The sequence below is a fragment of the Trachemys scripta genome, chromosome 6 (genome assembly GCF_013100865.1).
Source record: "Trachemys scripta elegans isolate TJP31775 chromosome 6, CAS_Tse_1.0, whole genome shotgun sequence".
NCBI lineage: Eukaryota > Metazoa > Chordata > Testudines > Emydidae > Trachemys > Trachemys scripta.
In genome coordinates this window covers 128,986,278-129,056,875 of record NC_048303.1, presented here as the reverse complement: position 1 = coordinate 129,056,875, position 70,598 = coordinate 128,986,278, and the positions used below count along the sequence as shown (strand labels likewise).

The 70,598-nt window shown below is 51.1% G+C and overlaps 2 protein-coding genes across 3 annotated transcripts; both read right to left on the bottom strand.

The window, feature by feature from the left end:
- Positions 1-18,068: 18,068 nt before the first annotated feature.
- On the bottom strand, positions 18,069-26,120 carry HEMGN (hemogen). Of its 2 annotated transcripts, none has more exons than XM_034774627.1 (4): positions 25,794-26,120; positions 22,092-22,182; positions 19,480-19,733; positions 18,069-18,276 (listed from the first exon to the last, which is right to left on the bottom strand). In XM_034774627.1, exons 1-4 carry the CDS (start codon positions 25,873-25,875, stop codon positions 18,167-18,169), a joined length of 537 nt encoding a protein of 178 aa, XP_034630518.1. In that variant the 5' UTR covers positions 25,876-26,120; the 3' UTR covers positions 18,069-18,166. The 2 variants fall into 2 exon arrangements, with proteins under 2 accessions (XP_034630518.1, XP_034630519.1); XM_034774628.1 differs by having other exon boundaries at positions 22,104-22,182; positions 25,794-26,118.
- Positions 26,121-41,413: 15,293 nt separating this feature from the next.
- Positions 41,414-55,182, bottom strand: LOC117879585 (probable pancreatic secretory proteinase inhibitor). Its single transcript, XM_034774856.1, has 4 exons — positions 55,035-55,182; positions 43,644-43,678; positions 43,002-43,114; positions 41,414-41,602 (listed from the first exon to the last, which is right to left on the bottom strand). Exons 1-4 carry the CDS (start codon positions 55,114-55,116, stop codon positions 41,557-41,559), a joined length of 276 nt encoding a protein of 91 aa, XP_034630747.1. The 5' UTR covers positions 55,117-55,182; the 3' UTR covers positions 41,414-41,556.
- Between the last annotated feature and the right edge of the window lie 15,416 nt (positions 55,183-70,598).

The window sequence follows — 70,598 nt, the reverse complement described above, 5'->3', positions numbered from 1 at the left end:
GTGATGTCCCAGCTCTTGAACCCAAGCCTGGGAGTCCCCAGACAGCTGCTGCATCCTGGTCTCAGCCAAAACACTACCCATGGGAGCCCTGATTGGAGGATCACCTGGCTCCACTGATTGGTCCAACCATGCTATTTAAGCCAGAAGGAGGCACAGAAAGTTTATCTGAGCAACAAGGTGGTTTCCTGTTGTGGCTGCATCAGACCCTGCTTGCGCTTGCCTCCCGCACCCAACCCTTTTCCCGCTTCATGCCTGGTTCCTGCCTTACCACTGCCTTTGCTCCTGTTCCCACCATGCTCCTGCTCTGTGCTTGATCCTTGCATCTCCTCCAGTTCCTGCCCGTACCCCTCGCCTCCAATCATGTGTTGCCAGTCCTGGTTCCGACCCCAGCCTCCCACTTCTGACCCTGTCTCTGGCTGACCCCTGGCTCCAGTAACTGGCAGTAGACTCTGGTGCTGACCCTTGGTTTCATTCCCCACCCTGGACACCTGCTTTGCCCACGAGGTCAGACCCACTCCAGTCCATATCAGGTATGATCACAATTCCTGTGTTGCCTGATCTATTGAGTAAGGTATTAATTTGGTTTCCCCAATTAACACTCTGTAATTTGGTAGCGTCTTGTCCCAAGATCAAGGCCAGAGTTATCAGAATTACTGCTGTGGGAGCCCGATGGGACACAGCCACAACAACAGTCCCACTCGGGGAAGTAACTACAAGTTTTATTATTACAATGATCAGTCCAATAAGTCAAACAGTCCAGACAAGTAAAGTGAGGCAGTACCACACTGTGAGCGCAACCCACACCATCACACATCTATCCTCCCACTATCCTTGGGAGCTCTAGAGACTGAGACAGATCCGAGGCTGGCTCCAGTACTGCCAATGCAGAACTCCAATGGCTGTACTAGAGACCAGACGTTTTGTAGGCCTCGATGTCCCTCATGCAAATGTATGCACTGCTCTTCCCTCCTTACCAAATCTTAACTTCCTCCCCCTCATAATGTTGGGGTGTCCTCATGCTCTAGATTAGTATATTCATTAGGTTAAGATCATTAACATATACATCATTTGGATTACCAGAGTTACCTGCAGTGAACATCTACTAATATTCCCCTCCAAAAATACCCTAAACTGGTACAAACTGTCTTCTTGTGGTTACCTATCAGCCATCTGCAACACGTCTAATGCCATCTTGTGACTTATAGTCACTACAGTTTACTCACTTATCCTAACTAATTAAGTAACTACAGCTACCTAGAGCTCTTGATTAATCGCAGTTAACTCACATGATTAACTAAAAAAAAGTAATCGCGATTAAAAAAATTAATTGTGATTAATCGCACTGTTAAACAATAGAATACCAATTGCACTATAAAATGATAAAAGAAATAGTATTATTCAATTCACCTCATAGAAGTATTGTAGTGCAATCTCTTTATTGTGAAAGCTTAACTTACAAATGTAGATTTGTAAGTTAAACTTTCACAATAAAGAGATTGCAGGGCTCAGGAGGCGATTTAAAGGGCCTTGGGCTCCAGCAGGGAGCCCTGGGCCCTTTAAATCGCCAGCCTGGGGAAGCCAGTCCGGTCCGGCACTGCGTACCGTACCGTACCAGCTTACTTTCACCTCTGACTTCAGGCTCTAAAGTTTTACATTGTTTTATTTTTGAATGCAGTTATTATTTGTACATAATTCTACATTTGTAAATTCAACATTCATGATAAAGAGATTGCACTACAGTACTTGTATGAGGTGAATTGAGCACTGTACACTTTGTATTTTGTCAGGTTTCAGAGTAGCAGCCGTGTTAGTCTGTATCCGCAAAAAGAACAGGAGTACTTGTGGCACCTTAGAGACTAACAAATTTATTAGAGCTGTTGTAATTGAAATCAATATATTTGAAAATGTAAAAAAACATCCAAAAATAAGTCACAAGATGGCATTAGAAGTGTTGCAGATGGCTGATAGGTAACCGCAAGAAGACAGTTTGTACCAGTTTAGAGGCAATAGCAAGGTTGATGTAAGAATTCCTCCATTGACTTAATTGTGTCTACACTGGGGCTTAGGTTGACTTGACTACATTTCTCAAGGGGGTGAAGGACATAGCTAGGTTGACCTAAGTTTTAGGTGTAGACCAGGCCCTAGTAAGACAGGGTTAGTGCTCAGTGGAGTGTTCTACTACTGCCATCTGATGGCTGTGGGCTAAAATAGCAAGTCAGAGAATACACGATTAGCTAGTGGCTTCATCTTGACTTGGTTTGTGGTTTGTATTAAGAAGAGAAAACCTTCCAATTAACAAATGCCTGGAGCAGCAAGGCAGTGACGGTGGTGACTATGATGCAGCCGTGCATAAAGAGAAGACTGAATTAGCCAGCAAAGCACAACAGACCCTCACTGATCTTCACTTCCTATTGTTTGTACAAATACACAGAGTCCTTGTGTGTTCGTCTGCAAAGATTTCCTAATTACATCACATGACACAGACCTGACCTAAACAGACAGCTGAGGCTGAGGATTCCCTTGGCATGGGGAAATCCCCAGGTGGCATAAAGCTGCTGTAGCAAATCCTACACTACATCCCAAGGCCCGGCATACTGCAGCCACTGGCAAGTACTATAATGCAGAGCAGCCCCGAGGCTGCTCTACTTGTGCAGCACAAAATGGCCTCATGACTGGGAAGCTCCAAAAGTGGCTTGGAGCCAGCTTTGCACCTCTCCCCACCTGTGCTGACTGGTAAGGCTGAGATCCCATGCACTGAGTCAAAGAGTTTAGAAAACTCCAGACACTATGGTCAGAATGTCTCTGTCCCTGGCCCACGTGTGCAGGACAGGAGGGCACAAGGAGCTTTCCTACAGTCAGCACATCTTGTGCAAGGGCCTAGGACATGTACAGCCTCCTCCTGTCCCTCAGCATGCACCGTCACCCCGAAGGAGTTTTTATACCACCCCTTGCCTGAGTTTCTGCTGGGGCAGTGCAATAAGGAGATGGAATGTGGTTGTCCTGAGGGTCCATAGAGATCTCTTTGTGAGGACAGAGAAATAGAGCCCAGCAGCACTCCATAGCGATACCCATGGGATGCTGAGAGCAGGAAGGTGGAGGCATTTGAGCCCTCAGAGCTTCCCGGGCTATAGGTGTTATTCCAATCCACACTGTCTGTCGGCATGTCTGTGCAGCCAGGAACAGGAGACATAAGGTCTACAGTGCAGAACAGAGTGGATCCCAGTTGTTCAGACAGTTGTTCCTGTCCCAGTTGTTCCTGTTCCTGTTGCTGGCTTAAGAAGGGCCAGCAGGCCAATCAACTGCTCTGGGGTTCTGGCAATGGGGTGTCGGAGGTGGAGCCTCAAACTGGGGTTGGGATTCATGGGTCCTGGGTCAGCAGGTGGCCAAGTGGAGGGTTGCAGCATGGCTGCTCCTGTGGCCCCGGGTTCGAGGCCTGTGGGTCATGACATTCCTGCGGGCCTATTTCATCCAACCCCAAGAAGCAGCAAGCAGAGAGGAAAAGAGCAGTGAAGGTGGGTCCTCCAAGCTTGCCTAGAGCGGACTCTCCAGAGCAGCCATTTTGGGAATCAGAGAGATCTGGTCTTCCAAGGGCTAGAGGGACTAGCAACAGCCAATCAGGGCCCTGCTGGCCCAGATAGGAGGATCTGCCTGGCCAGAACAGGTCAGTTCCCAGCTGGGACCAGCGGCATGCCAAGGGCACTGCTCTCTAGGAAGGGGGGAGCGCTCGCTCGCTCGCTGGCGGCCGGCTGGCTGCACTTACATGGCTGGGCGTGCAGAGAGAGAAGGAGCTGGGGATGCTGGTCTGGAGATAACTGGCAGGAAGAGGCCCAGGGATACAGTAGCAAAGGGATGGAGCTAGCAGTGCATGGCGGCTGGAGCTCAGAGTAGTGAGTGGGCCCAGGTTCCCTACCAGCCACAGCCAAAGTGGTGTCGACCCAAGAGTGGGACAGGGCTTATTTGGGCGCCTGAACAAAGAGCTGAATTTAAAGGCCGGAGGATGCTAGCGATGGCAAATGGACTGTTTCTCTATTGGACTCTGTAGTGCCCTGGGGGGGGTTCACTCAGCCAGAGGGCTAAGCTGCTGAATACCAGCCAAGGTCGGCTAGCAGTCTTCATGGGGCACCAGGGTGAGAAAGGACTGTGGTCCTGCACCCTGCCGCTTGGAGGCACCCGAGAGGTTAGTGCCCCGCCTCCTTTACACAGCCATGAGCGGCAGGTTTGTATAATTTTTGGTGTTGCCCAGAACATGTCCAAGTCCCGCCCCCCCACACACCTGCCTATATATATTTTATTGAAAATAATGTAAAAATGGACTGGAAACAGTAAGCGTTTAACAGTTTCCCTATATTGCACAATGTGGGGGGGGGAGTGAGGAGTTTGGGGTGCAGGCAGGCTGCCTTGGGGCTGGGGCCAGAGGAGGACTCCCCCACCAGCCTTCTCCCCGCCGGCAGGAGTGAGCTCTGGGGAAGGGGTCCCCTTCTCTCTGCCGGCCAGGCCTGCCAATAGGGTGGGGGGTAGAGGGGGCAATTGCCCAGGGGCCCAGGTTATTTAAAAGGGCCCGGGGGCCCCGGCTGCTACTGTGGTAGCTCTGCCTATTCTGGGGAAAAGCGTCTCTTGATTTAAAGACGCTTTGATATGCCCCATGCAGGTTCTGGGGCCCTGATGAAGGGAGGGGGGCAGGGGGCCCCTTGATTGATCTGCCCTGGGGCCCAGAATTGCTGTTGGCAATGCTGCCGGCAGCACACTGCATGTGCATCTAGGGCCCCTCTCCCCCAGCCCCCGCGGCGCTGTGTGCATGCTGCCCACAGGTGGGATGGGGGGGTGCAGAGGATGTGCCCTGACTGGTGAAGGGTCACGGCCTGGGGGAGGGCTGCTCTCACATCACATGTGCCTCCTCCCGCCACTGACCGCAGCAGCAGCCGCCTCAGCCTGCCCCGCTCCCTTGTAGCCAGAGTGGTGGAGCGGCGCTGGTGGGAGCAGCGTGAAAGGAGCCAGCCAGCAGCCGGCGAGGGAGCGCAGCATGGGGGGCAGCAGCCAGCCGCTGCGCAGGGCTGCTCTGGGGAAAGCACACGGGGCCGGGGCCGGGGAGAGGCCCGGCCTGAACATTGGTGGAGCCCAGGCACCACGGGTCCATGTCACTCGCCGCCTACGTACACAGCCACTCAGACCCATTCGTGTCGCTCAGGTATCGGGGTAGCTGTGTTAGTCTGTATCCACAAAAACAACAAGGAGTCCGGTGGCACCTTAAAGACTAACAGATTTATTTGGGCATAAGCTTTCATGGGAGCTCATGCTCTCTGTATGTGTGTATATATATCTCCTCAATATATGTTCCATTCTATGCATCCGAAGAAGTGGGCTGTAGACCACGAAAGCTTATGCTCTAATAAATTTGTTAGTCTCTAAAGTGCCACAAGTACTCCTGTTCTTTTTGCAGTTCACTAGCGTTTTCTGCAAAGACTCAATGTGCCATACCAGGCGCAGAACCAAGCTGGCCTAAAAAGCAGCACATGGACCAAGTATATTGGTGAAACCACCCTTAAGTATGAGCAAATGCCCCATAACCTCTTCCTCCTACCCCGCCTCAAAATACAGGCACAGCTAGCTAAAACCACAGAATACTAGGAACAGTCACATTGCCCAGATCTCTCACCGTGTCAAATACTATGGCAAGCTGTGCTCTGAGTAGGTCTTTAAGGGATGGCTGCGACGTGCCAATAGCTACTGCAAGGTGATTGGCAAACACGGTGTTTTAGTTATATGAACTCAAACTTGCGGACTTACGATCACAGTTATTGATGTTACCACTAGGTGTCACTGCTGGCACGGGTGCCAGATGCATTCACTAATTCAGAGCATGGCGCTGGACTGGATGTCCCTCGTAGCGCTGACCAGTAATGTGCAATACTGCAAGAGACAGACACTTCCTTCCTTGCGTGCCATGTGACATGAGTCGTACCAAAGCACCTCCAGACTGCGCACAGGCTGCAGGCACGCCCCCCTCAGCAGGGTGTCCAGAAGGGAGCCAGGCGGTTCTGGAGCAGCCAGTGTGTCCAGCCAGATGCTATGGAAAGTGTTCTGTCGGGAGGTATTTCTGCTGTGGGATTTTACTGCGGCAAAGGCTGTCTGCATGTCCTCAAACGATCTCTCTCAGCCCAGTCCTTGAGCTGCCCTTGTTTGCCCCAGGAAGGGCCAAGCCCTTGTGTGGCAGGGAATTGGGCAGCGAGACTTGAGCGGGCCGTTCCTGCATTAGGATTATGGAGGCTGTGTTCTCAGCAGGGCTGTACCATGAAAGGTGCTAGGAAGGGGGGTGGGGGCATGGCAAATCCCTGTCTATATGTACCCACCTTAGCGAGCTGGCTGGCAGCAGTAGCCCAGTTCCAAACCCCAGCCTCCTTCCACTGGGAAGAGCGAGACTTCGTTTCAGCCCTGGGGAGACCAAAGCCTCTCAGGCAACTGACTGTCAGGAAGTGGCATCCCAAACCACCGGTCACTTTTGAAAATCTTTGCCGGGGGAATGCACGTGTGTGTGCGTGTGCACGTGTGTGTTTGCGCGGGTGTGAGCGTGTGCATGCATGTGTGTGTGTGCGTGTGCGTGCACGCGCATGGGTGTGTGCACGTGCACGTGCGTGTGTGTGCGTGTGTGTGCACGTGTGTGCATGTGTGTGCATGTGTGTGTGCGCATGTGCGCAAGTGTGTGTGTGCGTGTGTGTGCGCATGTGCACGTGCATGAGCGTGTGTGTGCATGTGCATGTGTGTGCGTGCATGTGTGCATGTGTGCGCATGTGTGCACGTGCGCGCGTGTATGCGTGTGTGCGTGCACGTGTGTGCATGTGTGTGTGTGCGTGTGTGTGCGCGAGTGTGTGTGCGCATGTGTGCGTGCATGTGCGCATGCGTGAGCGTGTGCGCGCATGTGTGTGCATGTGTGCGTGTGTGCGTGCACATGTGTGCGCACGTGTGCGCGCATGTGTGTGCGTGTGTTCACATGTGCGTGTGTGCATGTGTGTGTGCGCATGTGCGTGTGTGCACGCACGTGAGTGTGCGTGTGCGTACTTGTGTGCACACGTGTGTGCGCGTGTGCGCATGTGAGTGTGAGTGTGCGTGTGTGTGTGTGCACACCCACGTGCATTCCACTCCCACTTCCAGCTGCTGCTGCTGAGCTTCACTGTGCCCCTGTCCCACCCTTCGGCTATAACCAGGCTGGACACCCCTCGGGCAGGGCAGCAGAGTACGAGTCCATCCCTGTCCTTCTCTGCACCCCACGGGCTACAGTCTCAGGAGATGGGGCTTCTCTGCTGCCCTCCAGCTGGTTCCAGCCCGTGGGCTCTCCGAGGGGAGGCGTTGGGCTGGGCGGAGGAGTCTATGCTGGTAGCTGCTTGTGCTGGAGCGCAGCGACACTGGGGGCAGGAGGAGGGGCCTGTGGGTTACACAGTGGGGACAGGGGGTTGCATGTTCTGTGGGACGGGAGGCAGGGGATCAGGTTCTGGGGGACTGCCTGCAGTTTGGATTCTGGCCAGGGCTGTGATGTGGCACTTCTCCTGCTCACTGTCCTCTAGAGACAGCTACATGCAGGAGCCCGCACGTGCCATCACCGTCTCCTGCCCTGGGCTTATCCTGGGGCTTTGGGGATCTGGAGCTGGGAGAGAGATGATGAGGCCCCCAGTGACCTGGTGCAAATCTGCCCCTCCCACTGGCTCCTCGCTCCACCCATCGGTCTCTGGCGGCTCTGTGCGTGCACACACTTAGCTCTGCTCCAGGAGGAGGCTGGTGAAGGCAACAGGCAATGGCGTGTGCGCCAGTCTATCCCCTCTACCACCCACATCTGTCAGAACCCCCAGGTACAATGTATCATGGCCCTGAGCACTCTGCCGCCTCTGTGCCCACCCCACACTCCCCTCCTGCCATCAGCATAACGCCAGAGCGGGGAATTGTTCCCAAGTCCAAGATTTCCTGCCATTTTTAGCAGACACTCTTAGTGCAGGAATTTCAGGCAGAGCAGTATGTGGCTGCAGTTCCCCCAATGGCCACTAGAGGCAGCTGCTCCCAGCCCACTGACCTTCCCCATTCAGAGACCGGCACTCACCCATGCAGAGGTGCCCATGTAGAACGATTATGTGCTGCTTCATTTGCATTTAAACCGTGTTAGGGCCCGTGCACTGCCCGGCACCAAGCTGCAGCATGTGGTGTGGAACCTGTGCTGTGGTGAACGTACCCCAGAGCCCTGGTTGCTGAATGGCACTGTGCTAGCAGAAACTGTGCCAAACTCAAGTGCTGAAAATCAGGAGACTGGATGAAAATCATGAGATTAAAAATAAAGAAATCTGGGTTCTTGCTATTTGCCGTCTGGTTTTGGAAGCTGTAACGCACATTGGGGTCATGGGTTCAAGCTTTTCTCTACAACCGTAGGGCTAGAAACTTACTTTAAAAAAACAAGAATGTGATTTTCAGAAAATAAAATGACTTAAGGAGCTGGTGCTTGACGAAGAACATCCAATCTCACTATTCTCATACTGAAATCACAACTGGCAACACTGCAGTTGTTAGTTATTAACAAAAATACATTTTTTCTACAAAATAACATACACCTTTACAAACAACTTGTTGGGAAAGGCGTTTGAACTAGCTGCTACAGATATTTTTCTTGCAGTTCCTAAAACATATAACATTTTAAATTACGACGATGGAACATCTTGACTAATGACATGAACATGTTGTGGTATTTTATCAGCTTAAAAATCTGCAACAGGTATTGTGTGTTTATTCAGAGCTCTCAGACATCTCAGATTCTGTGGGACATGCCTCGTATCAATAGAATCAGTCTGCACTACTGAGTCCATTAGCACTCTGCCAACATCCCATCCAAATACCCTCAGGCCTGGAGACCATTTCAGGTCTCACCTCTGCTGACTGCTGTGTGCTTCAGAGCCCTTATTAGTGAGCAAGGCTTCACACCAGCACTCAGCACACAGTTAAATATCTCCCCTCTCTCCCCTCATCCCTGGGATAACAAATGAGGTACCTGAGATGTTAACCAAGGCTCCTTGGTAGCAGAACAAAGGTCTCCACTGGGATACATGCAAGACTCACCCACTCAACCTTGCAGAAAGGTTGTGCCAAATCTATGTGCTGGGCTGCCCCTTCTCTAACCCACCACTGTTCTAACATCTAGGTCACACTCCTCAGGATTCCTGAGCTCCTCCATACTACCTCTGTCCAGCAATCGGGTATGTACTCCACTGGCAAAGTGTACACACTCCCCCTCTAGGGAGTGACCCAGACTAGAAACAAGTGGCTCCTTCCGCTCAAGTCACAGAGGTCTGTGCTAGGATCTGAAGGTCTAAACCCTGCTGATGCCTGAAGAGGGGCTATATCTTCAATATCTTTATTAATGATCTGGAGGATGGTGTGCACTGCACTCTCAGCAAGTTTGCAGATGACACTAAACTAGGAGGAGTGGTAGATACACTAGAGGGTAGGGATCGGATACAGAGGGACCTAGACAAATTAGAGGATTGGGCCAAAAAAAACCTGATGAGGTTCAACAAGGACAAGTGCAGAGTTCTGCACTTAGGACAGAAGAATCCCATGCACTGCTACAGACTAGGGACCGAATGCTTAGGTAGCAGTTCTGCAGAAAAGGACCTAGGGGTCACAGTGGACGAGAAGCTGGATATGAGTCAACAGTGTGCTCTTGTTGCCAAGAAGGCTAATGGCATTTTGGGCTGTATAAGTAGGAGCATTGCCAGCAGATCGAGGAACGTGATCGTTCCCCTTTATTCAACATTGGTGAGGCCTCATCTGGAATACTGTGTCCAGTTTTGGACCCCACACTACAAGAAGGATGTGGAAAAATTGGAAAGAGTCCAGCGGAGGGCAACAAAAATGATTAGGGGTCTGGAGCACATGACTTATGAGGAGAGGCTGAGGGAACTGGGATTGTTTAGTCTCCAGAAGAGAAGAATGAGGGGGGATTTGATAGCAGCCTTCAACTACCTGAAGGGGGGTTCCAAAGAGGTGGAGCTCGGCTGTTCTCAGTGGTGGCAGATGACAGAACAAGGAGCAATGGTCTCAAGTTGCAGTGGGGGAGGTCCAGGTTGGATATTAGGAAACACTATTTCACTAGTCAAGCACTGGAATGCGTTACCTAGGGAGGTGGTGGAGTCTCCTTCCTTGGAGGTTTTTAAGGCCCGGCTTGACAAAGCCCTGGCTGGGATGATTTAGTTGGGAATTGGTCCTGCTTTGAGCAGGGGGTTGGACTAGATGACCTCTTGAGGTCCCTTCCAACCCTGATATTCTATGATTCTAAAGTAATGGGGAAGATGAATTCCTGATGTCTGATCCTGGACATGCTGCTGGCTTTCACAAGGGACTTTTAAGGAGGGAGGAAATTTTGAACTGTATCAAATGACAAACTCCAGTCTCTTTGCCTTTGCCATTGTTTTCTTTGTGTTTGCTTATAGCCCAATCACTCTTTGTTTGATCCAGCTTTTACAGCTAGATTAATGAGGATTCTCTGAACAGAAAATCAACAAACATTTTGTAATGACATGTCAGAACAAGCCTAAGCAAGATAATCCTGTTTACTGACTAGATGGAAGCAATTGTCTACACAACCTACATAGGAGGTGAACATTTTAGAGCCAGATTGTAAATCATTGTTAATAATTAATATAACAGTTAAGAGAAAAGGCTTCCTCATGACAGATAATCAAAGGACAATATGTGTTCTGTCACTTCCTAAAACTGTCTGGTATGGAATTAGTACATAATTTAATTACAGCCATGAAGGCCTCTATCCTGCAATGATATCCATGTAGGCACAGGTCTCACTGCTGGAAGGGGACCTAAAACATATGGAGTGTAAAAAGATTTAAATTAATAGTATTGACTCATTTCCCTCTTAAGTGAATGACTTTGAGTATGGCCAAGATCTGCAATGTTGGGCCCAGATCCTCAAATGTATTTAGCACCTAACGCCTGGTAGTTTGTCTTCCAAGTCCGTATTCAGACCTAAGTAAGAGACTTGATTGTCGAAAGTGTCGCACGTCATCGGTATTCACCGCAGCTAAGGGGTGCTCAGCACTCGTACCTGACTATGGATTTAGGAGCCTCGCTCTGAAAATCCTGGTCTCCATTATTAACAAGGCACATGGTGGCTAAGGAACAGCTCTGTGAAAGTACTTACGATTTAGACAATGATTTCATGAGTTAAAAAATAATTGATAGTTTTATGTTGCTTGTGCCTAGGCGAATTCTAGTGCAGTACACTAAAAATGGTAACTATGGCATAGCAGAAAAGTCCATCTGAAATTGCTCTGTACTCTATTAGAGAGCACACAGTGCTTTACACAAGCATTTGTTTCCCATAGTAACATTCATTTATTACCAGTGTGTAATCTGTAGGTAACTGTAGAACATGTGGGCCCAGCTGGGGTCTAATTTCCATTGAAATCACCTGAATCTGACTAGCTCTTTAGGCACCTGAATATCTTTGCGGATCTGGCCCTAAGCCACTGAAGCCAATGGAACAACTCCCACCCATTGTCTTCATAGAGCTTTGGGTCGGCCCTAAAGGAGAAGGTCTATGGACTAAAAGTTACTGAAGGCTCATGGGCTGGCACATGCATCCTTTCATCAAGACTAGTTACCTCTTAGGAATAGTTAAGATCACTGAGCTAAGAGACAACATTGAAGGAATGTTATCCACACAAAACTACATTAAAAGACCATCAGCACTTTGCCTAAAACTGCTGAGAGCAAGTCCCAGGATGAAGCCAATAATGTCTATCCTACACTGCCCTGTAAAACAAAGAGTGTCCTTTAGCTCTGTGCTGTCTCCCTGTGCCAGTGCAGCTGCCATGGGGAGATACAGATGTATTTCTTCACTCAGAGCTCTTTCTTCACTCTCCTTTGCTGGGTTACGCCCTGAGAACAGCTCTTCAGGGCTCAGGCTGGAGTCTCCCAGAGACGTTCAGCGTGGGCCATTGCTGCCAATAATTGAACCCGTTTAGCTGCAAGTACTAAGCTGTGTTCTTTCCCTGGGCTTTGGGTGACATTCTCACACTCGCTTTCCCTTGCACTCCTCCTCCTTGCACAGCTCTCCTCTGGCCCTGGAGGGGGATGAGTGGAATGGCTGCTACACTGCGCTGCCTCCTGGATCTGCTCTTCTTTAACACGTCCTTTCTGGCATCAAAGGACAACTTCCGGGTCTCCTCCTCAGCAGCAGGGCCTCCAGCTCAGCCGGGCTGCCTGTACCTTGGGGACGGCGAGTGTTCTGGGCCGGCATGGGGGTGGCTTTCCAGCGAAAAGCTGGCGTGAGCTGGGTTTGAAGGAGCTCTGTGAGCTTTTCCAAATCCTGTCTCCAGTCTTTCCGTGGGAGCCAAGGGACTGACCTGCTTTCACTCTCTCACCCCTGGGAGCGGCTTGGGGCTGCACAGCTTTCTGGGTCGGAGGATGTCTCACAGTGCCAGCAGTGGGATTTTGCTTTCCTGTTCGGATAGGATTCCCTTTGCCTCCAGTGTCTCTGGTTTCCCCACACGGCTTGATTGGCTCTGGACTCCTGCAGCTTCCTTCTGTTCTCCCACAGGCTTTTGGGCAAGGGTTTGCAGGGGAAGAGGTACCGAGCAGAGCAACCTGTCAATCTGCTTGTTGTGGCTTGGGCTTCCCAGCCCTTAGCCGTCCTGGCGCGGACTTGAACCCTCCCCTGCTCGGGGCTCGTCCCAGTATCCCGAAGCATGTTGGCACAGATCGTGTGGCCCTGGCGATGAGCCTGCATCAGCGGGGTGAGTCCATCCTTGTTGGCCTTGTTGATCTCCAGGCTGTATCGCTTCAGTGAGAGGATGATCATTGTGGTAATCCCCACGTGGCCTATGGCTGCTGCGTGCCATAGCGCCGTGCACCCGGCCTGGTCTGTGTGGTTCAGATCGCAGTCCAGGGCACCCAGGCACAGTCCCACCAAGCCCTTTTGCACAGTGTGGATCAGAGCATTGCATCGGTGCTGGTCCCAATCCCCAACCCTGGCCCCGAAGCTCAGCAGCAATCGGGCGGCTCCGAGGACCCAGCCTTCCCCATCATGGAGGCAGCAGTTCATCAGTGGGGTGCGTCCCTCTCTATCCCACCTGTTCACATCAGCTCCAGACTCCACCAGCTCTTTCAGAAGGTTAAAGTCGCCTTTCATCAGGGCTTCATTAACGTCTGCTGATAAAGGCCAGGCCATGCTGCCGTGGGGGTCCAGCATGTGGAAGGGACAGGACCCAGCAGTTTAGTGTGCAGGGCTGTGGGAATAGCAGCTCTCCTCACACCCATACAGTAATGAGCCTGCCTTCAGCTTGCCAGTGGCTGATTCATGGGCAGGTCTAGCTGGGAGGGGCAGATGCCGCATGGGCGCCGGTGTTTCTTGCCTCTGGCTGACACACAGTGAAATGCTTACGAAACAGAGTTCTTATGGCTTCTATGTGCTCCTTCAGGAGGAGATTCTGACCGTGAATCAGCCCTTTGTGACAAGCAGCACTGATAAGAGGGTTTAATCCGTCACCTGTTTGCCAGGTGATAAGACAGAGTCTTGATTTGTAGGGCACTCCTGCCTCCAGCTACCGGTGCGGTAGGAGGGGAAATGGATCCTTGGTGTTACCCCAGCGAGGAAGCTGGGCCGAGGGGCTGCTACATGTTATGGTTTATATTGGCCCCCCTTGGCACGTTTTCTCCAGAGGAAAGGAGCCTGATGTCTAGGGGCGGGAGTGTTCCCCTGGCCTCACCCCTGTTCTCCAGGAGCACAGGACCGGGGCCTCTGTGCAGAAGGGGGGCTCAGCTGCCCCTGTGTCAGGAGGAGAAGGGCTGTGGGACAGGGCCTCTGTGTGAGAGCATCATGCTGTGGGCAGCCAGTGGGGATCTGCTAAGGCAGCCTTGAGCTGTCTGTGTCTTCTGTTCCTTTCCCTGCCATGCCATGAGCCTGCAGTGCTTGCTGGGCACTGGGCCTCTGAAGAGCCTCTTCCTGGCTTTGGCTCACTGGCAACTAACCTGGGGGGAGGACAAGATGTGAGCGCTCAGCTGGAAGCCCCTGTTGTTCTGTGCTGATCCCAGAGCCCAGGAAAGCCTGTGGGAGGTTGAGACAGGCCAGGCTGCTGCACTGGGGAGCTCCTGGATGACCACACTGCTGTGCACACAGCCTCGCTGCTCATTGCAGAGGGCTCCGGCCCCATTCAGGTGCAGGTGCTGCTCTTATGGGGGCTGGTTTGCACTGCAGCCTCCTGTACCAAGCCAATGGCTGAGGATTTCAGTACTGAGGGGTGAGCCAGCCTGGCAGGGATGCTCTGTAGTACAGTCCCACCCAGCCAGACTCCAGCCCCATGGCACTGGATACAGCCCTTGTCCCACCGAGCTACGGGCCAGACGTCCAAAGGGATGTAGGCACTGAAGATGCAGAGAGGTGCTTCTAAAGACCCCACTAGGTGGCTAGGCAGATGGGGCACCTAACTCCCATTGAGGTCAAATACCATCATCCCTCTGTCACAGCTCGGATGCTGAGGCACAGAGAGAGAATGCCAGCGGCAGAGCGAGAGCCTGACTGCCGCTCTCCAGGGTCCCAGCCCAGTGCCAGAACCACAGGCCAGCTCAGCAAGGAGCCTCAGGGTTTCCCAGAAGCCATGTCTGTGCGGGCTAAAATACAAAGGGCTCCACACAGCCAAATGCAGTGAAGAGTCGCACCCACACAGTCTTGCCTGCCTCTGCTCCTCCCCAGCCTCAGGCACGGGCTGAGGCAGAGGGGATCCTTTCTCCCTGCTGGTGCGGGGGGTGCCTCTCCGGGACACATACTGAGGAGTCCAGCGGGTCTGTAACAGCAGCCCGTGCTCTGCTGGCAGCCACGGAGGAGCTCTCCCTCTGCGTCCAGAGCTGGCTGTTACTAGCAAGGCCAGAGAGGAGAGATTTGGGGCTGGAAGGAGACAACTGTGAAGGTCTGATCCTCTGCAGGAAGCTGGCGGCTCCTCTCTCTGCCCTGCTGCTGCCGCTGCTCCCTAGTGACATGGATTTTCCTCCCCTAGTAACCTTAGCTCGTGCCTGGGAACGCACTGCTCAAAGCAACCCAGGCTTGGCCTGGGTACTAAAGCATCTGTTCCAAGCAAGATTTTGCTGATAGCAGATTCAGTGTCACTACTGCTCCGGGTCTCTCCAGCTCTGCACAGGTACAGCATGGCCAGTGCATTGCCCCGTGCTTGGCACCCAGTGTGAGATGAAGGGAGCCCCTCTCGCGGGGAGCTCAGCAGCCTTGTGATCCTGCCTTGGGCCTCTGCTCCACGGAGCCATCTGTCTACAAGCAACATGGCACCACACCACTAACGCACGTCACACAAGCTGCCAAACAGCCATCCGCTAGCAGCGTATCTCTGCCACCACAGACCTGGGCTGGGAGAGAACCAATGATTAAGGGTCACAGTTCCAGTGCCAGCCTGGTACAACCCCCTGAGCCATGCAGCCCAGGCCAGCTAAACTCTTACATGGCACCGTGGGACCTAAACGGCACAGTAGGACTGGGCCTGTTGTTTTTAGTGATGTCTCTCTCTCATTTTAATCACTCTAGAGGAGAAGTGCATTCCTCTGCAATCTGCAGGGATGTCAGAAAGCGCTCAGACCCCGGGGTGTCTGACGTCAAGGCTGTGCTAGGTAATGGCTTCTTGGCATTTTCAACTGAAGTTTTACAAAAAATGATCCCGATATGGCGAATGCAAGAGACCGTGTCCTGCATTGCACGTCCTAGCTCCCATCAGAATTGGGCACACATTTCAAGGCGAAAATATTGTCCTAGGCTAGGTGGAAAGAAACCTGATGCATCTGACTCTTACAGATAAGCGAGGATTGTACCAGAGTTATCTCATCAGGCGACGGCATGAATAAGGCAGTGTGCCAAGGGGAAAGTGGGCTCCTTTCTAACCGCGGTCTGGGGCTAGTCAGTGCTGTAAGGGCAAAGTGGGAGCTTTCCGCTGGAAATTATCAGGAACAGCCACAGCTTCTGCTTTCAAACTTCTTGTCGACTCCACCCTAGCACCTGGGGCAATGTTGTCACATTGGCGTTCAGTAGCCAGGGGATGTAAAGTAGTTGCTGGCAGTGCGATAGGACAGAGAGGGAAATAGAGGGAAACATTTACACTTCTAGGTCTCTTCACACAGCAAATGTTTTGATTAATTTAGTAAAAGATCCAGGCCCAATGGAAGCAGGCCATAGTTCTGCTAAGCTGAATGCAAGGGCCTGATCCCTGCTAATCACTAGGCTGCCGGGTGTATGATCGATCCTCTGGGCCCACTAAGATCTCTTTGTACTGCCAGGGTAGAGGGATCTTGGACCAACCCTACATGGCTCCACCTGCCATGGGGAGCCAGGGGCCGGCACACTGGAGTGGCAGGGGCTATGGGGTCCATATGGTCAAAAGCAAAGTCAGGAGTCCTAGGCATCCACAGAGCCCTAGAATTGGCAGGGACCAGAAGGGAGGCTTGTGCTTGACCTCAGGAGAGGGGCAGGAGAGATTGGTGGGGCTAGCCCGGGGCACACAGCACACTGTAACCTGCCCTTGTAATGCACTGTTAACTGGCCACTCACTCCTGCTCGCTCACACCAGAGTCTGGTGCAAATGAGTTGGTAACAGTATCCAGAGTTGACTAGAAACCATGTATTTTAGCCAAAATCTCCTTGACCTTCTTCTGAACACATCATTTGGCTACTGGGCTGCAGTGTCACGAAGGCACTGACAGGCTGACATTTTTAACCAAGGATACTTACAGGTAGGTGCCCCTATAAGCCCAGCCCGGTTCCAGACACACTGAAACCCCACAGTTCCTGAGCAAAGCAATATGGCTGCAGAGGCTCCCATCTCTGAAAATTGGGCCAGTATCCACTGAGCTCAGGAGAAGACTTTCGTTGAGTTCAATGGGAACTGGAGGAGGCCTCAACTGGCTACCTCTGGGCACCCAAGTATGAAGATTTTGGCCACAGTGCCTGATTTCAGAGGTGCTGAGAACCTACAACTCCTGTTTAAGTCAACGTGAGCCCTGGAGCTCAGCACCCCTGAGAATGGGGCCCATTCTGCTAGGACATTCTGCAGCATCCACTTAGTTGAGGCCATTCTGGGCTCAGTCCTGCAAGGCACTGAGCACCTTGCCTGGACGACCCTTTATCCCCATTATAACATGTAGGCATGGAATAAGAAATTGCCAGCCTCTAGCCTTCTTCAGCATAGCAGTAAGCATGGAATCTATGGCTGTCTTTAGCCATGGGATGTGGAGATATGTGCCCAGCTCAATGTTCAGGGGGGTAAGCCACATCCTCCCTGTGAGCCAGACACTGCTTAAAGGGCAATGTTATGGTTTTGGATGCTAGAAACACAGCACTGTCTCTCTGAAAGACTTTGGGACACCTTCAATGCATTCTTTATCCTTTTCCTGGCCTTACCTGTGTGCTCCTGGCGCTGTCGACACAGGAAGCCATGTCCAAGGTGCAAGGTTTATGCAAAGCAGCTAAAGAGTGTCTGAGTGAGTTTGACAAGTGAAAGGTGAAAGCGCAACACAGCTTCCCTCCCTCATGGTCCGCGAAGGGGCTGTGGGGAGCAGATGCCACGAAGGAAAAGTACAAAATGTAGATCAAAGCGAAGAGACTTTGGAAAGGCCTAAGATTCGTCACCGCTAGAGAGCTGTGTCCACAGCTGCCGGGACAGTCAATTAAACTCCGGCCCGCCCACCTCCCTGGGTCTGTCTGGGAGAGTCACGTGAAGCTACGCTGTAGTTACGTGTCCAGAGCGACTGGAAAGCTGGATAAAGAGCTGGCTCTTCAGTGCTGCCTGAGATCCAAGTCCATGTTGCAAGGCCCAATCCAGACATGGGCTCTGCCATGGAACCCTCCAGACTTCAGCGGGAGTAGGGGCTGCTGGGAGGAGCAGCAGAGGGAATCGGGTGAGGGGAGGGGGTTGGAAGAGAATGCCCAAGGTCTGTGATATAGTCCTGAGCACACAGCTGCTGAATTTTAGAGGGATAATATTTCCCCACTATTCCTAGGTAGGCAAAATACCAGTGATGGGAGACGATGGTGCAAGTGTTTAGTTTTTATTGCTCACACAGGAATAGCAGATCTAAATCATTCTACGGTGGCTGGACTTTGACCAAAGCAATGGGAAGGAAAAAAAGATCAAAATAAAACTGAGGGGTAGTATCCATTATCTGTATGGTCATTTTCCAGAGGGATATTCAAAGCCTCTGATATTCCTGCTTCTTCTGACTTTGGTGCTTCCCCTAGCTCTGTAAAAGAGAACGAGAAAAGCCATTTCCATGTTGAGTGTCACGGTATTTTCCTTAACTCCCCAGCTGCTGGAATCGTGATCACTTGAGAATCTTAGCTTTTATTTAAAAAAAAAGGAAAGGTTCCTATCCCTTTGTGAGGGGGTGTCCTCCACACACAGAGCCAGAAGGGGTAAATTAGGCCAATTAACTTGCCCCTGGAGGAAAGCCAGGGATTGCTAAAGCCTAATTGCTGACAAAGTCCTGCTGGGGAGGAGCTGGGCCAGTTAATAAAGCCAGGAAGTTGGCAGCAGAAAGGGGGCTGTGGGGAAATTAGTCTGCAGTCCTGTCCTGGGAGAAGTGTGTGTGTTTGGGGCTGTGGAGTGTTGTCCACAGTTACTGCCTGGGAGGGGGGGGTTTGGACTGGCAAACCCAGAGAGTGGGGGAACCAGAAGGTCGAGCTCAGAGGTAGGATTGTGTTCAGGAAAAGAGCAACAGGGTCTGAGGGGATGGTTTCAAAGCCCCTAGGGGAGGTGGATGTTCCATTTCCATCAATGTCAATGGGAAATGGGCACCCAAATCCCATAGCCAGTTCTAGGAATCTCAGCCCAATCTCCAGGTTGCCCCCTGTGGAATAAACATGAACAGCCTGATGTCAACAGCGCTAAGTCCCAGTGAGTTCCTTGTGAGCCAGGAAGAGGCCAAGGTAATACAGGGACCCTGTCACCTATGTAGCTGTCCCATGGGGCACCTATGGGGAGAAGCCTTGGGCCCCAGACTCTCCACACCTGCCATTTCCAGGCTGCACTGGTGATGAATGGGTTCCTCTTGGGACTGGACTTGGCGGGATCCCCTTTTTGTTCCCTGCTCGGCTCTGCCCCCTCTGCACTGACTGTCTGGGACATCCCTGCTGCGAGGACCTCCCCGAAGGCCTAGACAGAGCTATCCACTCCACTCCCGCCTTGTGGCACTTGTGGCAAGGGAAGCGGGGCCTTCCCAGGGGTTGCCGTTTGGAACAGACTGGCTCAGCAAGCGGGGTGCCAGGAGGTTGCTGCAGCTTTGTCGCCGCTGTGTACAAAGGAGGCCTGAGCGAGGAAAGGCTCTGCAGCTAGCCAGTCACTGCTCCATTGCCTGGCTGGGCAGTTCCTCTCCTCCCCAAGGATGCACCTAGGGGAGAGTTCTCTGGGAATATGCTCTGATCCCCGAGGGTCTCTAACCGCTTACCTGCTGGATGCAGAATATCCTGAGCAGGGGGGCCCTCTACCGCCTCCTGCTGAGTCCCACCAGACAGCTCTTGAGCCACAGACAGGGCGGGTTCCTCCTCATGGTGCCCTGGAGATGCCTGTGCTTTCTCTGGGGGCTCCTTCTCCACCTCCTCTTGCACGTCAGGCTGAGGCTCTGGCTCTGTACCCTGCTGTCGGCCTCTTCTTCTCCCAGCTCCTCGGCCCCTCTTGGGCCCTGCGCTCTTACCCCGCTCTCTGTCGGAACATTACAGCATCTCACCCAGCGCCGTGAACCAGGGGACAACCCCCCAGGCACCAAGGAGAGGGAAGCCCCCAGCTGCCAGGCACTTTCAATGTGAGTTGGGTGTTGGATTCCCCTACGCAAAGAGCGCTTTGTCAGTGTAGCTGTGGTGCTGTGATCTACTGGCCAAGAGCTCCTCCTGTGGACACAACTAGGCCAGTGAAGCACAGCATTATTGCTGGTGTAGCTTAGTCCAGCTACTCCTCTTCTCCCCCAGCCCAGCCCAGCCCAGCCCAAGCAAACTAAACGCTCCTGGCAAAAGTATCGTTCTGCTGCTATAGCTGGCTGCACTAGGGGCTTTGGCTGGCACAGCTACATCCATCACAGGTCACACATAGAGCGACGCTGGCAAAAGTCTGTAGTTAGACCTGGCCTGGGCATTAGTGCCTCTCCCCTTTGTAACATAGATGTGGGCAAACTTGCTATTCTGGGAGAGAAATCACTGCCTGGGAAGATAATGCACCATGGCCAACATAGGCTTTCCTATGGATTGATGCACACAGCTGGTGAATTCTGAGCTTGCCTGGGCAATAGGGGCTCATGCCTAAAGCCAAGTGTCTTGCCAGCAGGGTGAGTGGGCAAAGCCTCCAGAGAGGTACCACCACCTGGAGAGAGGCTCACATATACTGGTCCAAGCTGGCTTCTCCAGGGACCAGCAGCCAAAGAAAGAACTTCTGATTAAATATCCAGAGTTTAAACTGACTCAGGGCCTTCTTCCTGAGCCAGCAAACAGACCGGACCTCTGGTCCCAGGGGGCCCCCAATCCTTAGGGAAGAGTTGGAAGGAATTTAGCCTACTGAGACAGCATAAGACTGAGAGGGCTTGTTCTGAGTTGAAGCTGAGGTGAAGTTGTGGACTGCAGGAAAACCACTCAGTGGGGTTTGAAGGACTTGCTGGAGTCAGGGTGATCTCTGGTGAGCTCACTGGATTCTGTTACTGTTTTCCTGTTTTCTCTGGAATGCTTTCATCTGAAGAATAAATGTGCTTGCTTAGGCAGAGCCGTGTGGTAACTTAGCTATGGCAATTACCCTGTTTGCTGTCTCTGAGGAGAAAAGTCAAGCAGGCTGCGTAGGCAGCCAGGCTGCTGGGGATCTCCCAGTGTAGGCAGGGAGGTGTGCAGTCTGGTCAGGAGGGAGAAAGATGGCTGGGAATCTGGGAGCCTACAGTGGGTGCAGGTGCCCTGAGCTGTGATGGTGTGGTCACCGGAGGTAGGGCTAGATGGCCCAATCCAGAGCAAGGGAGCAGGAGCAGCCCTGAGAGGCAGCGTGACTCACACCAACCCCGAATCACCATTCCTTCTCCCTGCCCAAGGTCTCCCACAGCTGCCAAGTTTTGTGTGGCTCCATGTCTGACAGTTTATGCAAATTATTTAATGAGCTACTTTGCACCCACACAATCTGTGTATCACAATAAATGCCAGCGTATGGTCAATACACGCTGCCTGGAGCAGCGGTGAGAGATAGGACATGGAGCTGCACACCACTTGGCAGCTCCTAGGCTGGGGCAGGCGGAGGGGAGGGGAGGCTGGAGGGTGTCTGGGGCACCAGAGGAGGTGGGGATGGTGCTGGGATGTCTGGGTCAGTGGGAACTAGAGGGTAGATGAGAAGGCTAATGTGTATTAAGTCCTAGCTGGGGGCTGGCAGGGGACTGGGGCTGTCTCTGGGGGCTGGCGGGGGGATGTGTCTGCATGAGGGAGCCTGGGGCTAGTATTGAGCCCCTTTACTTTCTGTCCACCAGCCCGGCCACCCACTGCAGAATAGCCCATTGCGTGCGGCATGCTGGGTAAAACCTCATGGCTGCCTTGGGCAGCGGATTGGTTTCCCCCATGTGCTCTGTCAGTGATCCCTGAGCTCACCAGGACGTGTGTGAATGTTTGACTAGCAAAAGATTTGGATCCGTGGGTCCTTTCTTTACTTGTGCTCCTCCCCTGGGCAGTAGCATAGCGGCGTTCATTGCACTTACCACTGCACGTGTTCAAAGGGACAGGGCTAGACTTGGCCATTGGGCCCCGCCCTGAGCCGGGGTGGTGTGTAGGCAGCATCATCCCACAAGTAGCCCTTGGAGGCAGAGTTACAGCCCCGCGGCTCCCAGCGGGGGCTCGTCTCTCTCCCACCCAGCACCAGCTCACCCAGGCTCTGTCCACTTCCCGCTCTGCCAGAGGGGACGCACCATAACAGTGCAAAGGGGTTCTTCCACCCCCCCCATGTGAGCCCATAGTCCGAGGCACAGTGCAGCACGTGGCCGTTCCCTGTATACAAGGGGTGCTTCCCTGTCGCTAAGATCAAATTCCCCTGGGTGTAAGTATAATTTACCCCAGAACCCACTGGACAGTATCTTTCTCCTGTGCTTCTGCTTTCCTTTTCCTCAGCAGCTCTCGGTCTCGCAGGCGGTGCGTGATGGCCCCTACAAGAACAGACCAATTGTCAATGTGGTGTCATGACTGAAGACTAGCCCTGGCGATGACCGGGACACAGCAGGTGAGTTGAGCGGGAGCACCCTGGGGTGGGGCCTGCTAGTGAAAGGGAGTCACCTCAGCCAGACAGCCAGCTATCATGGGACAGCAGTGCCCTAGAGGCCGCAGATAAGGAGCAAGTGATCACATCCTTCATGCTGCAGATAACACTTTAATGAAAGCAGACGGGCTTTGGGCATGGACTGGACATGCCCAGCTTCTTGGACAATAGTTCCCACAGGGCAGTGGGTGCTACATCCAGAACATTGTCTCCCATTAAATCTTTGCATAGCAGCTACTTGGAAAGCCTGCAGGCTGTTAACCCAAAGCCTTTTGGATTGGCAGGGTGTCATTCTGTCTCTCCCATCCCTTGTCTGTTAGTTAGTCCCACGCTTGGCTTCCTCGGCTCTGAGTGGGCCTGGACACGTGGCTTTACCTCCCTCTGAGCTGAATTTGCTGCTAATTGAAGGCTCATGTATTCATTGCTCATCTGTACTTGGAGAGCTGCCAGGTATTCATGAATCCCAAGATTTATCCAGTTTTCCCTACACTGAGTATTCATTGTGGCCTAGTGGATACACACTGGCCTGGGACTCCTCAGACCTGCATTCTAATCCCAACTCTGCAACTGGCTGCTGGGTGACCCTGGGGCAGTCTTTTGAACTGCATTAAAAAAAGAATGAGAAGTTCATGGAGGGCTATTAGCAAGGTGGTCAGGGATGTAACCCCATGCTCTGGGTGTCCCTAGCCTCTGGCTGCCAAAGCTAGGAGTGGGCGACAGGGGATGGATCACTCGCTGATTCCCTGTTCTGTTCATTCCCTCTGGGGCACCTGGCATTGGCCACTGTCGGCACACAGGATACTGGGCTAGATGGACCTTTGGTCTGACCCAGTGTGGCCGTTCTTACTTCCCATCTGTAATACGGGGGTAATGACACTGACCTCCTCTACAAAGTGCTTTGAGATCTACTAGTGAGAAGAGCCAGGGATCACTATCTGCCAATCTGCAGTAGGTGCTCACGCGTGGCTCTTCTCATCAGCTCCTCTCCTGTGGAAGGGCCAGATCCTGCGAGAGGCGATGCACCCTGGCCCGGCTCTGACAGTACGGGAAGGCACTCGGATGCTCCGGGGGCGAGCAGTCCTGAGGAGGGCAGGGAGAGGCTCCGTCAGGAATGAGTTCCCAGGCTCTGTTGGAGTGGGGTCGGAGTACTTGGCACCTGGCAGGACTGAGGCCTAATGGGTTTCAGCCAGTCAGGGACCAGGAACATTCCTGTCTGACAGGCCAAGCACTCACTGCAGGAATAATGACAGTCACAGGGTCTGTCTGCACTGCAATTAGACACCTGCGGCCAGCTGGCTCAAGCAAAGGGGCCGTTTCATTGTGACGTTCAGGCTCGGTCTGGAGTCTGGGCTCTAGGACCCTGCAAGATGGGACCGTCCCAGAGCTTGGGCTGCAGCCTGAGCCTGAACATCTACAACGCAGCCCAAGCGAGCCTGAGTCAGCTGGCACAGGCCAGCTGCAGGCGCCTAATTGCAGAGCAGATGCACCCAGCGTGACTCCCTGTGCTGACGGCTGTTTGCAGAAAGGAGACACAATTCTCTGCAGCGCAGGGCCCAGCACAAGACCCCCATTAACCCTGTGTGAAAAGCTCCAGTGGCACAGGGCTGGCACATCACCCATTCATGAATTAGCCCTCACTGCCTCTGTGGGCTGGTGGTTTTGGCTCAGTGACTTGCTGGCCAATGGTAGAGCTGGGGACAGAACTCAGGGCTGCTGTCAATGACAAAGCTCCTATTGACTTCACTGAGGCCATGATTTCCACCCCGATCTTCTGAGGCCCAGCCCCAAAGTTATCCCTGTGCTACGGACACCTGCCCACTAGGAGCACCGAGTTGCGGTAACTTGGTCTGTATGTACATGCCCTGTTTCTCCCTCCCTATGCCTCAGTGCAACGTGAACAAGGCTCAGGGCAGAGCTGCTAGCAGACTCCTTGGCTGAGACTCATGGCTGCAGAGGTGCCGTGCAGGCAGAATATAACACTTCTCTGCGCCAGCTCTAGTGAGGGACGGTGTGGAGTCGGGAGTGAGGAATGTGGCATGTAACTGATACATTAAAAGAATAAATGAGTTGTGACTTTCATAATCTCAAACAGACCTGCACAACATACACTAAACTAAACACAGACAACTGTTCGAAATAATTACACCTTCCAGCCAACAGCCGCAAAGCACGTTAATGCATTAAGCTTCCCAAACAAGCCCTGGGAGCACCAGGAAGGGTTAACACCAAATGGAGAAACTGAGGCACAGACAGGCAAAGTGACTTGGTCACAAGGAATCTGACTGTTCTGGGAATAGAACCAGTATCTCCTGACTGCCCATCTGGTGTGCTAAGCCAAGAATAGCCTTCGCTGGATCTGTAACCCTGAACAGGAGGCAATGATGGGAAATTAACTCTGGGAATGCTTCTTTCACGTGCTTTGAATCCCACCCTGAGCTGAGCACCAGGCTACAGAATTATTATTATTACAGTAATGCCTGAAGGCCTCCCCATGCTGGGCGCTATAGAGACCCAGTAAGAGACAGTCCCCATCCATGAGAAGCTCACAGTCTAAACAGACAAGACAGGGAAAGGTTGGGAGATTACAATGTGATTCAAAATGTGTAATAGAAAGTGGACAATATGTAGTAAGGGGTGTGTGCCATAGTCCTATACAACGGCAGAGGCTGCCCTTAATTCTCAGCACAGGAATGTTGTGAAATATCACGTTCTAAAGGTATAAAAATGCCATATTGACAATCCCTAATAACAATGCCCCCTCGGAAGGAATTATTTTAGTGACCTGCCATGGCTTACAGTGATCAGTGGATAACCTGTTGTCTGTCAAATAGTAAAGCAGCAGGACATTTGCTGAGAAGACTGGCTATGTCAAATGGTAGAAGGACACTCACAGGACCGATGGGATGAATTCACTGCTGGTTATTAAACCAGGATGCATTTAGATACTGATGCATGTTGTACTTTGCATGTGTAACAGAGATCAACTCCTTATTTCTTTTTGTGAGCTAAGAGACTGTCAAAACTTGCTGAGAAACAAACTAATTAACTCTGAGAAAAATATTCTAGGCTAAGTGTAATAAAACCTGTGCCACCTTTACACACCAGCCTAAGCAAATTCTTTTTGACTGATCAATCCGAGACCTCCAGTCCATGTCTTTCATTATTGTGAGAGAGTACCGAAAGGCTGAGAAGCAGACTGACTAGGGTTTGCATAGAGAACAGGAGTACTTGTGGAAGCATTTCCAAATGCTTGTATCCTTTGCGACAATGAGAAAAATAACCTGACTGTTAGTTTGTGCAGGGCAATCATCTGTTTCTTCCATACTCTGTATACCAAGCATCTACCGTAGCTTACGTACATAGTTTCAATCATTTAACTCTTTTTTTGCACGCTATTGGTGAGTTGCAATTGTATCTCTTTTCTGCTAAGACGTCTAGTGATGCATTAGACTATAACAAGCTCCCGTTCCACCCGTCATGACATTAACTTTGTAATGTTACCTGGCACAGTGTATTCCTCTCTGGCTGGTGGAGGCTGCTGGGAAGATCCCGAGTAAGGATGGTCCTTTTCTAAGCCCTCCATTTTTCTTTGCAGTTTGTTGCTGGGGTTCTGGGTTTTAACTAAAAAGCAGCGTAGCTGCGCAGTAAGGGCCTCAGGAGTTAGTTGGGCTACATACTACAAAAGGAGTAGCTTGAGAAAAACAGCCCGCCCACTCCACATGGCTTATCTGGCCTGGCCACGGTCTGGTACTGCTGTTCTCCTTATCATGTCACCAAGCTGGAGGAGCCTGGGCTCACGTCCTGCCGTCTTGCTGCAAAGGAATATTAGTGTGCTTCTTCACGACTGCTGCTCCTCAAATAGGCAGTTAAGAGCGGCTGACGCTGTCGAGTGTAGAGACCCTGGTGTTTAATAAGGGGTGGGGGAGGGAGCTAAGCAGCCCCTTCTACTTGCCGTCCTGCCTCTCGCATCAAAGGGCAGCAAGCCCAACACAAAGGAGGCAGTGCCCCAGGCAGTGGGCTCTCATTTGAGGTCTTATGTGGGACATAAGTAGCCAAAGGCCTTCAGCACAGAGGTGAATTTCACTTTTCAAGGACACTTGTGCATCTCAAATCCCTGGGGTAGAGCGCTTAAAGACAACCAGCTTGGCCCAAAGGGAAAGACTTTTGTGGCTGGGCACGGCCTCCCATGCAGCTCCTGCTTTCTGAGCTGTCAGTTCTCCACAAGCCTGTGCATGGCGTCTCTCCCAGTCCGCGGCCCACTTTGTGAGAATGTTGGTGACACCCGCTCAGCACCATTTTGTGCCCTCTGTGCTGCATTTTAAGCAGTCCTTCCCAGTCTCACCCTTAATCAGACAGTGTCCGTCCTCGTACTCGCAATATCAAGGCCCCAACCCAGCAAAACACTCAGGTATGTGCAGAGAACGGGAGGAAGGGAATCCCAGTGCAGACCTGACCTGGGGCCCTCTGCCATTGGTGGGAGGAGAGAACTTTCGGAGGGAACTGTCAGTAGGAAGTCCGTGGTATGGTGCATGGGAGAATAGGCCCTCTGGAGCCACAATTGCAGGCAGTGAAAGTGAAGATGAACGAAGGCGGTAACATGCGGGCAGGCCACCATGTGGCCAAGAAGGGAAAGGTAAGCCCTGTCTGGAACAGAAGAACTGGCGGTGGAGACCATCCGTTCTTGTGGGGTCTCTGGAACCTGACCTCCGGTAGACAGGCGCATGCGAAGACCGCATTGATGTGGGCCCCAATGAATTCTAGGGATTGTTTGGGATCCAAAGTCGATTTTCTGAGGTTTATGCTCATCCCCAAGGAGGAGAGGCGTGTGAGTAGCATGGAGATTGAGGCTTGAGCCTTCTTTTTGGATCACGCTGCTATCAGCCAGTTGTTGAGATAAGGGAATATAAGGACCTTTTGATGCTGAAGATGGGCCACCACTACCGAGGGAACTTTGGTGAAGACCCGTGGAGCAGTGGTGAATCCGCAAGGTAGAACCATGTATTGGACATATTGAGTTTCTGCCATGAAGCTCAAATGCCTGTGGATAGTATGGATATCCATGTGAAAGTAAGCGTCCTGTATATCGAGAGCTGTAAACCACATGCCTTTTTCTAGCAAAGTTATGATGGTTGCTAAGGTGACCATACTAAACTTTGGCCTGCATATGAAGGTTGAGACGTGGTTGAGACGACTGAGGTCTAAGATCAGTCTCCACCTATCGGTCTTCTTGGGAACTAGATGGAGTAGAACCCTGGACCCTGATAGGTTGTAGGAACAGGTTCTATCACTCAGCTTTGCAGCAGGGAGTCCACTTCTAAGGTGAAAACTGTGACAGGTTGGGTCACAGAAACCCCTTTTGGACTGTCACCTGATGTGCTGAGACTACCTCTGAGCCCGTTTTCCCTGGCAGCTTGGGACTTCAGTGCCCTGCCTGGTTGTGCCAGACATGCTAGCCTGCTGCAAACACAGACTCAGGGTCTGAACCATGTCCTCCAAAGCTGCAGACTTAACTGGAAACAGCTTAAGAAGTGCTCCTATATCTAGCACCCAGCTCCCCAGCTCCCAGTGGGATCCAAACCCCAAATAAATCCATTTTACTCTGTATAAAAAAGCTTATACAGGGTAAACTCATAAATTGTCTGCCCTCTCTATATAGAGAGATATGCACAGTTGTTTTCTCCCCCAGATATTAATCATTTACTCTGGGTTAATTAATAAATAAAAAGTGATTTTTTTAAATATAAAAGGTAGGATTTAAGTGGTTCCAAGTAATAACAGACAGAACAAAGTAAGTTACCAAGCAAAATAAAACCAAAACACACAAGTCTAAGCCTAATACAGTAGAAAACTGAATCCAGATAAACTCTTACCCTCAAAGATGTTTCAATAATATGTTTCAACGAGGAGGGAGGGATAGCTCAGTGGTTTGAGCATTGGCCTGCTAAACCCAGTTATGAGTTCAATCCTTGAGGGGGCCACTGAGGGATCTGGGGCAAAATCAATACTTGGTCCTGCTAGTGAAGGCAGGGGGCTGGACTTTCAAGGTCCCTTCCAATTCTAGGAAATAAGATATCTCCATTAATTTTTTTCACAGACTAGACTCCTTCCTAGTCTGGGCCCAATCCTTTTCCCTGGTACAGTTCTTGTTCGCTTAGGTGGTTTCTCATGACTGCAGCCCCCTTTGTTCTGTTCCACCCCCTTTTATAGCTTTGGCACAAGGCAGGAATCTTTTTTCTCTCTAGATCCCCACTCCTCCGTCTAAATGGAAAAACACCAGGTTTAAGATGGGTTCCAGACAGTACCAGGTGACATGGTCACATGTCCTGTGAGACCCCCAAGCTTTCATTCTTCCTGGCCTGTCTCACAGGAAGGCTTGCAAGTAAACAGAGCCATCTACAGTCAATTGTCCTGGTTAATGGGAGCCATCAAGATTCCAAAACCACCATTAATGGCCCACACTTTGCATAGTTACAATAGGCCCTCAGAGTTATATTTCATATTTCTAGTTTCAGATACAAGAATGTTACATTCATACAAATAGGATGACCACACTCAGTAGATTATAAGCTTTGTAATGATACCTTACAATAGACCTTTTGCATGAAGCATATTCCAGTTACATTATATTCACACGCATTAGCATATTTTCATAAAATCATATGGAGTGCAACATCACAAGGACACTGCCCTGAGAGTGGTCCCTGAGGTGTGGCTGGGGGACGTGAGGGAGATAGCATTGTGAACTCGATCGTATGCCATGTTGAATGACATCCAGGACCCACTTGCCTGTTACTGCACTCCAAGCTGGTAAGAAGATTGCTAGATGCCCCCTGAAGGGGGTGGGGTGGGTGTGTGGCATGAGGCAAGGTGGTTGCCGGCTCTCTTGATGCATTCAGAAATATCACTTCTGCGAAGACTGCATATGAGCTGCCAAAGGCTGTGGAGATGAACCTGGAACGGGGCCGTTGGGTCTTCTGTCATTTGTGAGGCGGCTCAGAGGGCCGCTGATGGAAGAATTGAGGAGTGCTGAATCATTGCATTAGTGGTGGGCGAGAAAACTCCAGTTGTTTGACTTCTTTTTCCACCGACGTGGAGCGTGCATGGTCTTGTCAGTTTCACTCCCTGGCCACCTGTAGGATGAGGAAATTGAGTGGGGGGTGCGAGAGAACAGAAACTCAGACCCCCTTGCAGGTACAGCGTACCTCTTCTCCCCCCCCTTGAGGGTGGGGGTGCAAGTGCAGTGGCACTGGAACATTTTTAGTAGTAGGTGTGCTGAAAGCCAGCCCCCTTACCCCTGTCCGTGCCCCCTGCCCCCGAGCTGAGGCTGGGAGTAGGGATGTGTTTCCGGGATGAGGGGACCCAGACAGGGGTCAAGGGGCTCAGGCTGTGGCCACCGCTGGGGGTGAGGCCAGGAGCGGAGCCCTGGGCAGGGGCTGGCAGCCGGGACCCCATGTGCAGGGCCAGGTGCAGAGCCCCAGCTGTGGGGCCGGGAGCAGGGCCCCGGAAGTGGAGCCCTGGGAGCGGGGGGGCTGGGCGTGGGGCCCCGGGAGCAGAGGCCTGGGAGCAGTGGGTGGCCCCAGGCACGGGGCCAGCAGCTGGGACCCAAGCCCCAGGTGTGGGGTTGGGGAGCGGAGGGCTGGGAGCAGGGCCCCAGGTGGAGTGGGGCGCGGGGCCAGCCTCTGGGACCTGAGCCAGGGAGTGGAGCCCCAGGTGCGGGGCCAGCGGCTCTGCATAAAAGCTGGGGCTCCTGCAGCACCCCTACTTCCCGCGCCTATGCACAAGTGGCCAAAGTGTGCCAGACAGTCCGAGCTGGTTGAAGAATGGTGGTGTTAATCGGTAGAGCCACTCTGGACGGTATTGAGGCTTGCAAGACATCAAGCAGCTGGTGCTGTTTGTCCTGTACCTCCTCCAGTGGGAGGTGGAGGTGCTCATCACCCTGTATAGTAGGTCCTGGAACTGATAGCAGTCATCCAGGGGCAAGGAGGGAGCCAAAGACACTGAGATGTCTGGTGACAAGGAAGGGAACTGCTCTGGTACCGGCAGTGTTGTTGGAGTTGGGCTTATGTGGTTCTTCCTCCAATACCGGTTTTGAATGCCTTTTCTATGACAAGTATCAGAGGGGTAGCCGTGTTAGTCTGAATCTGTAAAAAGCAACAGAGGGTCCTGTGGCACCTTTGAGACTAACAGAAGTATAGGGAGCATAAGCTTTCATGGGTAAGAACCTCACTTCTTCAGATGCAAGTGAAGAAGTGAGGTTCTTACCCACGAAAGCTTATGCTCCCAATACTTCTGTTAGTCTCAAAGGTGCCACAGGATCCTCTGTTGCTTTATTCTATGACAGTTGAAGAGGCAGGTTGGGGGACTCCTCCTAAGCTGAGCAGGAAGGTTCTGATGGTGGATACTGGGGCCAGGACTCCCACACAGCAAACAAGGTGGAGCCAATGTTTTCTGCGAAGGGCCCCAGGGAGTGAGGTACCAACAACTCTTTTGCTAGGGAAAAGGAGGGCACTGCCACTGAGTCGGCAGAACCTTTGGAGAGTCATATCGATGGTATGGGAGGGACAGACCCTGTGCCCCTTCCAGGCCTCCGATGCTGAGAAGTCAGAGCCTGGTTCAAACAGTGGTGCCGCTGGAACGTGGGAGGTGAGTCCAAACTAGGAGCGCATACCCCTTAGGTAGTGACTGCCCCTGAAGCCACGGAGACCTCACACCTCCAGGGCAGAGTTCATGAGGCTCAGGGGCCGACCGCAGCCTCCCCACACTCAATGGTACGTGCTCTACAGTCTGAAGTGGAGCTGGAACAGAGGACTCCCTTAGAACTGAGAGTGCCCTTGATGTCGGTGGTGTCGCTCTGGAAGGGGTACGGTATCGGCAAGTCCAGCCTTCGGTGCAATTTCTTGTCATGCTTGTGAGCCTTGGATCTGGGCCCAGCAGCCTTCCAGGCAACCCATAGGTGCTGGAACTAGGGGAGTGGGGGATGCTGCTGCACCCCATGGCTTGAAGTGGTTTCCATCATATGCAGGGTTTACAGTTTGGTTCAATGGCTCTCAGCACCCCCACTATACAAGTTGTTCCAGCACCCCTGAGGCAACCCCCTAGTAAGCCATTCTTGTTAGACAGACCTGCACATAAAATCATGTGAGTGTTTGCAGGATAAGGGCCACAGACTGCAACCCAGGACACCATCCTAAATCACAGGCAGCTACTGCCTGAGATGAGACAAAGCTTCAGCTGAAATGAGAAAACCATCCCCTAATTGTGTGAAGTGTCTGCTTCCTCTAGGCCATGTCCTGCAGCAGTGATGGGCCAAGCTGGGCTGGGGCAGCCTGCCTGGGGGCTGGAGGGTTGGCCTAGTCCTACATCCAGTGCCTGGTTCCAGTTATGAAGGTAGTGGCTGGAGGGACGTGGGGGTGAGGGGTGGGGCTTGGTTCATAGGGTCTGTATGTGGTTTTATGGTGATGTGAACTCTGGAAAAGGGGGCAGGAATCATCCCCAGGTGTTTCAAGAGAATGACTGTGCACCAGGGATTCCCCAGTGCCTCACATCTGGTCCCGTTGCATTGCTCCGGGGGGTGCATGGAAGGAAAGGGGCACCCTGGGCACTGCGAGCACCTGATGAGGCCTGTCTCGGAGCTGCCTAGGAACCGGCTGGCACAGTCGGAACAGAAGGGCAGGTGTGTGCGGCATGCACCCAAGGAGACCCATCCCAAATGGCACGTGGGCCTGATGGGGGTCCCAAGTGACAGACAGGGAGAGCACACAAGGGATTTCTCTGTTCCCCTAACACTGAGACAAGCAGGATGCTTCCTGGCCCTTGCCCTAGTCACGAGGGCCTGGTCCAAAGCCCCCGACGTTAGTAAACATTGGCTGCAATGGTTGCAGGCTCATGCCCCTTCCTTGCAGTGGGGTCCTGGTCCTCTGTAGCGCTATGCATGCCCCCGACCCCAATCCTGACGGGTGCTGAGGTGCCCAACTCCTATTTATTTCAATGGGCGTTAGGTGGCTCGATACCGGCAGTGGTGGTATTCTAGTCTAAAGCAGGCCCTGCTGAAAACGTAGCTGTGCCTCGGGGCCCCACGTACAGGACTGAACACTCTACTTAGAAAGGAGAAATAGTATCTGTGGATTCTTGTCAGAATAATCGCGTGAAACATTTTGCGGGGCTGGCTGTGTTGGCCGGCAGCTGAGGTTTGACTGAAGGCTCTGGAATAGTCTGTGTGTTGCAAAACTGCTGAGTAACCTGAGACGCTCATATAAGGGCCTGGCGGGGCTTCCTTTTCATGCACTGGGGGAGATGTGCTCGTTCTCCTGCAGCCTGTTGAAGCATGATAAACGAGCCTTGGCGCTGCAACATGTTACCGGATGACATTGCAAACCCAGGCGATAAAACCTTCCCACCCCTGAGCCTTTGACTAGCTGCAAGAGTCCAATGGCACACCCCTCCTGGAATGTCAATGCCAGCCCCACCGACTTGGGGGCTCAGCCACCCAACACGAGTCGCTGTGAGGCAGGAGAGGATGACTGCAGCAGCATCCCCTCACCCATCCACCCACCCGCTCACTTAAGCAGCTGCATCCTCATTGGTAGGCAGCCCTGCTGCCACTCTGGAGTGAGAAGGAGGCCCCGTGCCACTGCCTCTGTCTCTTTGGGTGGGAATGACACCCTCACATGAAGGAGGATGTGGAGATAGGACATAAGAACGGCCATACTGGGTCAGACCAAAGATCCATCTAGCCCAGTATCCTGTCTACTGACAGTGGCCAGTGCCAGGTGCCCCAGAGGGAGTGTACAGAACAGGGAATCATCAAGTGCTCCATTCCCTGTCGCCCATTCCAGCTTCTGGCAAACAGAGACTAGGGACACCATCCCTGCCCATCCTGGCTAATAGCCATTGATGGACCTATCCTCCATGAACTTCTCTGGTTCTTTTGTGAACCCTGTTATGGTCTTGGCCTTCACAACATCCTCTGGCAAGAAGTTCCACAGGTTGACTGTGTGTTGTGTGAAGAAATACTTCCTTTTGTTTGTTTTAAACCTGATGCCTATTAATTTCATTGGGTGACACCTAGTTCTTGTGTTTATGAGAATGAGTAAATAACACTTCCTTATCTACTTTCTCTGCACTAGGACTAGGTGTGGAGTAGGGCCTGTGGTTACAAGTTCATAACCACCTTGGCTCAGAACACATACCCCATGAATCTGAATCACTTCTTTATACCACCAGGGCCACTGCTCTGTCCTCATGGAACAGGTGATCAGCAGACAAAAGGGCCCGTCCTCGGGGCGAAGCGGCAGAAGGCTGCGTTCTTGGATACCTGGAGGAGTTACATTTGCACACACTCCCCCCTAGCCACATCCTGGGACACTCACTGAACTTTAACCCTTCACAGGGTCATAGCACTTCCCAAGGGTTACGTTGGCCCCACCTCCCCCCCAGACGTTCCATACGATCCCACACCAGCACACAACCATTCACATTTTGACTATGCTGAAAGCCTAAGCTACTTAAATGTAATTCAATCAGTTTGACCTGAATTCAGTAAGGTTTGTCCTGGCTAGTGCAGCAAAGTGCCATGTCTGGCACACAGAAATCGGTGTAACTAGGTGCTGGGCAGGCACCCTTAGGCACCCCATGGCCCTATTGCCTGGCTAGGGTTAGTCCCTGAATGGCATTTCTGCCATTAGCTCATATTTCACCTGTGTGTAAAACAAGCACTCTGCTAGCAGCCAGCATGCAGTCTCCAGCCATACAGCATCACTTGACAACCATCCCTGTCATTTCTCTCTTTAGAGCTGAGGGGCTGGTGCTCTTGTAACCCACACAACACAGCTCCGGGATGTGGGGTTCTGTCCCAGCCAGTGGCACCGAGCCCAGTGAGAGAGCAATTAATGAGTCTGCTACAGCCTTAGCTAGCAGCCAGTTGGCTTTTAGCTCATGCTGCAGAGATCCCAGGTTCAATCCCACCTGCCAATGACCGAGGTCTGTCGGCGTTATGCTCTCACCTGCCCCTTGGTACCCCAGAACTTTTGGGTGTAAACTTGAGACTTGATCCTCCCACTCCCATCTAGTTCTAGGGTGTGTGTGGTGTCCCTCTCCTCACCCCAGGGTTGGCTGCCCTATGCCCTGGGACTGTGTATTACCAGCAGCCAGCCTTTAGCCCAAAGGGAGAACTAAGGCAGGGCTCCCTCCCTGTGAAGCAGTGCTCAGCCGTGTACGGCTTTCAACAGCAAAGGGGTCAGGCCAGGGCGCTTCTTCAAACCTCCCCCATAGCCAAATTCTTTTCTCCGCCCCGCCTCCACTCTCACCTCCAGAGGTCAGGGCCTGGGGCCTCTGGTGGCCTAACCTCAGCTTCTTTAGAGCCAGGGGCCAGTGTCTTGATCCCCCACCCCACTGGGGCAGCGGTTGTTCCCCACACACAGAGTCAAGGTGAGAGGAATTCCCGTTCCGCCCTTGCCCAGCAGAGCCTGTGGGAAGAAGTTTCCCCTTCTCCCTGACTGTAGGCCCCACTCTCCTAGTCCTAGGGATTTGTCAGCAGATGCAACATGGGGTCTTTCTGGCAGTCTCCAAGAGGACTCATCACCCCTCCTCCTCCCCGCTCTCTGCTGCCCCATTTGCTTTTGGCTGGCACAGTCCCTTGCAGGTCAGGAGCTAACTGAGGGGTTGGCATCACCCCTTGTGCTCTCAAAGCTGTAATAGCATCCCCTGAAAGAAAATCCTCCAGCCTGTCCGACCGCATCCCTACAGCCATCAAGCCAGCCTTTCTGGGTCTGCCTTGGGAGCTGTGCCGTAGGCAGGGCGAAGGCTTTGATCCCAGTTCACACCAGGGAGCTTTTGACGAGGCAGCACACGTTAGGGCCTAGCTATAGCCTTAGCAGTCCGAGGCTGCTTGCAGCTGTGCTGAGACCACAGCCCATCATACCGGCCACTACTGTCTCCTTCATTCCTTGTGCTCCCCTTGGGCTGGCTGTAGGCATCCATTGGCTTGTCTCATTCATACACTGTCAGCTCTTTGCACAGCACCTGGCACATTGCTCTGCGCTGCTCCGGGAGTGGGGTTCCTAGGCACTCAGGTAATATAGACAATAAATAACATACCACTGCCCTACGGCTGCCTTCTGACCTTTCCCCTGGTGCAAACCCCATGGAGGGCAATGTGAGCCTTTCCATTGGTTTCAGGGAGCTCTGGGCCAGCCTCTGGCGCAGTGACAGCCACATAGCAGTTTAGAATAACATCGCAGCCTTGTGATATGGGTTTATTTTGCTCTGTGTACAGACTGAGGGCCCAGTGCCAGCAGTTGGGAGGGAGAGGGGAAAGTGATGCAGAAAGCGGAGTGACGCCAGTAGGTACAGGAGGGAGAGTGTGTGTGTTTTCATTCTGAGTGGTGTTCAGTTAAAGACAAGCCAGAGCCAACGCCCCAAATTCAACCCCCCTACACCCAGGAGCATTCAAATCTCAATGCTGACTCAAGGTGAAATTTGATGCGTGGGCCCATCTCTATTATAAATGTATCATTTTATTCTGCAACCTCTCAGCAGCAAGCAAGAGGCGATTACAGGAACAGTTCCGTGCACAAGCTGCCGGGGGGGGGAGTGGTTTCACTTTGGGAATGCTGTGTTCCCTCGTGCTTTGAGCAGAGGACAGGGAATCAGGGGGTTATGGCCTTTGTTCCTGGCTCTCCCTCTGACTTGATGTGCTACTTGGCACTTGTCAATCGCCCTCTCCTTGTCACCAGCTGTCAAATGGTGATACCTACCTCTTGGGGTGTCATATGGGTCGACTGATGTTTGTAAAGCAGTTTGATAGCCTTGGCTGAAAGGTGCTTAATTTCCTACAAAGTATTGTTACTATGTATAATTTGAACCAATGGGGGGTGGCCCCTGGCAAAAGGAAAAAAGACCACTTAAGGCCAAATTCTCCTTTCACACCCTTACTAGCATTCCTCTATCTGCGGCCTGGTCTACACTAGGAGGTTATGTCAAATTTAGCAGCGTTAACTCGAATTAACCCTGCACCCGTCCACACAACGAAGCTATTTATTTCGACATAGAGGTCTCTTTAAATCGATTCCTGTACTCCTCCCCGACGAGGAGAGTAGCGCTAAATTCGACATGGCCATGTCGAATTAGGGTAGGTGTGGATAGAATTCAATGCTAATAGCTCCGGGAGCTATCCCACAGTGCACCACTCTGTTGACGCTCTGGACAGCAGTCTGAGCTCGGATGCTCTGACCAGCCACCAGCCACACAGGAAAAGCCCCAGAAAAATTTGAATTCCTTTTCCTGTCTGGCCAGTTTGAATCTCATTTCCTGTTTGGACATCGTGGCGAGCTCAGCTGCACTGGCAACGATGCAGAGCTCTCCAGCAGAGGTGACCATGCAATCGCAGAATAGAAAGAGGGCCCCAGCATGGACTGATCGGGAAGTCTTGGATCTGATCGCTGTGTGGGGCGATGAGTCCGTGCTTTCGGAGCTGCGATTGAAAAAACGGAATGCGAAGATCTACGAGAAGATCTCAAAAGCCAAGACGGAGAGAGGATACAGCCGGGATGCAACGCAGTGCCACGTGAAAATCAAGGAGCTGAAACAAGCATACCAGAAGACCAAAGAGTCAAACGGACACTCCGGATCCCAGCCCCAGACATGCCGTTTCTACGAGGCACTGCATTCCATTCTAGGTGCGGCCGCCACCACTACCCCACCACTGTCTGTGGACTCTGACGATGGGGTATTGTCGATGGCCGCTTCCTCGGAGCTGTTCGCGGATGGGGAAGATGAGGAAGGAGATGAGGAGGACGAGGCAGTCGACAGCGCTTTCAACGCTGATTTCCCTGACAGCCAGGATCTCTTCATCACCCTCACGGAGATCCCCTACCAACCCTCCCAAGGCCGTAACCCGGACCGTGAATCAGGGGAAGGATCAGTAGGTAAGTGTTTTAAACATTTATTTTGAACAGAATAGGAATGGTATCTTAACAATGGGTTTTTCATGATTAGTTTGCTCTAGGCGCTTTAGTTTTTAGTCCTTGCCAGTGCAGCTACTGGAAAATTCTGTCAATATGTCCGGGGATAGAGCAGAAATCCTCCTGGGACATCTCCACGAAGCTCTCCTGGAGGTATTGTGAAAGCCTTTGCATGAGGTTCCTGGGGAGAGCGGCCTTATTGCGTCCTCCATGGTAGGAAACTTTTCTGCGCCAGGCTAGCAGCAAGTACTCCGGGATCATTGCCTCGCAAAGCATGGCGGCATACAGCCCTGGTGTTTGCTGGCATTCACGCAGCATGCAGTCTTTTTCTGTCTCCGAAATCCTCATCAGAGTGATATCACTCATGGTGACCTGCTTTGAATTAGGGGAATGTTAGTATTGGGACTGATTGCCTGTTCCTTTACATAACTGTAACCGGCGGTTTACCGCCACGTGGTGGAGGCGGGACAGGGGCAGCATGCAGGGATCTTTCCCGGGGACAGTAGCGAGGGGGGTGGGACAGGGGCAGAGTTCATGCTGGCCGGATTGCCGGCAGCAGGAACTGGCCAATGCTAGCAGCATTGCTTGGAACATGAAAGGAGGGCACTGCTATAAATTAAGCTTTAAGCAGCCATAAGTCTACGGCTTACCATGTCCGCCTGCTAGCCGAATTCCGTTGTCCGGCCCCGCTTGTGTGATCTGTACAGCAAGACCCCAGGCACTCAATGGGAAGGCCTAAAATTCAACCTTGTACTGAGTGCGCATGTGATAGGCAATGTGCCTGGTCTTGTTCACAGAGAAAGACTATATTCATTGTTCTCAAAACTGTATCTTTGTGAAGAATTCACTCCCTTTTTCCTATCCCACAGCTGTGAGTGTCTCCCGAGCTACCCCGGCATCCCCCTCCCAGAGGCTGGCGCAGATCAGGCGACGAAAGAGAAGGACATGGGACGAGATGTTGTCAGAACTTATGGGCTGCTCCTGAGCCGAGGCGGCACAGCAGACCCAGTGGAGGGAGAACATGTCGCAATACCAGCGATCACACAGCGAACGGGAGGACAGGTGGCGGCAGGAAGACCAGCAGGTGACTCAAACGCTGCTTGGACTAATGAGGGAGCAAACGGACACGCTCCGGCACCTTGTAGATGTTCTGCAGGACCGGAGGCAGGAGGACAGAGCCCCGCTGCAGTCTATCTCTAACCGCCCTCCCCCGCCACAAACTCCCATCCCCCCCTCACCCAAAGTCCCAAGAAGGAGGGGCGGCAGGGGCCGTGAAAACAGTCACTCCACCCCTGCAGACTGCTCAAGTAGCAGAAGGCTCTCATTCCCAAAGATTTGATAAGTCCTTTCCTTCACTCCAAAAGCTCCTCACCCAAGCCCCCGTCCCAGTGTCATCCCCTAACTGTGTAGTTGTTAATAAAAAATAAGTTTCTGTTAATTACTATTTCCGTCATGTTCTTTTAGAGGAGAGTGTGTTTGAAGAGGGGAAGGGGGTTGGTAATTGGAGAGGACAGTCACCTTTACCAGGGTACAGTCACGGGGGCAGGTTCAGCAGAAGGTCACACACACATTGCAGTCACTAGGCACCCTGGTCAGTCTGGGAGGTGGTTTTCATGTTCTGTGGGGGGGGGCTATGTGAGTTTGTGGCGGGGGAGGGCGGTTACAGATCTTATGCAGCGGTCCTTTGCCTGGATGACAGAGCCACGCAGCAGGGGATCTGTAACCGTCCTCCCCCGCCACAAAGTCACATAGCCCCCACACACAGAGTCCAGAACAGGAGGGGTGGCAGGCTCCGTTGAAACAACCAGTCCACCACTGCGGACCGCTCTAGGAGCAGGAGCCTGTCATTCCTTGAGTTTAGAAGCGTCCTTTCCATCACTACACCCGCTCCCCACCACAGTCTGCATCCCAGTTTCAACACTTTACCACGAAATCCTTAATACAGAAAACGGTGTTAATGAACAAAGTTTCATTTATTTTATTTTTAAAGATGTGTTGGAAGGGGGGGGAAGGGGTTGGTAACTGGAGAGGATAGTCAACATTAACTGGGTAAAGAAACCGGGGCAGGTTCAGCTTCTGTTTAAACAAACTTAATAGTCACAGGTTACCCTGCTCACTCTGGAACCTAGCTTTCAAAGCTTCCCGGATGCACAGCGCGTCCCGCTGGGCTCTTCTAATCGCCCGGCTGTCTGGCTGGGCGTAATCAGCAGCCAGGCGATTTGCCTCAACCTCCCACCCCGCCATATACGTCTCCCCCTTGCTCTCACAGAGATTGTGGAGCACACAGCAAGCTGCAATAACAATGGGGATATTGGTTTCACTGAGATCAGAGCAAGTCAGTAAGCTTCTCCATCTCCCCTTCAGAGAGAGTGTCCAAGAGCACACTCCACCACCATTCTGCACTTGCTCAGCCGGTAGTTGAAGAGTTCTTTTTCACTGTCCAGGGCGCCTGTATAGGGCTTCATGAGCCAGGGCATTAGCGGGTAGGCTGGGTCCCCGAGGATCACTATAGGCATCTCCACATCCCCAACAGTTATTTTGTGATCCGGGAAGTAAATACCTTCCTGCAGCCGTCTAAACAGACCAGAGTTCCTGAAAACGCGAGCGTCATGAACCTTGCCCGGCCATCCGACGTTGATGTTGGTAAAACGTCCCCTATGGTCCACCAGTGCTTGCAGCACCGTTGAAAAGTAGCCCTTTCGGTTAATGTACTGGCTGGCCTGGTGGTCCGGTCCCAGGATAGGGATGTGAGTTCCATCTATAGCCCCACAGCAGTTTGGGAATCCCATCGCAGCGAAGCCATCTATGATCACCTGCATGTTTCCCAGGGTCACTACCTTTGAGAGCAGTGGCTCAACAATTGCGTTGGCTACTTGCATTACAGCAACCCCCACGGTAGACTTGCCCACTCCAAATTGGTTCGCGACTGACCGGTAGCTGTCTGGCGTTGCAAGCTTCCAGAGGGCTATGGCCACTCGCTTCTGGACAGTCAGGGCTGCTCGCATGCGGGTGTCCTTGCGCTTCAGAGCAGGGGACAGCAACTCACAAAGTTCCAGGAAAGTTCTCTTACGCATCCGAAAGTTTCTCAGCCACTGTGATTCATCCCAGACCTGCAGCACTATGCGGTCCCACCAGTCCGTGCTTGTTTCCCGGGCCCAGAATCGCCGTCCCACAGCATCAACATGACCCATTGCCACCATGATGTTCACGGCGCGGGGTCCCGTGCTTTGTGAGAGGTCTGTGCCCCTCTCAGACTTAATGTCCTCACCGCGCTGCCGTAGCCTCCTCGCCCGATTTCTCAGCATCTGCCTCTGAAAAAGGTGGATGATAAGGTGCAAGGTGTTGACAACGGCCATAACTGCAGCGATGATCGCAGCGGGATCCATGCTCGCAGTGCTGTGGCGTCTGCACTGTCAATCACCAGAAAAGTGCATGAACTGATTGCCCGCCGGCGCTTTCACGGAGTGAGGGTTGAATGACAACAGTTACCCAAAACCACCCTCGACACATTTTTTGCCCCAGCAGGCATTGGGGGCTCGACCCAGAATTCCAATGGGCAGTGGGGACTGCGGGAACTGTGGGATAGCTGCCCACAGTGCACCGCTTCCAATGTCGACGCTTGCCCCATTAGTGTGGACTCACAAAGTTGAATTACTGTCCTTAGTGTGGATACACATGTTTGACTTTGTAATATCGGTTCCACAAATTCGCTTTAAGTAAAATCGAACTACTCTTGTAGTGTAGACATACCCTTCGACACACTGCAGAACTATACTGCATTGCACGGAACAAGAACTGGCATTTCTATAGTGCCTTCCATGCTTGGATCTCAAAGCCGTCTATATTCTGGGCTAGTTCCATGCTTGGCCCTCTTAGCAACAGAGCATGGGAAGAAAACAATTCATATGATGGGTAAGAGATCCACACCATGGATCTGAGACAAGAACTTACTTTAATTGTTCTTCTTGGGTAGGGTGACTAGATGTCCCGATTTTATAGGGACAGTCCCGATATTTTGGGCTTTTTAAAATATGGGCTCCTATTACCCCCCACCCCCGTCCCCACTTTTCACACTTGCTATCTGGTCACCCTATTCTTGGGGAGATCACGTGTGTCTTCCCAGTACATAAAATTTAATGTTTCAAATAAAAATGCTTCTTGTGAATGCTTCCTATACTAATTTTATTATTCAGAATAACAAGCTGAAATGACCATCATTTGTACTTTTGAATCAATTTAGAGAGCAGAGCATCAATTACAGAGCTTTCTTGTGGTTCATAATGTGTCCTGGAGGGCTCCAAATATTAACACATTTCATTCTTCACAATCTGGATATCTTGCTTGGTTATTCTAGAATACCAGAAAAGAAGAAAAGAAGAGTTTTAGAAAATATTCCTTAGGTGACATTTAGGATTTTTATCTAGCCAAATAGAAAAAGGGTTGATTTTCTAAAAACGGTGTTCAATTTTCCATTCAAAATGTGTGCATTATTACACATCTAAACTGCATACAGAATTAGCATAGTAGCCAGTTACGATGCATGATTGGTTATTTGTATGCACAGTTATCCAATTTGAAGTGAATGCTGCTAATTTAATGTACAAATTAAACATACAATGGTGTTTTTTGTGTGTTTAATGACATAAAAAAATCAGTCAAACTGCTGACATCCTGTTCAAAACTGGGGAAGCCAAGTCTGTTTGCTATTGGCTTCCATGGGATGTAAAGCTGGGCAGGATTTGGCCCAGTGAGACCATAGGAAAATATTGGAGTGGGAAATACAAGGAAACTGCAGTGGGATTCACTCCGCTCTGAAAACATTCGGGCAACCTGAGCATTTCAGAAAGCACAATTTCCCTCCTGATGAACAGCCACTATCAGGCAGATGAGGTGCAACGTCTAACTGTGCGCCGATGTCTAACTGACAAGGCATCCGATTGTGGTAACTGCAAAGGGCAATTTAAGCACAAGGCAGTATGTGTATTTTGCTAATTTGTTTAAAAATCCAGCCCAAGAGTTTTTCCTTAATTCAGTCAGAAAAGTGCAATGCAGTTGGGAAGTCTCCTCCCCCCTCTCATTTTGGGCCATTCTGATTTTCTAGAGTCCAGCCCAGCTGAGCTGGCTGGATTCAGCAAGAGCCCTGGATTAACTCACAGAGTCAGTGTGTTGTGTTGTTGTTTCCTCACATACGCAGCATTACATCAGCTCTTGGTGCGTCACTGCAATGCGCTAGAAAACTACTGTACCCAAAAGGGGCTAGAATGATTCTGGGCATGGCCCAGAATGAGGGGCAGCATGCCAGCTGCACTGCCCCAGGAGATGCTGGGACCCAGACTCCCCACTGATGCGCCCGTTACCAGCAGAAAGTGATTACCCCCTCACTGCTGGCCTAGCTCAGCTACTTGGGCAAGTGAGAGAGGGCTGGAGCCCACCCACCCCGGGGGAGAGAGAGGGAGGGTGTAGCCCCACTGGCTCCTATGTGGCTGGACCCGGCAGCCTGGACAGGGTACAAAGGGGGGTTCTTACCTGAGTCACAATCTACCGCCAAGAGATGAAACGGCCCATGTGCTAGAGAGGCCCTGACTCAGAAGCCACTCAAGAACATCACCATTTGCCTTTAGGTTGGGCTGGGACAGCCCGGGAACCCTGCCTCCTTCCCCACCCTGCTCTGCGCTGTCATCCTAGGCAGAGCGCTCAGCACCAACATGGAATCAGCTGTGCGTGAGCAATAGCCAGGGCATGCCCTTACCTTCGCCTCTCGCAGAGCGCGCACTCATTGCTGTAGGTGTTCCCATCAGTCCCGCAGACAGGCCTGTAATTCAAGGGGCATGCTGGTGCCAGGGCAGCGTGCTCACATGCCGGCTGGAAAGACAACAGTGATGTAATTCCTGCAGTGTTAGTGTTGCAGCGATCACGGAGCCCCTGTGCCGGTGACAACTTCCACTGTGCCAGGGATGTGGCATAGAATTATTCTCGATCCCTGGGGGATTCCCTGGGATGGCCGAGTGCCTGAGCTCTGGCAAGGGGTCCTGCATCAACAGATAGCTGGAACTAATTGGGGGGTGGGCAGCATGAACTGTGTCTGCAGTGGGAAAAGTGAATGGTGGTGGCAGGGCAGGGGCTGTATGAACTGAATTGATGGGGCAGCCTGGACAGGGAGCCCTCCCCGAACCCCCTCGCTTGTGTCTTCTTGTGCTTTCAGCTCTGCCCACAGTGGCGAGGAGGGTCCTCTCTCCACACGTAGGGCTGGCAGCGCTAGCAGCTCTTGTTCTCCCCACAGCCCGTTACAGAGGGCCCCTGTGCGCACTCCCCCCACTGCCCTGCCCAGCGCGTTGGTTAGACTTGGCCTGTACCTGAGCAAGGCAGACAAGAACAGCAGGATCCTACTTACCACTCTTGGGATCCCTCCTTCCTGAGGCCCTGCCCCTGAAAGGGAAAGGACCCCATGAAACCCAAGAGCAGGACGCGGAGGAGCAGTGTAATGGACAGGCCGGTCTCGCTCACAGAGAGCAGGGGCCAGGCCAGGCCCCGGGGAGATAGCCCCGCTGAGGGGAAAGTGAGTCACGCCTCAGAGCTGGGTGTGAGCTCCGACCAGCGAGTCCACCCGCCTCAGCCGCATGCCGTGGGTTCGGGTTCAGTTCTGCTCCAAGCCACACACAAAAATTAACCCTTCAGTCACTGGTTCCAACTGGGTCCAATCAACTTTCAATCTTAGGAGAAGTAAATTCATTCCCGCTCCCTCCCCCTGCCCCATTCTTTCTTTGCTGCGCAGTGCGCTGCTCACTGAGACCATAGGGCAGGGCAGCAGCGCCCCCAGTGGTGGAGAGCTGTCACTGCAGCAGAAGAATATACCGCTGCCTCCCAGACAGAATCATAGAATATCAGGGTTGGAAGGGACCTCAGGAGGTATCTAGTCCAACCCCCTTCTCAAAGCAGGACCAACCCCAACTAAATCATCCCAGCCAGGGCTTTGTCAAGCCTGACCTTAAAAACCTCTAAGGAAAGAGATTCCACCACCTCCCTAGGGAACCCATTCCAGTGCTTCACCACCCTCCTAGTGAAATAGTGTTTCCTAATATCCAACCTAGACCGCCCCCACTGCAACTTGAGACCATTGCTCCTTGTTCTGTCATCTGCCACCACTGAGAACAGCTGAGCTCCATCCTCTTTGGAACCCCCTTTCAGGTAGTTGAAGGCTGCTATCAAATGCCCCCTCACTCTTCTCTTCTGCAGACTAAACAATCCCAGTTCCCTCAGCCTCTCCTCATAAGTCATGTGCTCCAGCCCCCTAATCATTTTTGTTGCCCTCCGCTGGACTCTTTCCAATTTTTCCACATCCTTTCTGTAGTGGGAGGCCCAAAACTGGACATAATACTCCATATGTGGCCTCACCAGTGCCGAATAGAGGGGAATAATCACTTCCCTCAATCTGCTGGCAATGCTTCTACTAATGCAGCCTAATATGCCATTAGCCTTCTTGGCAACAAGGGCACACTGCTGACTCATATCCAGCTTCTCATCCACTGTAATTCCTAGGTCCTTTTCTACAGAATTGCCACTTAATCAGTCAGTGCCAAGCCTGTAGCAGTGCATGGGATTCTTCCTTCCCAAGTGCAGGACTCTGCACTTGTCCTTGTCGAACCTTGTCAGGTTTCTTTTGGCCCAATCCTCCAATTTGTTTAGGTCACTCTGTCCCCTATCCCTACCCTCCAGTGTATCTACCTCTCCCCACAGCTTAGTGTCATCCACGAACTTGCTGAGGGTACAGTCCATCCCATCATCCAGATCATCAGTAAAGATGTTGAACAAAACCAGCCCCAGGACCGACCCCTGGGGCACTCCACTTGAAACCGGCTGCCAACTAGACATCGAGCCATTGATCACTACCCGTTGAGCTTTGCTCTAATCTGAGCCTGCCACCGCGAGCCAGGTGGGGGAAGAGAAAACTGCTCTGGGTGGGGTGGAGATCAGGCAGTGCACCGGGCAGGTGGGAGGGGGCTGGGACTGGGACCTGCAGCTCACTCCAGTGGGGAGTGAGTTTGGAACGTGGCCCTGCCTCATGTGGGCCAGTTGGAGGGAGGAGCTGCCCAGGGGTTAGGGGCAGGGGGCTAAAGGGAGAAGGGCTGGGCAGCCTTTATCTCTGTCCTTGGGCTTTCTGGGGTCCCTCTGTCTCTGGGGCCCCTGCTGCCCCAGGTGGTGCCTCCTGCAGGTGGCTCCCAAACTTCCCCTCTCCCCTTACTCTTCTAAGCAGGCCTCCCCCGTCCTCATGCTTGTCTCACCAGGCCGGGCTGGGCCTGTCTGGTAGCAATCCCAGGCCCATTTGTTATTCTGTTGGCTGGTTTTATGAGGCGAATAACATCACTGTCGTTTTTAAAAATATTGAGCCTAAAAAATGCTGAACCTTTGTTTTAACCAGTAACCCTAATTTGTTTCAGTTCCATTCCAGTTCAGGAAGCAGGACAAAGGTATGGGTCAGGTTCGGGTGCAGATCATGTAAAAAAATACTGGTTTGGACTGATTCTCCGGTTCCAGTTCGGTTCTGGTTCAGCTCATGGCTCAGACTCCAGCCTTCCTGCTGGCGCTCCCACGAGGGTGCAGCAGGCTTGTACCTCCACTGCCGATTGCTGTTCCCTGTCCTGTAACCTTGGCCGGCCGGCCTGCCTGCCCATAGACTGTGAGCTCCTCAGAGCCAGTGGGGTTGGAAAGTGCCATGCACATCATCGGCACCACTGGGCATCATGGGATATAAACTGGCCATCAGGAAGTTTAGATTTGAAATTAGACGAAGGTTTCTAACCATCAGAGGAGTGAAGTTCTGGAACAGCCTTCCAAGGGGAGCAGTGGGGGCAAAAGACATATCTGGCTTCAAGACTAAGCTTGATAAGTTTATGGAGGGGATGGTATGATGGATAGCCTCATTTTGGCAATTAATTGATCTTTGACTATTAGCAGTAAATATGCCCAATAGCCTGTGATGGGATGGGATCGGAGTTACTACAGAGAATTCTTTCCTGGGTGTCTGGCTGGTGAGTCTTGCCCACATGCTCAGGGTTTAGCTGATCGCCATATTTGGGGTTGGGAAGGAATTTTCCTCCAGGACAGATTGGCAGAGGCCCTGGGGGGTTTTCGCCTTCCTCTGCAGCGTGGGGCACAGGTCACTTGCTGGAGGATTCTCTGCACCCTGAAGTCTTTAAACCACGATTTGAGGACTTCAATAGCTCAGACGCTGGTTACGGGTTTGATACAGGAGTGGGTGGGTGAGATTCTATGGCCTGCGTTGTGCAGGAGGTCAGACTAGATCATAATGGTCCCTTCTGATCTTAAAGTCTATGAGTCTATGATTCAAATAATACACAAATCACTCCTTAGATTAACACAATAGTGGCCATCACAGAGCCAAGTAATAGCTGCACAGCTACAGGGCCAAGGGCAGACATAGCCACTTGCATTTTTTAACCTTTGTTCTAACTAGCCAGTAAACAAAGGCAAGGACTTCCATTCCTGGGCCCACTCTCCCTTCGCCATTAGAGCTCTCCTTTAAATCCGCTCTCAGCAGAACCCTCCCCATCAGCAATTGCTCCTCAGCTGCTGTGCTCTTCTGTGCTAGGCTGCGAGCCCAGTGACTTGAGGCTGGTGCTGGGTCTCCCTCCCTGGTCTCAAGGGTGCTGGGCACCTTCACAGCACCGCATGGATGCTACATTCTCTGACAACATCTGCGCAGTGTGCAGCGGCAGTCAGAACAGCTAACAATGTGGGGAACTATTAGGAAAGGGATAGATAATGAGACAGTAAATATCACAATGCTACTTTATACATCCCTGGTACACCTACATCTTGAATACTGTGTGCAGGTCTGGCCAGCCCACCTCAAAAAAGATGTATTAGAATTGAAAAAAGTACAGCGAATGGCAACAAAAATGATTAAGGGTATAGAACAGCTTCCGTAGGAGGAAAGGTTAAAAAGACTGGGACTGTTCAGCTTAGAAAAGAGATGACTTGGGGGGAGGGGGGCTGAGGGGGGATATGATAACAGTCAATAGAATAATGACTGGTGTGGAGAAAGGGAATAGGGAAGTGTTATTTACCCCTTCACATAACACAAGAAATAGGAATCACCAGATAAAATTAATAGGCATCAGGTTTAAACAAAAGGAAGTATTTCTTCACACCACGCACAGTCAACCTGTGGAACAGGTTGCCAGGGGATGTTGTGAAGGCCAAAAACATAGCTGGGTTCAAAAATGAATAAGATAAATTAATAGAAAATAGGTCCATCAATGGCTATTAGCCAAGATGGCCAGGGACACAAACTCATGCTCTGGATGTCCCTAGCCTCTGACTGCCAGAAACTGGGACTGGACGACAGGGGATGGATCACTGTATTAATTCCCTCTGAAGCACCGGGCATTGGCCACTGTCAGTATATAGGACCTAGATGGACCCAGTATCTTATGTTCTTAAGCAACAGGAACAGCCCAACTATGAGCTGACAAACAGCATTCCAGGCCTGATCCCCCACATTACCCTAGTTCTACACTGAGTTACTGCTGAGTTCAGTGGCAGGACACCCACCTCACACTCCTGCAATCCTGTTGTGTACCCATGGCAAGTGGCATAGAAGGCTCAACCTCCCCTTGCATATGGGGCTCAAGACCTAGCATACTTCCTACAGCAGGCCCTGCAAATCACAAGTTTCAGCAGACAATTCAGTGGACAAGTTTCAGGGCCCACTCTCTGGCCCTTCCTCTCCCTCTCTGCTAATAGCAGTTTTACAAACTTTAGCTCCAGGAGAAATCCAAATGCCTCCACAGCACCCTCTGCTGCCACACCGGTGTGATGCTCCTTGTCCCCCTCCCCGCCTATTCCTCTGTGTCAAGTGCCAAGTTGCCCTGACCCCTCTGCTCCTCTGACATTGTCACCTCAACCACCATGAGCCAGCCACTCATCATCTGCTTCTAAGCCTAATTCCACACAGCCCTGTTCATGGTACATCCCCGTAGCCCGTCTGCCAGCCCCCTGTGCACTGTACATCCCCGTCAGATCGTCCGCCAGCACCCTGTGCATGGTACATCCCCGTGAACCCATCCGCCTGGCCCCTGTGCACAGTGCTTTCCCTGGACCCCATCCACATGGCCCCTGTGTACAGCACATCACCCTCAGCCTATCCACATAGCGCCTGTGCACATTACCACCTCCTGAGCCCACCTGCATGGAATGTTAAACTGTATTATACTGTTCAGTCACTAGGTGGCACTGTATGTAAAATACCTTATTTAAGCTAACGTTAGCCATACCTGGAAGAGCATTAAAGGATCTTATAGTGAACATATCTGGTGTGCATCTTTCTGAGAAGTAAATGCTGCAGTCAGTCAATAGATACAGATGCCTGACCTGCTAGTAGCAGCCCTGCAATCTACAGTGTACAAGAAGTACATGACATGAGGTCAGAAGAAAACTAGTGCCAGAGAACAAACAAAAGCAATAAAGCAAGAAAAGTTGCAGGCCCTCACCAACATAGCACTCTTCAGTGCCTCAGAGAACTTCACTGTGAAGGTTTCTCAAAGCTGGACAGATTGGAAGCAATAATTTGCAAGATTTGAAATTGCTATAAGGTCAGGAAACTGGGGATATTCAGGTATCTTCTTTAAATGTATGCTATTGAGAAGCAGGTGGACAGGGCCGTCCCTAGCCATTTTGGTGCCCTACGCAGCCCCTGCCCCTCGCGGGGTGTGTGTGGCCCCAGGCTTCTGCGGGAGGAAGGGGGCTGGCCCCAGGCCTCCGCAGGGGGGCTGGCCCCAGGCCTCCGCAGGGGGGCTGGCTTGGGGGGAACCACCCCCCAGCATGAGCCGGCAGAGCTGGTTGGGGCCGGGTCGCTCCACTTCCTGCTGCCTGGTGAGTGCGGGGTCAAGCCCACCCTGCACTCATGGGGCGGCAGTAAGTGGAGTGACCTGGCCCAGCCCGCTCTGCTCTGCTCCCCTGGCTCCCAGCCTTGGGGGGCAGGTGGGAACCACCCCTGGCCCCAGCACTTACTGGTAGCATGGCTGGGAGCTGGAGACACAGAGTGGGCTGGGGCCAGGTTGCTCCACTTCCCGCTGCCCGGTGAGTGCAGGGCGCCCAACCCCTGCTGCAGTCCTCAAGGGAAGGAGTGGAGTGGGAGTGGGGCTGGGGTGGAGCAGGGGCAGGAAGAGGTGGGGCGGGGGCGGAGCAGGGGTGGGGGCCATGGGGAAGAGGCAGAGCAGGGGCTGGAGCAGCACACAGCTGCTTAGGGCACCAGGAAAATTGGTGCCCAAAATTTCCTGGTGCCCTACGCAGCTGCGTACTTTGCATATGGGTAAGGACGGCCCCGCAGGCAGAGCATGTCCTATAAATCCTTTGACTTTACTGAGGATAGTCACACAGATGACTATGAAAGGGTTCTGGCTATCTTTGATGCATACATTATATCTCAAATGTGGTTTCCACATTTTTCCACCAGAGAATTCAAGAACAAGGGGAAAATGTTGAATGTTTTATAAGAGCTCTGCATGCATTGACTGAAAACTTATTTTGGAACTGCAAAATGTGAAAATATCAGAGACAGGCTGGTTATTGGGTTAGCAGCTACAACTGACGACAGATTTAACTCTAGCCACAGCTATACAGATAGCAAAGCAGTCTGACCTAGTCATACAGCAAAATAAAGGCAGAAAAACCTGTGTGACCGACTGCAACCCTGTATTCACAGGCTACACACCACTGTAATAATCTTTGTACACAATAAGCTTAACAACTCACTGATCAATAATACCATGATGAAATGTGTGCAGCAACCTTATGTGTAAAGTGATGAACATAAGCTGAAATCATGACTGAAGTGTGTTTACCAGACAAGTCTGGGGAGGGGATAAACAAACCAGTTTCTCAAAGACAAAGGACAAGCTGACACCTCTGGCCAGGTGTCAAATTGATGGGCCATCCCCAGTCCCGTGGCCGTTCTTTGGCAGTTAAGGGGAGTAGGAACTGATTGATCTGCATTTTAGCAAACAAAATGGAACCTCTTTTACCATGAGACTCCTTGTCTCCATGCTCACAGCAGGAAGGAACTTGATCTAGGGGTGACCCTCAGGAAAAGCATTTCAAAGGGTGACTGGGCTATAAAAGGGATGGGCAAAAACACCTCAGGGGGTCGCTCTCGTGCACGTGGGGTCTCTCTCTCTCTCTCTCTCTCACCTAAGATGACAAAGGAACCAGTCCTTTGGGGGCAAATCCTCACTTGAGAATTTGGCCAGCCCTGTTGCTGGGAACCTGTGGTAAGAATTTTACTTTGAACCAAGTCTAGTTTGTTACGTTTTAGCACTAGAAGCATTTTATCTTTATTTCTCATTCCTGACTTTAATGCCCTATACTTATATTCACTTAAAATCTTTTAGTAGTTAAATTAACTTGTTTTAGTCTTAATCAAAACTTAAAACAGTGTTGTAGTTAAACTGAATGGTTTGGTAACTCCAATTAAAGTAGCAAGCCATTGTACGTTGACCCCTTCCAAGGCCAACGGGCCTCTAATATTTGAACTGTCTAGGAGAGGGCCAGACAGAGCAGAACTCATGTTTTGGGAGAAAGTCTGGGACTGGGAGTGTGTTGGGGTCATCCTGCAGGCAGTAACCAAAGCTGGTGGAAGCCAGAGGGTGACTGACGTGTGGCTGGCAGGCTGCAGCTACACACAGACACTCAGGTGTGACCTGCAGGGTGTTTGTGAGTAGCCAGGTTGGGAGCTACAGCAGCAAAGCATTGTGAGACACCCACGTTGACAGGGCAGGTGGTGACAACTCCTCACTAGTCTGGATTGCACCCCGGACTGCGATATCCTGAAACTAGTTTAGAAGCCGTAAATAGCCACTTGGATGTTAAAAGTCATTATCACAATACCCTGAGGCCAGGAGAGAAAACTCCCAGGCTTGGAGGGACAAATCCCAGCCCACATGCACAAGGTGGGGAAAAGTCATATCTGAGGAGATGGTGCATGTGCAGCCAGAGGCACACAGTGAGATACATGCATAAAATATGGACATTTTGCAGTTCTTTGCTGCACCAACGCACTCAGGGAGTTATGGACAATAGAGATTCATTGTTTCTGGGATCTATCATTTGTCTGGACAGTGAAATTGAGTATTCATGGCAAGACTATTGACTTTAAAACTGACTCAGGAGCAGAGGTCACAGTCCTCTCAGAAGTGATTTACAATCACCTGCAACCCCTCCCGGAGCTGGGGTCACCTCACACAGCTCTGAATAGCCCTGCGCTGTTCTGAACGGCAGGGGCCAATTCACCACAGAAACAACTCACAAAGACACAAGCTGGGCATTCAGATTGCCTGTGATCAAAGGATCAAAGACCAACAACCTTCTCAGTCGCAGCGTGGGAGCCATGATAGACCTAGTGAGAAAAGTGGAAGAATTCAACCAGGGATTTGATGTCATTGACTATTGAAAAGAGATCCAGTACAAATCAAGTTAAGGGACAATTCTGAACCAGACAGTATACAAATACCCCTACCAGACAGACCTTGGAAGAGACTAGCTGCAGACTTCTGTGAATTCAGAGGACATCATTGTCTGCTTGTTGGGGAATATTTGTCCAGGTATATAGAAATAGCGTACTCGAAAGATAGAACATGCACAGTGTTATTGAGAAACTGAAGTGCCATAGGCGTTGACTCTGTGGGTGCTCTGGGGCTCAAACACCCACTGAAAAAAAATAGGGGGTGCTTAGCACCCACAGGGCCAGATTAGTCTTTTGTGGGCTCCAGCTCCCGGACCATGAACCCACCCCTGCTCCACCTCAAGGCTCAGCCTCTTCCCCCTAAGGCCCCACCCAGCGCTCCACTCCTGAGGCCCCGCCCCTCCTTGGACTCTCCCCCGAGGCCCCGCCCATGCTGCATACTGAGGCCCTGTCCCCCGCTTGGCCTCTTCCCCCCCAAGGCCCCGCCTGCTGCTCACATGGGGTGGGAAAAGAGGGGAGAGAGGGCGGAGAGGAGTGAGCCGCGGGGAGGGCCTTGGGGGTGCAGCAGCAGGCAGGCACTGGGGAACCTTCTGGGAGTGGGCCCGGCCCCACAGCACTATTGGTGCCATTGTAAACCTGGTACTGAGCACCCCGAGCCAAAGTGTTGCTGACAATTTCATCCAGAAAGCCTCCGTGAGACGTAATGGCTTTAAACTGGGACGTTAGTGAAGACAGCTTGTAGGTGAGTGCAATGATTTTAATATACTGTAATTCATTATAATGTAATTATGCAGTTCATTACTATTTTAATAATGATTACATTGTTAAGATGCCAATGATAGACACATTCAATAACTAGAATATGAAAGAAGTGTATAAATATGCTGAAAATAGCCTCCCCCCAAACACACACACACCTCTTCAAAAGCACCCACCAGCAAAACCAAAAGTCAGTGCCTGTGTGAAGTGCACTTTTACTCATGGCAGTATTCCAGAACAATTAGTGACAGACAATGGACCACAATTCACTGCAGCAGAATTTAAGTCCTTCTGAATGAAATACGATTTTGATCATATTACTAGCAGCCCACATTACCCACAAGTGACTGGAGAGGCTGAGAGAGCTGTATAGACAGCCAAGGAAATCCTACAGCAGGAAGATCTATTCCTTGCTCTTCTGAGTTGAAGATCAACACCAATAGCAGCTACTGGATATAGTCCAGCACAACTCCGGATGAGAATACAACTCAGAAATAGATTCTTGTCCAAAGCTGGAACTGTATCTCCAAAGTGGCTAACCATGAAGATAGTAGTCATACTGGATAAAAAGGCTAATAGAACTTATGAATACTTTTATAACAGACGTCACTCAGCAAAAGAGCTGCTGGGTCTAGAACCTGGTGACCGAATTCATGTCAAATTTATATGGTGGAGAAAAAGGATGGAGAACTCGAGCTGTCGTGAAGAAAAATAATTCAGTATGTGATTAAAACCAACAATAGAGGTCAACAGAAACTGTTGACATCGATAGTTTGTTCCTCAGAAAGAACAATCAGAGCAAACTCTACAGGTGGATGCAGAACAAGAGACGGACAACGACTTAAGGATTCTAGACTGACTACATGCAACAAATGGACAGCCAAATGACCAAGTTGTTATGCATTTGGATTATGTAATTTAAAAAAACAGTACAATCCAGAGACACTTAGACTGCTACCTACTGATCTACAAAGATAGCGGAGATAGTGTAAATACTGAAGTTGGCAGAAAAGTAGAACTTAAAGGAGAGAAGTAATGGAATGCTAATCGGTATGATACTCTTTAACCACTAGGTGGCGCTGTGTACAAGACCTTATTTAAGCTACTCTCAGTACATTAAAGGACCTTACAGTGCACACACGGGGTGTGTATCTCTCTGAGGGTACATCTACACTACAGCGGGGAGTCGATTTAAGATACGCAAATTCAGCTACGTGAATAGCGTAGCTGAATTCGACGTATTACAGCCGACTTACCCCGTTGTGAGGACGGCGGCAAAATCGACTTCTGCCGCTTTTTGTCGGCGGCGCTTACTACCACCTCCGCTGGTGGAGTTAGAGCGCCGATTCGGGGATCGATTGTCGCGTCCCGACGGGACGCGATAAATCGATCCCCGAGAGGTCGATTTCTACCCGCCGATTCAGGCGGGTAGTATAGACCAGGCCTGAGAAGTACACTCTGCCTACGTCTGATACAGAAACCTGACCTGCTAGGAGCAACCCTGCAACCTACAGTGCACAAGTACATGACAGCCCCCGAGCACTAACAGGGCCCCTGTGCGCAGTGTGCCCCCCTAGGCATCTCTCATTGCCATGGGGCACAGTACATCCCACGGAGCCCATCCGCACAGCCCCTTGCACGTGGTATGTCCTCCTCGGCCCATCCGCATGGCCCCTGTGCAGGATAAGAACATAACCCACACTGACCCACACTGGGTCAGACCAAAGATCTATCTAGCTCAGTATCCTGTCTGCCGCCAGTGGCCAATGCCAGGTGCCCCAGAGGGAATGAACAGAACAGGGAATCATCAAAGTGCTCCATCCCCTGTCGCCCATTCCCAGCTTCTGGCCAACAGAGGCGAGGGACATCATCCCTGCCCAGCCTCGCTAATAGCCATTGATGGACCTATCCTCCATGAACTTATCTAGTTCTTTTTTGTAACCTGTTATGGTCTTGGCCTTCACGACATCCTCTGGCAAGGAGTTCCACAGGTTGACTGTGTGTTGTGTGAAGAAATACTTCTTTTTGTTTGTTTTAAACCTGCTGGCTATTAATTTCATTGGGTGACCCCTAGTTCTTATGTTACAAGAAGGAGTAAATAACACTTCCTTATTTACTTTCTCCACACCAGTCATGATTTTATAGACCTCAATCATATCCCCTTTAGTCGTCTCTTTTCCAAGCTAGTACATCCTCCTCAGACCCTCCAGGGGGCCCCCCTGTGCACAGTATGACCCCCCCGAGACTGTCCGCCTTGCCCTTGTGCATGGTACGTCCCCCTTAGCCCATTCATAATGACCAGCCTTGTCCACATGCAAATCTTTCAGGACGTTCCACATGGGCACGTGATTCCTGCATTTGTGGGGGGGGGGGGTGAGTGCCAGAAGCGCGGGGGGGGGGGGGGGGGGGAGAAGAGAGGGGCAGCACCAGTGCCTCGACTGTGGCCCTGCCTCCTATTCCACTTCAAGGCTCACCCCTACTCAGCCTCCTCCCCCCGAGACCCTGCCCACGCTCCACCCCCATAGGTTCCAGGAGCAGACTTACCACACTGAGCAAGGAGAAGGAACAAAGCTGTAAGGGCCCCCAGCATTCGGACAGTCATGGTGATTCCAGCACAGCTGTGCATACGCTGATCTACTTACAGCTCCTTTTATAGGGAAGGCCTTGTGCTTATCTCTTGGGAGCTGGGAAAAGCAATGTGTTCAGTGTTTATTTAAACGTAGGGCTGATTCCTCAGCTGTGCCCATTTTTAACAGCGAGTAATCAACCACTGGAACTATTTACCAAGAGTCGTGGTAGTTGACACAGCTTCTGCCTCTCAGGAAGGTGGAGTACCTACTGGCACGGAGTGTGGGGGAATCAGCACCCTGTACCCCTCACTGTGACTCTCAGCCAGACAGTAAAACAGAAGGTTTATTAGATGACAGAAACAGAGTCTAAAACAGAGCTTGTAAGTACAGAAAACAGGACCCCTCAGTTAGGTCCATCTTGGGCGGTGGGGTGTCCAGACCCAGGTTCTGCCCCCCCCCACACACTTTCCCCAGCCAGCTCCAAACTGAAACCCCTTCCTGCTGCCTCCCCCAGCCACATCCCTGGTCCCTCCTCCAGGCTTTGTCCAGTTTCCCAGGCAGAAGGTGTCACCTGGCCGCAACCCCCTCCTGAGCTCAGGTTACACAGGGCAGTCCACACAGAACCAGCTCGACCCGTCCTTTTTGGGGACCAGCACCACCGGCGAGGCCCAAGGGCTGGAAGACTGCTGGATCACCCCCAAAGCCGGCATGTCACTGACCTCTCTTTCCAGGTCCTGAGCAGTTTTCCCTGTGACTCAGAAGTGGGAGCATCTTACAGGAGGATGTGATCCTGTCTGTACCCGGTGGACAGTCAGATTAGTGAGTCCAGGTTGGTTGGAAAACAGCTGTCGGTACAGAGGCAGCACCCTGATCTCAGCTTGCTGGGCCGGGGTCAGCTGATCAGAGAGGGGAACTGTTTCCAGGGAGGAGCCAGCTCTTGTCCCAGGGAATAGATCTACTAAAGGGTCAGCTCCCTGCTCCTCCCAATGTCCACATACAGCCAATACCACATTCCCCCCCATCATAATATGGCTTCATCATATTGACATGGTACACCCGGTGGTGGTGTGCCAGGTTAGACAGCTCCGCCACATAGTTTACCTCATTTAGTTGCTTGACAACCTTGAAAGGTCCTTCCCAGGGAGCTTGTAGTTTGTTTTTTCTCACGGGGATGAAAACCATCACCTGGTCCCCGGTGGCGTAGGCACAGGCCCACCGCCCTGCAGTCATACCAGACCTTCTGTTTCCTCTGGGCTCTGGCCAGATTCTCCTTGGCCAAGCAAGTCTCTCGGAAGGTCAAGACATACTCACCACTGATTCTCCATTGGGAGTAGCCTTCCTCTCCCATTCATCTCTCATCAGGTCCAGGGGCCCCCTTATCCTTCTTCCATATAACAGTTCAAAAGGTGAAAACCCGGTAGATTCCTGGGGCACTTCCCTGTACGCGAACAGCAGGTGAAGTACTTGTCCCAATCCTGCAGGTGCTGGTTCATAAAGGTTTTCAGCATCATCTTTAGTGTTCCGTTGAACCTCTCCACCAGCCCGTTGGACTGGGGGTGATATGCTGAGGCCCAGATGTGCCAGACCCCACATTTCTCCCACAAGCACTGGAGCAGGGCTGACATGAAGTTGGATCCTTGGTCTGTCAAGACTTCCTTGGGGAACCCCACTCAGCTGAAAATGGTCAGCAGTGCATCTGCCACTGTGTCTGCTTTGATAGAAGACGAGGCCACTGCCCTGGGGTAATATTGTCGACTGGGTTGTCTTGCTGAGAGACCCCACTATGTCCACAGCCACCTTCTGGAAAGGCTCCTCTATGATGGGCAAAGGTCTCAAAGCTGCTTCCCCCTTGTCCTGGGCCTCCCCACCCTTTGACAGGGGTCACAGGATCTGCAATACTGTTGGACAATACTAAAGACTCCAGGCCAGTAAAAGTTCTGTAGCAGCATCTGCCGGGTACGCCGGATTCCCTGGTGTCCTGAGAGAGGGATGTCATGGGCCAGGTACAGTAGCTTGCGGCGATACTTCTGGGGGACCACCAGCTGCCTCCAGATCCCCCATGACTCCATTTCCTCTGGAGGAGCCCATTCTCGGTACAGGAATCCCTTCTCCCACAGGAACCTCTCCTGGCAGCCTCTCCCCATGGTCTGTGCCGCACTGAGGTTGGCCAGGTCCCTTAGCTTCTGCAAGGAGGGATCTTTCTGCAACTCGGCCTGGAACTCAGCCGCTGGGGAAGGGATGGGGACCTGTTCCTGGTTGCCGGCTGGGTCTGAAGCCACCGCCCCTCTGAGCCTTGTCCCTGGGCACTCCCTCCCAACTAGGGTACGGTTCTGCGGCTGCGGTGAGATACCCTCCCCAATGTCAGGCCATAGTGCCCCTCGCTGGCTCAGGGTCATGAGTAGGGCATTCTGGGGGTTGCTTGGCCAGTCCTCTAGGTCCCCCCCCCAACACCTCTGTGGGCAAATGATGGTGCACCCCCATGTCCTTGGGGCCCTCCTTGGCCCCCATTTCAGATGTACCCTCACCATGGGCACCTTGAATGGGGTCCCACCCACACCCGTCAGGGTTAGGTAGGTATCAGGCACCACCCAATCTGGGGCCACCACCTCAGGTGGGGCCACTGTCACCTCCACGCCCATGTCGCAGTATCCATTGACCTTCCTCCCATCCACCTCCAGGGGAACAAGACACTTGCTCCACAGGGACAGCCCTGTGCCCACCCTGTAAACTGAGAACCTTGAGTCTGGAACATCCAGCCCCCCAGAGGAGCTGGTCTGGGAAACTCCTCCCTCCTGAGCAAAGTTGTCAACGTATTTTGCGCTGCAATCCAACGTACAGGTACAGGCACATGAAACGGACAGCGCTAGCAGCGACGAATCGTATCCAGAAGTATCCAGAAGTGCTTCAAGTGAGGTCGAAGGTGAAGCCAGTTGTTCTACCAAACAAACTGTGACAGATATTCCAGCTACTGCCGGGAAAGAAGTATCTGAATCTGAACCACTGACTGATGATCCAGGAGATTGGCCGTCTATAATATCGGACAGGCAAGTGTGTGACATTGTTGCACGTGGCCCACCGCAGCAGAATGAAAGTTACGAATTTCCATTTAATGAGGAAAGACAGAGGTTCACAAGTACTCATTTCTATCGAACCATGGCAAATGGTGAGAAAATAAGACGTTCATGGTTAATGTACTCAGTTCAGAAAGATGCCATTTTTTGTTTTTGTTGTAAATTATTTGGCACTGGCGACATACCACTACGTCGTGGAACATCTGCTTGGAAAGCACTGTCAAAAAGACTTCAGCAGCATGAAACAGGCAAAGGTCATCAAGACTGTATGGTGAAATGGTTTGACCTTCGGTCAGTCATAGTAAACCATACATCTATTGACCAACTCGAATTGCAGGCTTTTCTGAAAGAAAGAGATTTCTGGAGAAATGTTGTCAAACGCATGGTTGATGTCGTTATTTTCTTGTCCGAAAGAAACTTGGCATTTCGAGGAAGTAATGAAAAGCTCGGCGATCCTTCGAATGGCAACTTTTTGGGACTGTTTGAATTGCTTGCAAAGTATGATACTGTCCTCAGCGAACTTTTACAGAGGATTAAGAAGGCAGAGACACATGTTCAGTACCTCAGTCCACAGATCCAAAACGAGCTGATTCAACTTGTTGCCAGTAACATTCAAGAGGCCAACATAGCGCAGCTTAAAAAAGCAAAATATTATTCAGTTATTTTGGACTGTACTCCCGACGTGTCACATGAAGAACAGATGTCTGTGGTGTTACGCTTTGTTGAATGCAATGGTGAAGATAGTGTCAATATTCGTGAAGCGTTTGTTGGTTTTCTTAATGTTCATGATACAACTGGCGAGGGCTTATTGGAAGCATTTCTTGAAAAGGCAAACAACTTAGGAATAGACATTGCTGACATGAGAGGCCAAGCTTATGATAACGGCGCAAATATGAGAAGAAAGAATAAAGGAGTTCAAGCCCGCATGCTAGAAATAAATGACCGTGCCTTGTATGCACCATGTGGAGCTCACACTTGAAATCTTGTGATCTCAGACACGGCAAAGTCTTCGAAATATGCTGTTGACTTTTTCGGTCTGATTAACAGAATATACATTATCTTTTCTTCTTCACCTTCATGTTGGGATATACTTCAAGAACATATGCCAATATCTGTCAAAGGGTTATCGGACACTCGTTGGGAGTCGAGAATTGATGCTGTGAAGCCATTGCGTTATCACCTTGAAGAATTGTGCAATGCTTTGTCATCTTTGCAAGAATATGTGCTCGAAAAGAAAGATGGCAATACAGCAACAGAAGCCGGTGCGCTTTTAGACCATGTTAGTACGTGGCCTTTTGTTCTGACTGTGTACACGTGGTACGATATACTATTTCACGTCAATAAAACCAGAAAATTAATTCAGTCACCAGATGTGTCAATTGACATACTGCAGGCAGAAGTCGGTGCTACAAAGATGTTTTTGGAAGACTATTGAAATACAAGATATGTCTCTGTGGTCACAAATGCACGTGAAATAGCAGAGCATATGGGTATTGAGCAGGTGTTTCCAGAAACCAGGGTGCGACATAAGAAGAGAATGTTTGATTACGAATGTGCTGATGATTCGAGTCGTCTTTCTGCTGAAGATAAATTCAAATCGCAGTTCTTTCTTGTTCTCACTGATCAGGCCATATCTTCTGTTTCGTCGCGATTTGACCAACTCGTGGAGTGGTATAAGTTGTTTGGATTTCTGTACAACGCTAACAGCCTGAAGCAGTGTCACAGAGAAAATGAACTGGAGAATCACAGCAAAAATTTTGAAAGAAAAATGGGAGACATTGATGCCAACGAACTCATAATGGAATTGAATCATTTTATTTATGTCATCGAGAAAGAGAGAGGACTTGTCACGGCAAACAATTTTTTAACGTACATATACAAGAACAGCCTTCAGGAGATATATCCGAATCTTTGCATTTGCATCAGAATTCTTCTGACCACACCAGTTCATAGACTCATAGAATATCAGGGCTGGAAGGGACCTCAGGAGGTCATCTAGTCCAACCCCCTGCTCAAAGCAGGACCAATTCCCAACAGTTACTGTCGCTGGTGCTGAAAGGAGCTTCAGCAGAATGAAACTGATCAAGAATATCCTGCGCTCAACCATGACAGATGACAGGCTTTCTGCACTTGCAGTTATCTCAATCGAAAACAAGATTGCCAGATCTCTGGACTATGACGCATTGATTAACCAATTTGCGGAGAACAAGGCTCGAAAGAAGCGCTTTCCGTAAATACGGAATACATGTACACTGTAGGCCTAGGTATACATAATATGAACCCTGTAGATTGTATAAAATAAATAGCGCATTCCAGTTTCTGCATTGTAAGGGGCCCCGCCAGGACATATGTTTGGAGGGGACCACGTTCTTTGTTGCTATGGCCCTGGCCTAGGGCAGTGGTCCCCAAACTCTGGGGTGTATCCCCCTAGGGGAGCACAGAGGAACCTTCGGGGGGTGGGGGAAGGGGAGTGCAGCAGGGCCCAGGTCAGCACCACCCAGCCCTACTCCACTCTGGTCCTGACACAGCCCTGCCCCCTGCTTGTGGCCACGGCCCCAGCCCCAGCTCCAGCCTCACTCCCGGCCACAGCCCCACTTCCAGCCCCATCACAGCCCAGCTCCTGGCCCGGATCCTGGGGGTGTGTGTGGGGTGGACCAGATAAGGAGTGGTGTGACCCAAAAAAAGGTTTGGGGCCCCCTGGTCTAGGGTAACCATATGTCCCACTTTGGTCCTGGACATCCCAACTTTTCTGGCATAACTGGGCATTTGTCCCATTTGCTCTTGCCAACAGATCCAGTTGGTAAAAGCAAACAGGACATATGCCCAGTTTTGCTAAAAAGGGGCTCGGGGGTGTGAGCAATGGGGCTTGGGCCAGCCCTGCATGGGGGAGGAGGGGGGCTTGGGCAAGTGATTCGGGCCAGCTCCGCATATGGGGGGGGAAGGGAGAGGGGTGTGGGACAGCTCCATGCTGCGGGGGGGGGGGGGGGGGGGGGGGGGGGGGACCAGCCCGGGACAGGGGGCAGGGGGGAAGAGAGAGGGGGCTCTGGCGAGCAACTTGGCCAGCTCTGCACAGGGGAGGGCAGGGGGAATATGCTCACACTACCACAGGCTCTGTCTTCCAGCCTGGCTAGGGCCTATGGGGAAAGAGGAGGAGTAGGGGGCAGGGCCAGAGTTCCAGCACTCCTGCAGGGGTCCCCAAATTGGCCGAGGCCCCTGGGCATGGGCCCCATGGTTTCACATAGCATCACGGCAGCATCCCTACCCCGATCACTCCACCCCACGAACAATCACAGCTTCACATACAGCAGCCGTGGCTCTCACAGGTCAGTGTATGTGTAGCCAAAATGAACTGAAATGGACACAAATGTTCTTTCCCCTGGTAAAGTTCAGTTCCATTAATTTATATCAGGAGTTTTTATGTTATTTGTTTTTTAATTGCACATTGGTTTTGTGCACTGGTTTAAGTATGCAATAAAAATCTATTTTGGGGGAAATAATTTAAAATGAAAATAATCTTTATGACTTCACAACATGTGCTGCAGAGTGCCTAGTGCTACTGAAAGTACCCTCTACTTGTTACTGTGCAGGGCAAGAGAACTCGGAGAACAGTGACCAACACAATGCAAGAATTATAAATGTACAGGAAGCATCACAACATTAATAGGTATATTGACAGACACAGTTATATTCATAGATGTGCTTGGTGCAAGCACCACACAATTCCTAATAGCCCTCAAAACTGCAGGACCAGGCAGAGCCCAGCAACCATATTGCTGTGACTCACTGTTAAAATGATCTTTCAAGGGACCTCCCTCAGCTACATAGCTCCATCCTGAACTCTTCTAATAGCTTGTGGCTGGCTGTTCAACCTCAGCAGACAGCTGCTCCACCTCTGCCCTCCACCCCGGTGAATTCCTGCTTTGCCCCACAGATATTATGCAGGGCACAGCAGGCAGTTCTAACCATTGGGATGTTTTTCTCACTGAGATCCAATCTGTTGAGTCAACAACGCCAGTGTCCCTTCGATCTAATGAAAGCACATTCAACTGTCGTTCTGTGTCAGGATCCCAACAAGGGCCAGATTCGCCATTGTGATGCTGTGTTCTTAGCCATTCTCATGACACAAACCAGCTGAAAACCCAGTTTAGCCAGCCACTTAGGCCAGTGCTGTGACTGCTTCATGGGTCTGAAGCAGCCCAAAGCAACCACAGCAAACCAGTGAATCTGGTTCTAAGTCATGACATGTCCCAAACTCTGTCTCCTGAATATAGAGACAGCTCTGAGAAGAAGCAAAGTCCTGCTCTGGAAGAGAAGGGCCATTCACACTTTGTACTCCTCCTTCACAAAGTCTACAAAGACTAAGATGTATTGTCAAGATAAAAAGCACTGTTTTCCGGGCTTTGAAAGCATTATGGGACCACCCTGCTCACCTGATTCCAGTCCAAACAAGTAGATAGTTACTCAGATGTGGGGGGGACAGAGACTTTCTGCAGCCTTACAAAGCCACAGATCCTTGGTGTTATACATTGCTCACTATTGCTATTTACTAAGATTGGAGTTGTATTTTTTTTCAATTCATATGGTTAAATACGTGTTACCACTTTTCCAGAAATAGGAGCAGGGCACCATGGAGGAAGGCTGTGTGGTGGCAGCCTTGGACTGGCATGAAGGAGCTCTAGTCCCTGCTGCACCAGACTCATGAGCAGCTCAGTTATCTCTGTGCTTCAGTTTCCAATCTGTAAACGGGGGAAATAATTCTTCCTTTGTTTGACTTCTCCACTCAGATTTGCACATTCTGTCTCTAACAATGTGTATGGACAATGCCTGTCTCCGGTGGGACTGCTAAATGCTATTGTAATGCAATCTATTATAATGGAACAATTCAAACCTGCCTGCTGTTCATATGCAGAAAAACAAATAAGTATCTTAAAAATGTGTCCAGCAGCATTTAACCTGCAATCCCAGGGTACGTCTAAACTGCAGTCCGTGGTGCAACTGCAGCTTGGGTAGGCTTACCCATAATAGCTTTGACCTAGCTAGCATGTCTAAAAATAGCAGTGAAGATGTGATAGCACAGAACCCAGCACACGCTACGAACATAAGTACAGACCCAGAGTTCTGGGAAGGCATGTGCAGCCCATGCCACCATGCCTACACTACTTTGGATAGCTGCACTGACTAGATTAAAGCTCTCATGGGTACATCTCTCCCAGCTGCAATCACACCTCCATTGCAATGCAGACATACCCTGAAACGTGCAACAAGCCAGCAGCTCTTCTTATAGCAGTATTATATTTCATTGGTTAAAACAGACACACCAAGCTGGGAGCCTGATTTTTAAAATGCAAGGTCTTAGCCGCTAAAGAGCAGGTAACATTTCTGAGAAGAGGGACCACAGACAAATCTGAAAATATTTGGTTGAACATTTTAGAAACTTTTCGTTAAACTCCTAGTGGATGGAAAGCAAGATATTCTCCTTTCCCTTCCCTGCCTTCTTTTCCTTTCCCTCCCTTCCCATTCCTTCACTTTCTGGTTTGACTTTTTTTCCCTTTGGGGGGGAATTAAATAAAATGCAGGGACATGCTTCTAGAAACAATGCAGGCCAGACCTACCGAAGGGGGGGCTGGATCCTACAAAGCAGTGACTGAACAGGATCGGGGGGCGGTCACAGTGGGCAAGCAGCTGAATTTGAGTTCCCAGTGTGATGCTGTGGCAAAAGGGCTAATGTAATCCTTGGATGTGTAAGTGGAGGGAACTAGGAGTAGGAAAAGGGAGGTGATTCTGCTTCTATAGATGGCATTGGTGAGACAAATACTAGAATACTGTGTGCAGTTCTGGTGTCTGCATTCTAAATTGGAGAGGGCACAGAAGAGAGACAAAATTGATTCAAGGATTATGGAAAGTGGCTCACAGGGACAGGCTTAAAGAGTTCAGTCTGTTTAGTTTGTCAGGGTATGTTTATACTACGAAATTAAGTTGAATTTATAGAAGTCGATTTTTAGGAAGTGATTTTATACAGTCGATTGTGTGTGTCCCCACTAAGTGCATTAAGTCAGCGGAGTGTGTCCACAGTACCGTGGCTAGCATTGACTTTTGGAGCAGTGCACTGTGGGTAGCTATCCCACAGTTCCTGCAGTCTCTGCTGCCAATTGGAATTCTGGGTTGAGCTCCCAATGCCTGATGGGGCAAAAACATTGTCGCGGGTGGTTTTGGGTACATGTTGTCAGTCGCCTCTCCCTCTGTGAAAGCAACGGCAGACAATCGTTTCATGCCTTTTTTCCAGGCAGACGCCGTACTGCTTTCAGCAGACAGTGCAGTAGGACTGGTAACCGTCGTCATCCAACCACGAAACAACTCTGCTCTCCTGGTGCCATGAATCCACCTCGCAGGTCCTCTCATTGTTTGGTATAAATATCTATTCTCGTGGCATCCCGTCATCATCCACCGCTTCATGCACCTCTGCTCTCCTGCTCGTGTCTCAATAGCGAATTTCTCCATGTTGTCTGTCCATGTTGGGCTCCCAGGAATGTGTGTTCTTCCTCAGGAAATATGCGCTGTGCTAACCATCATCCTCCACTGAAACTCTGCTCTCCTGGTGCCATGAATCCACCTCGCAGGTCCTCTCGTCGTTCGGTATAAATATCTATTCTCGTGGCATCCATCGTCATCCTCCGCTTCCGCTGCAACTCTGCTCTCCTGCAGACACCATACTATGGCAAGCATGGAGCCCGCTCAGCTCACCACTGCTGTTGTGAGCATTGTAAATACCTCACGCATTATCCTGCAGTATGTGCGGAACCAGAACCTGCAAAAGCAGGTGAGGAGGCGACGACAGCGTGATCACAATAGTGATGAGGACATGGACACAGACTTCTCTCAAAGCACGAGCCCTGGCAATTTGGACATCATGGTGGTAATGGGGCAGGTTCATGCCATGGAACGCCGATTCTGGGCCCGGGAAACAAGCACAGACTGGTGGGACCGCATCGTGTTGCGGGTCTGGGATGAGTCCCAGTGGCTGCAAAACTTTCACATGCATAAGGGCACTTTCATGGAACTTTGAGTTGCTTTCCCCTGCCCTGAAGCGCAAGAATAGCAAGATGAGAGCAGCCCCCACAATTGAGACGCGAGTGGCGATAGCCCTCTGGACGCTTGCAATGCCAGACGGCTACCGGTCAGTCAGGCATCAATTTGGAGTGGGTAAATCTACTGTGGGGGCTGCTGTGATCCAAGTAGCCAGGGCAATCAATACCCTTCTGCTAAGAAGGGTAGTGACTCTGGGAAATGTGCAGGTCATAGTGGATGGCTTTGCTGCAATGGGATTCCCTAACTGTGGTGGGGCAATAGCCGGAAACACATATCCCTATCTTGGGACCGGACCACTTTGGCAGCCAGTACATAAACCGCAAGGGGTACTTTTCAATGGTGCTGCAAGCACTGGTGGATCACAAGGGACATTTCACCGACATCAACGTGGGATGGCCAGGAAAAGTACATGGTCTTCAGGAACTCTGGTCTGTTTGAACAGCTGCAGGAAGGGACTTACTTCCCAGACCAGAAAATAACTGTTGAGGAGGTTGAAATGCCTATAGTTATCCTTGGGGACCCAGCCTACCCCTTAATGCCATGGCTCACGAAGCCATACACAGGCACCCTGGACAGTAGTAAGGAGCTGTTCAACTATAGGCTGAGCACGTGCAGAATGGTGGTAGAATGTGCATTTGGATGTTTAAAGGGTCGCTGGCGCATATTACTGACTCGCTCAGACCTCAGCCAAACCAATATTCCCATTGGTATGGGAAAGGAGGGCGCTGCTGTTTGAAACCATTCCCACATGCAGCCAGACATCAGGGTGATTAGAAGAGCACACCAGGAAGCGCTGCGCATCAGAGAAGCTTTGAAAACCAGTTTCATGACTGGCCAGGCTATGGTGTGACAGTTCTGTTTGTTTCTCCTTGATGAAAACCCGCTCCCTTGGTTCACTACTTCCCTGTAAGCCAACTGCCCTCCCCCCTTCGATCACCACTTGCAGAGGTAATAAAGTCATTACTGTTTCAAAATCATGCATTCTTTATTAATTCAATCACACAAATAGGGGGATAACTGCCAAAGTAGCCTGGGAGGGGTGGGAGAGGAGGGAAGCACCGGATGGGGTGATGGATGAGGAGAGGAGGGAAGGACAAGGCCACACTGCACTTCAAAACTTATTGAATGCCAGCCTTCTGTTGCTTGGGCAGTCCTCTGGGGTGGAGTGATTGGGTGCCCAGAGCCCCCTGCATTCTTGGGCATCTGGGTGAGGAGGCTATGGCACTTGGGGAGGAGGGCAGGTGGTTATACAGGGGATGCAGTGGTGGTCTGTGGTCCTGCTGCCTTTCCTGCAGCTCCACCAGATGCTGTAGCATATCAGTTTGATCCCCGGTAGCCTCAGCATTGCATCCTGCCTCCTCTCATTGCACTGCCACCACCTCTCCTCTTGCTCCTGCCATCTCTCATCTCATTCGTCCCTCCTGTCCTCACATTCATTTTTTGCTTTCCTGCACTCTGACATTGTTTGCCTCCATGGATTCTGCTGAGCTCTTTCAGTGCAGGAGGACTCCATGAGTTCAGAGAACATTTCATCGCAAGTGCGTTTTTTTCACATTCTTATCTGCACTAGCCTCTGGGACGGAGATGATAGGGGGAGCGTTGAAACATTTGCAGCTGTGGGAGGAAAAAAAGGGAGAGTAGTATTTAAAAAGACACTTTTTAGAGAACAATGGGTAGACTCTTTCACAGTGAACCAAGCTGTTAACATTACATAGCATGTGCGCTTTTGATATAAGGTTGCATTTTGCCTCTTATTTTGAGGGCCTGCTGGTTTGATGTGAGAGATCACACACTCAGGGCCGGGCAACAGAATTCGGCTTGCAGGCAGCCATGGTAAGCCAGTCTTTTGGCTTCTTCAACCTTCATAACATGTGGGAATGGTTTCAAACAGCAGCGCCCTCCTTTCCCATACCAAGCACTGTTGGGTTGGCCATTTAAAAGGAGGGGCTGTACTGGCCATGAATGCATCCCAAGTCTTCAGGGCAAATTAATCATTAAATATGCTTGCTTTTAAAGCATGCATTATATTTACAAAGGTACGCTCACCAGAGGTGCCTTCTCCAGCTTCATGGAGCCTGCCTTGGTAGGGTATTGACTCCAGGGTGATAAACAGTTCCTGGCTGTCAGGGAGAATGGTTTCTCTGCTTGCATGCTGTGCGCTATCCTCCTCCTTCTCCTCCTCCTCTTCCTCGTCCCCAAAATCCTCATCCCTGTTGCATGAGACTCCCCCCTTGTAGGTGTCCACAGATAGGGGTGGGGTAGCGGTAGCCCTCCCCCCAGAATTGCATGCAGCTCATCATAGAAGCGGCATGTCTGGGGCTCTGACCCAGAGCGGCCGTTTGCCTCTTTGGTTTCTCAGTAGGCTTTCCTGAGCTCCTTAAGTTTCACACGGCACTGCTGCGGGTCCCTGTTGTGGCCTCTGTCCATCATGTCCTTGGAGATTTTTTCAAATATTTTGACATTTTGTCTTTTGGAACAGAGTTCTGATAGCCTGGATTCATCTCCCCAAACAGCGATCAGATCCAATACCTCCCATTCAGTCCATGCTGGAGCTCTTTTGCTATTCTGGGACTGCATGGTCACCTGTGCTGATGAGCTCACCAGGCTGGCCAAACAGGAAATTAAATTCAAAAGTTCCTGGGGCTTTTGCTGTGTACCTGGCTAGTGCATCGGAGTTGAAAGTGCTGCCCAGAGCGGTCACAACGGAGCACTCTGGGATAGCTCCCAGAGGCCAATACCATCAAATTGCGTCTGCACTACCCCAAATTTGACTCGGCGATGTCGATTTCAGCGCTAATCCCCTCGTCGGGGAGGAGTACAGAAATCGATTTTAAGAGCCCTTTAAGTCGACAAAAATGGCTTCGTTGTGTGGACGGGTGCAGGGTTAAATTGATCTAACGCTGGTAAATTTGACCTAAACTCATAGTGTAGACCAGGGCTCAGAAAGAAGATTGAGAAGTGATTTGATTATATTCTAGGAGTTGTCACAGCTCAGGGCAACAGCCCCTGTTCCCTCTCCATGGTCCAGCAAGGGCACCCACTCTCAGACTCCTGACTCCCCAGCTGTCACCTCCCTTGGGTGAAGGCCCACAGCTCACTCCCTCCTGACCAGGGTATTTCCAGGCTGCACACCTCCCTGCTTACACTGTGAGTTTCCCTGCAAATTCAGGCTGCCTAAACAGGCCTGCGTCCGTGCTCTGCATACTCTTGGAAGGCTAAGACCAGCGTACCTGCTGCTATAAGTTACCACATAACTCCTTCTAAGCAAGCACATTGGAATGCTTTCACCTTAAGAATCAGAGAAAACATTAAACCAGTAGAAGGACCTACACGGATGTTCACCAGAGATCACCCCAGCTCCAAGCAGGGCTCTTGGTGACGCAGTCCTTCAAACCCCACCAAGGGTTTTTATGGGGTCATAAATTCATAACAGCTGTTAGTTCAATACAGCCCCCCACACTGAGCCCAACAAACAAGTTATTGGGCTCAATACAGGGGTAACTTGGTGAAATTCTTTGTTCCATGTTACACAAGAGGTCAGACTAGGTGCTGTCTGCCTTCCCTTCTGCCCATAAACCATGAAAATAGCTAGCCCTATAAATCACAGCTCTAAGCTATCTCCACGTTCAGAACCAGATTCACCAGCATTTGCAGAAGCCAGGCCTCTGCCTCTGTGGGTACTGGTTGGAGGGCAAGCGTTGGTGCTGGTTTGCCTCTTATGCATTATGGGATCAGAGTCTGTGCTGGTTTCAAGCCCAAGCAAAGTCAATGGGAAAAAGTGTCCCTCCTTTGCATTGATAGGGGTGCAGGTAGATGGACTAGAATGTGGTTATGAACTGAGACCATCTGCAAAAGCAAATGCAGTGCAAGGTTGGTTTAGGCTAGACCCAGGAGGGGTAGTGACATTCTACTCTCCCCCACCTCTGCACCTTCCCTCCTGTGGACTCTTCTGGACTAGTCACAAAGGCACGTTCCAGAGAGACCTGAGGGACTTCTACTCCTAGGACCAGGGGCCTGCCCTAGACTGAAAAAGACCATTTTAAAAAATGAAGCCAAATCTATGTTAGGTTCTTCTCTGGCCTCCATCTCCATTGTAGCAGAGCAGCTCCCAGTATTGAGCCTCCCAGGTCCCTGGGAGAAAGGGGAGGGTTGTTATCCCCAGTGACTTGCCCAAGGTCACACAGGAAGTCTGTGTCAGAGCAGGGACTTGAACCCCACTCTCCCAAAAACCAGGCTAGTGCCCTGACCTGTGGCCCTCTGCTCTCAGATAAACATGCCTCATTCCCCTGCCTGCTTTAAATCACAGCAGAGCTGCTCCCAGGGTTGCAGCATGGACTCCATTGCCCCATGCTCACACCTCCCAGTAAAGTTTGAAAGGGGGTCAATGTTATGAATTTGCTAAGGTGCCAGTTAGATTTTAAAGCTGAAATCTACCCAACTAGCTCTGTCAAGTTTAGAGATGTTGTAGCCAATATTAGAATGGAATCTAACCCCTTTTTACTGACTCCAAGGAGCATTAGTCACTAATTTAATGCTAGGTTCTTTTCAGGTCTATTTTTACCCTAGAAACTATTTCTCAGATCAGGACACAGTTATTCTTAACCAACCAGTTTATTAGTTCACTCAGAACCACATCATTACACATCAACAGGTCACTAATCAAGTGTAGACTTAACCAGTGTTTTAGGCATAATCTTCTTCTTCTCACCCCAAAGCATCTTTCCAGACAGGGGGAGCAGTACAGCATCATTAGTTAACGCAGATGACATTGTATTACTAGTAAACATTTGAATTAAAGAGCTTACCTCAATGCCAACTCGTCTATCATTCTTAACATCCAATTTAAGCTACACGTGCCGGGGGGAGGAAGCTGAGTGGATTTCCTCATTTAGGGCCCAATTCTCTCTCACCAACAGAAACTGGTCCAATAAGAGATGATCCCTCACCCACCGTGTCTCTCTAATATCCTGGGACCACCACAGCTACAACATCATATTTAATACAGTCAATTATGAAGTTTCATATATTTTATTTGGGAACATCCATCTGCACATAAATGTGGGGCTGAAAAATCTCAAGAATGACTATGACCCTGGTGAGGTAACTCCCTTCTCTTCATGTGTCATTATATAATGCCTGCATCTATAATTTTCACTCCATGCATCTGAAGAAGTGAGGTTTTTTTACCCACGAAAGCTTATGCCCCAATAAATCTGTTAGTCTTTAAGGTGCCACCAGACTCCTTGTTTTTTTGTGTGGATACAGACTAACATGGCTACTCTCGGATACTTGACAGTGTTCCTTGAGAACACTATGAGGGGAGCCAAGCAACATATCTGATATCAGCAAACCACAAAGGAACTAGCTTAACAGCCAAAGGA

What these genes read in the sequence shown, in the direction of transcription:
- HEMGN (XM_034774627.1), bottom strand. Translation starts at nt 25,875, where the DNA reads ATGGAGGGCTTAGAAAAGGACCATCCTTACTCGGGATCTTCCCAGCAG. An exon ending in ACTGTCCAGTGGGTTCTGGG is followed by an intron (nt 19,734 to 22,091) that starts GTAAATTATACT and finishes ATGTTCCGACAG; the next exon opens with AGAGCGGGGTAAGAGCGCAG. An exon ending in GGATATTCTGCATCCAGCAG is followed by an intron (nt 18,277 to 19,479) that starts GTAAGCGGTTAG and finishes TCTCTTTTACAG; the next exon opens with AGCTAGGGGAAGCACCAAAG.
- LOC117879585 (XM_034774856.1), bottom strand. Translation starts at nt 55,116, where the DNA reads ATGCACAGCTGTGCTGGAATCACCATGACTGTCCGAATGCTGGGGGCC. An exon ending in CCTTCTCCTTGCTCAGTGTG is followed by an intron (nt 43,679 to 55,034) that starts GTAAGTCTGCTC and finishes TTTCCCTTTCAG; the next exon opens with GGGCAGGGCCTCAGGAAGGA. An exon ending in GCGCTCTGCGAGAGGCGAAG is followed by an intron (nt 41,603 to 43,001) that starts GTAAGGGCATGC and finishes CTGGTATTCTAG; the next exon opens with AATAACCAAGCAAGATATCC.